At 40.3% G+C, this 72,089-nt stretch overlaps 2 protein-coding genes and 2 pseudogenes across 4 annotated transcripts in view; 1 reads left to right on the forward strand and 3 right to left on the reverse strand.

Moving 5' to 3' along the window:
- CENPH (centromere protein H) overlaps positions 1 to 964 on the reverse strand; it is a gene marked incomplete at its 5' end in the record, with an annotated part of 10,385 nt that extends 9,421 nt beyond the window's left edge. Inside the window, one exon of the mRNA XM_080925109.1 lies at positions 852 to 964. Within this exon, the coding sequence (XP_080781235.1) occupies positions 852 to 964 (113 nt within the window). The remainder of the gene's footprint in view (positions 1 to 851) is intronic.
- Positions 965 to 3,849: 2,885 nt separating this feature from the next.
- Positions 3,850 to 10,237, reverse strand: CCNB1 (cyclin B1; the record flags this gene model as incomplete). Its single annotated transcript, XM_080925164.1, has 9 exons — positions 10,142 to 10,237; positions 9,541 to 9,711; positions 9,286 to 9,447; positions 7,161 to 7,343; positions 5,577 to 5,735; positions 5,118 to 5,354; positions 4,761 to 4,901; positions 4,219 to 4,329; positions 3,850 to 3,957 (listed from the first exon to the last, which is right to left on the reverse strand). Exons 1-9 carry the CDS (start codon positions 10,160 to 10,162, stop codon positions 3,850 to 3,852), a joined length of 1,293 nt encoding a protein of 430 aa, XP_080781290.1. The 5' UTR covers positions 10,163 to 10,237.
- Positions 10,238 to 18,439: 8,202 nt separating this feature from the next.
- Positions 18,440 to 18,940, forward strand: LOC308426938 (large ribosomal subunit protein uL11-like; annotated as a pseudogene). Its single transcript has one exon. The product of its transcript is annotated as a large ribosomal subunit protein uL11-like (transcript).
- A 35,878-nt stretch (positions 18,941 to 54,818) lies between these two features.
- On the reverse strand, positions 54,819 to 55,391 carry LOC308427052 (sodium/potassium-transporting ATPase subunit beta-3-like; annotated as a pseudogene). Its single transcript has one exon. The product of its transcript is annotated as a sodium/potassium-transporting ATPase subunit beta-3-like (transcript).
- Positions 55,392 to 72,089: the final 16,698 nt, after the last annotated feature.

Below are 72,089 nucleotides of genomic sequence, written 5' to 3' on the forward strand. Positions count from 1 at the left end.
AAGCCAGAGGACTGCTACAAGTTCAAGGTTAACCTGGCATAGATAATTATCACCTGACAGTGTTACACAAGATCCTGTCTCAAAAACTCAAAATATGTCTCTGTTAAGAATTTTAAAGATCTTCAAACACACACACACACACACACAACCTGTTTTGTTTTTTGTGCAAAGAACTAGAGAGCAAATAATTTAGGATTTGGGAGTCTTATAGTCTAACGATTTAACTCTGCCCCTGTAGCAGAAAACTGAGTCCAATAAACTTTATGAACACTAACATTTAGATTCCATGTATTATGAAATACCTTTTGGCGCCTATCCCTATTTAAATACAGAAAAACTACGCTGTAGCTGAGGCATGTGACACTTGCTACGCATACACCAGACGCTGTTTTTCTTAGCAGTAGGGCAGGTTTGCAGGCCTTAGTCTAAAGTTCCTTGACACCAATTTTCCCCTAATAATTGCTGACTTTTGAGAGCATCGTCGTAGAACGATAAACAAACGAAGCTTCTGGACAGTAAAGGATCTTAGTCCTAAAGGTGGGTTGTGCTCCCCTTCCCTCCTGTAACTTGGCTTGGCTGTAATGCCCAGCCAGCCGGGACCAGCTGCAAGACAGGATGGAGGGTCGCAAGCCTGGCTAGGTGGCACTGCGCTACTCACTTTCTCAAAATGTCCCACCTAGACCCACTAGCTTCTCTGCGCGGAGGGCATCCTTTACGACTCTCGTCTCCACTGACGGACCTAAAGCGGTTAAACTGATGGCACCACAAGGCTTGGAGCCCTAAGAGTCAGCCAGGGAGACTGATTTGAACCCTGGGCCTCCCGAGTGAGGGCGGATGCCCGCCGGGAGCACCTGAGCAGCAGGCTGATGCGGTCCTCGACGCGCTCTTCCAAGGCCTGCGACAGTCGCCGCTCCTTTCCGCAGGCTTCAGCCCCGGCCGAGGGCCTCTCCAGCGGCGACTCCATCGCACAGGTTTGGTCTCGCAGAAAATATACCCTAGCAGTTCTTCCCGCCACGAAATTGACCCCCCGGAAGTACCTCCCTCCGTTAGTCCCGCCCCTTCCTCCCCGAGTCCAAACTTCTTTCCCCTGCAGCGGGTTGCCGTGGTTACTGTGCCGCGTTCCTTTCCGAGGCTTCCTCTAGTTAAGACTCTTAACCAGCACACGTGATGGAATGGAAGCCTTTGGGTAGAGATACATGGAGATGTGGCTCAGGGGTAGAACGACTACCTAGTATGCCTAGTGTCTTGGTATCGACCCAGCACCGAGCCAGGGGCGGTAATCAGAGAAAAATTGGGACAAAGTTACATCTTTAGAGTGGCCCGCAGGGGGCGGAGGGTCTGGCCGAAACAGTTGTCAATAGTCGTCCTGCCTGGGTGCTGTTAATTCCTCTCATTACACTCCAGATCAGCGTTTGGAGAATAGGCTTGTCCTGCAGGGTGGGATATGTGAACCATGTTAATGCAATGGCTGCAGAGGCCAGAAGGCATCAGATTCCCTCCAGAACTGGAGTTACCGGCCGTTGTAAGCCACTTGATGTGGGGGCAGGGAGTCGATCCTGAGTCCTCAGCCAATCATCTCTCTAGCTTCTGCTCTAATTTTTTGAGACTGGGTCTTATGCAGCCCAAGCTGATCTTGAACTAGCAATCCTCCACCTAAGTGCTAAGAATCACAGGACTCTTGTAGTGTTGTATTGACTTTCTTGATGTACAGGGAACAAGTCTCTTAATGATCTACACCCTTAATCCCTATTACAGCTCCTTTAGTGAAGAAATGCCTCAACCCGGAGGCATTGCTGGCACATGCTCTTCCGTCTTCACCAGCCATAAAAAACCCTTTCAGTTCCTCCCATTGGTGCTCCATCTGGCTGTCAGTGAGAATTCTATCGGAAACAGGGAAGGATGTCTGCAATCCTAGATCAGGAGGTTGAGGCAAGAATGTAATGAGTTTGAGACCAGCCTAGCATACACAGTAAGTACAGGACAGAACATGTCAAGATCCTGTTGGATTGGGGCAAGTGGTTGGGATTGGAAATCACATTGAGAACTAGGTGCTCCAAAGTGTCTGCTCTGACTTGACAGGTTACAACTGAGCCTTGATGTGAAGGTCGGGTGGAGTGGGGGTGAAGGTAATGCTGTATACACAAATATTTGATTCACGGCCACTTGAGGCTTATGTCCTTGCAGAACAAAACAGCAACTCTCTGAGAGGAAGGGCTGTGTTCCTTCACAGGTTTCCCCCCATGCTTAAGAACAGTACTGTCATTTAAACTCAGAACCCAAGGTACAGGGTTAGGTTGGAAGGGAAGGGGATGGATCTGGGAAGAGTTTGGGGGGGGGTGAGGAGTGGGTGGCATATAGAATCAAAACTTATGCCAAACTCTTAAATAAAAACGATTTTAAACCTCTACATGAGCTGCTAAGTATTTGTTACAAAAGCACGTGAGGCCTGAATTAGAATCTAAGCTATTGTAAAATCTTGCACTGGCAACTAAACATTAAATTCATGTGGCCAATACTTGATGCCAAGTACCTGAAAATAGTCAAGCCATGTGTGGCCACAAAAACTCTTAGAACTGTTTAAAAAGTTCCTTGTTACAGAGGAATACAATTTATCAGATATGTACACTTAAAGTTTTTTTTAATCTTAGTGATAAATGGCTGTTCATCTGAAGAATCATCCATCAAACCACTTACACTTTACTGAAGGAATGAATGTACACCTAAAAGTAAAAGCATTTTGGGAAAAAAAAAAAAAAAAAAAAAAACCTTTCCTGAGACAGGGTCCACCCGTCTCTGCCTCTCTTGTGCTGGGACTACATGGTGCACACTTTTAGTTGAGTTGGCTGATTTTAAGATTGAAAATCTGGAACTATAGGAAGCTGTTTATTAGCAACAAAGTTTCTGTGTAGCAAAGACAACAGTCAAAAGGGCAAGTGAGATTGGGAAGGCTTTCCATCAATAACATTTATTCACCTTGATAACAGATGCATAAATTAAAACAGCAATTGAGACAGCATTTTTTCCAGTTGGAGTTACAAGACAAGAGGAAGAAGTGGCCCCCTGGCATGGTGCCAGCCGCACTCTGGCTGTCAGAACTGAAAGCACATCCCCTGCCTGCGAGAGCTACTATGCACGAAGCCAAGCAAGACATTAAACTGCATTTAAGAAGCATTGTGTGGAGGGGCAATGAGAGAATGCACTTGAATATCACTAAGGGAATGATTGAATATCTTACAGTTTATTCATACTAGGAAATGCAATACAGGCATTGAAAGAAATGCTGAAAGGAATATTGTTGATAAATGAACCCATATAAAAACATATGCATGATTACATCTGTACAGGATATACAAGAATTCACCTTTAACTGTTGGTATTGAGACTTGGGGGCAAATTTTAAAAGACACCATTAATTTGAACATCCTATTTTCCAATTAAGAACAAATAAATAATTACATAACAAAGACACTTGGTTTCAGATCTGAAAGCTGACACTCATGAGACAGTGGTTAAAGGTGGCAATCACCTATAGAAAATGGAACAGATGACTGTTAAACCAGAGTTAGGCAGAAGACTTTGCATGATGATAAGGACACACAAAGCCTATAAACATATACACTCCAAATATATACATTAGCTGGATCCACTTAAAACAAGAAGCAGTTTTTAATACACTTCTAAATTCTTAGACAACTTCTGTTGTCCTAAAGTCAGAAGCAACCACATTCAAATGAGTTAAGCTACACAAAGTAAAAAGTTACAACCTTTATTGAAGAGCAAGTAAACACGTTATCCTACGTACAGGTGGCACATGGTGCCAACTGCATTTGCAGATATAGTCCATTCGAGTTATGCCTTCGTCACGGCCTTAGACAAGTTCTGAACTAGTGTACAATTCAGCTGAGCCAGAGTGCTGATCTTAGCATGCTTAGACGCTGCGTACTTGTTCTTGATGGTCTGTAAGAGAAAAGCACTACAATCAAGGAAGAGAACAGACCATGCCAGTGGGCGTGTGCCTGGAGGTGTGGAGGGAGGAGAGGGAAGAGGCAGAGATGATGGTTTACTTTAAAATCAATAAAGGAGGTTATATTTTAACTTAAAAAATAAAAACAATCTTTCTATAAAGTCCTGGTTGGCTTTGACCTCAGAGCCTGCATCTCCCTGCCTTCAGTGGTGGGACTAAAGGTCCCACCAACCTTGAAATTTCAATGGACTCACCATGTGCTTTGTAAGGCCACGGTTCACCATGACTACGTTCTTAGCCAGGTGCTGCATAACAGGAAGCAGAGATTCTTCAGTGTAGGACAGATAGTGCTGTAGAGTTGGTGTCTAAGTGAAGAAACACACGTTTAAAACACTGACGGCTTTTATAAACTTTCTAGATGCTATTTATAACAGCATATGGTAATCACACCTGAAACTTAAAATACCCCTTTGCCCATTTATATTAGAATATGAGCTCTAATCTAAGCACAATATTCTAATCTTCTCTATCCCATGGCTAGGATAGCAGCTGGTACATGAGAAATGCACCTCCCAAACTTATGTGGATAAGTTTCTTAGATCACTTGGGCGAGGCTTCCTTTCTCAAAAGGTTGTTATTAAAGATTAAAGTTAGCAACAGAAGCAGAGCATTCTAAGATGGCAGCACATTTGGGTTACCATTTATGTTTATATTCCTTCCATATTAGAAACCAGTAGAGTGAGCTTAACACTAAGTGGTTCATTCTAATGCTTGGTAGTTTGGCGAGACAGCTTACCCATTCACCGTTGTCAAGAATTTTCAGTGCTAAGCAAAAAGCCCCAGCTGCAATTTGAGAAGGAGCAAAATGCACCATGTCGTAATCCAGCATAGAGAGCTCCATGAGGTATTTGGCCAAAGTATGCTGCTCAACATCAACCTGGAACAAACCCATACACCACTCTAAGCCTTTAGAAATAACTTACAAAGCCCTGACCGTGACTACAAACTCTCAAAGACAATTGTTCCCAGAAGGTCTTAAAAGTAACCATATAATATGTCAGTAGCCTTATTTTTAAAATATCTAATGTATGTAATGTTTAAGTTAGCAGCTGTATTTTTCATGTGGCAAAACAAAAATTTAAGAAATATGTACCTCTCCAATTTTAGATGCTCTACGGAGGAAGTGCAGAGGCAGAGGGCGACCCAGACTGAAGTTCAGAACTCTCAGAATCTTCATCTCCATCTGTCTGATCTGGTGCTTAGTGTAAGTGTTGTTAGTCACAAAAGCAAAGTCACCTATTTCTGGAGGGTACATCTCCTCATATTTGCTTGCGATAAACATGGCTGTTACCCCAACCAACTGCAGCATCTTCTTGGGCACACAACTGTTCTGCAATGGCAAGTTCAAGGAACAGTTTGTAGTCAGAAGTTCTCAACTGATGACACCTTACTTCCCAAGAAAGGGTCCAGTTTCATGCTCAGCAGTAGGTAGGTACCTACCTACCACGTATGGGCCCCTAGGTCCAACCTTCAGTGCCAACCCCCCCCACCCCCTGCCAAGATTTTTATAGATCTACAACTGAAGAACTCTCAGTTACTGAATCATACATACCTGCATAAACCGATCAATAATGGAGACAGTCATGTACATGGTCTCCTGCAGCAGCCTAAATTTCATCTGCACCTGTATTAGCCAGTCAATTAAGATGGCTCTCATGTTTCCAGTGACTTCACGACCCATTAGGTATTTTGGTCTAACTGACTGCTCTTCCTGCGAAAGAAAACATCAGTTACTCCAGAAGCATCAAGCCACATACTATTTGTGTCATAAAGACCAGTTAACTGATGTGAAACAGCTCTGGGGCAGAAGTAAGAAAGCAAGGTTTAGAAAGTCCTAGCACGCTCTTCTTCTTAATAGTGACATTTGGTTAACCAAAACTACTCCAGCGCACACCCTGTGCCCATCTTCATTTCAGATCTTTCCACTCAAACTTTTGTGATGCAGAAAGAAGTTTTTAGATCTGTTGGAAAGCTGCTCCAGTTATAAATGCAAAACCAGCACATTTTTACAAGCATTAACAAGAATAATAATTAAAAAAAAGACAGCTAGTTTGAAACCAGGTATCTTATTGAACACTACTCTAGAATATACAGAAACTAGCTACAAAGAATGGGTATCAGCAAGACAGCTTTGTGAAAAGGTCTGTTGACTTAAATTCAACCTCAGGACCCACAAAAAGGCATGAGAACCAACTCTCTTGTTTTTTGTTTTTCAAAAAACAAGTTTCTCTGTGTAGCCCTGGCTGTCCTGGAACTCACTCTGTAGACCAAGCTGGCTTCTAACTCAAGAGATCTGTGTCCCTTTGCCTCCTCAGTGTTGGGATTAAAGGCATGTGCTGCTTCCATTCTGCAAAGCATGTGTCCACACACACAACACTTGAAAACACTATTGAGAGAAAGAGAGAGAGAGGGAGGGAGGGAGAGAGGGAGAGAGGGAGGGAGGGAGAGAATCAACTAAAACAATGACACCTGACAAGACAATGCTAGGATATAGTTCAGTGGCAAAGTGCACAAAGTACTGTATTCTGCCCCTAGGACTGGGGGGACAGGGAAGGTTTAAACCTGATAAAACTCATTAATTATAGAATGTCTTATTTAAAAAGATATAAGAGCAAGTTCCATTAAAAGAAAGTTTTCCATGTAGGCTAAGGTGATGAAACCAATAACTCCAATCTTTCACATGCACATTGACACAAAGTGCCTTGTGTGAGGCACTGCCATCTACCTCCTCCTCAAACCACACAAGTTTAGGACTTTCCTATCTGACATTTATCTATTTCAGGAAGGTATCTCCCAACAGATATTTCATATTCAAAGTGGCAAGTCCACTTCCTGGGGTTAGTGATTCTTAGAGTTTCAAAACCAACAAGTGTTTCAAGGGTTATTTGTTGTCAAGTACTGTCAAGTGAGCTGTTAATGAAAGTATCTTTGATAGTGGAGTTCGTGTCACAGAACTTTAATCCCAGCACCCAAGAGGCAGAACAATCTGAGTTCCAGGCTAACCTGGTGTGTCTGTGTGTGTAACATAAAAGTAAACCAGGGATATTGATGCAGGAGGATCGTAAACAACAAGAATAAGGGTTTTTTAAAAAGCTAGTTGCAGTGAGTAAAGGCAGGCTCTTATGACAATACTGACCTCCAGTTGTCTGAGATAAGCATAGATATCTTTCACATATTCACTGCAGAGGTTTGGATCAGCTCCATCATCTGCATCTACATCACACACTGCAAGAATTACATCAGAGAAAGCCTGACACAGATATTCTTCTGCAGGTGCACATCCAGATGTTTCCATTGGGCTTGGAGAGGGAGTATCGACCTTGAAACAGAGAGACTCCATGAAACATGCTACATTATGGGAAGGAAAGTCAGTATTGGTATCCCCAGTTCAGTAACCATTCTAAATAAATGTAACTCATTTTACTACAGGAGAGGCATTTCCAATTCTTTCTCCCAAATTCCTTTTGTGCTGGAGTGATGGTTTTAGCTATAAAGAACATTTGTTGCTTTTGCCAACAGCTGATATCTAGCTTCTATTCAGGAACCATGTGATTCAACCTCAGCTCCAGGGTATCGGACACCCTCCATCTTCAGGCCTCCTTGGGCCCTGCACTCATGAACAAACCCACATCCCACTCATGAAAAACAAATCTTAAAACAACCAGCCACGAATGGTTAATGCAGGCCTTTAATCCCAGCAACTGAGAGGCAGCCAGCCTGGTCTCCAAAGTGAACTGCAAGCCAGCAGATCTGGTCTCAAAAGAATAAACCAGGGCTGGAGAGATGGATGGCTCAGTGGTTAAGAGCACTGACTGTTCTTCCAGAAGTTCTGAGTTCAATTCCCAGCAATCACATGGCGGCTCACAACTTTCTGTAATGTGATCTGATGCCCTCTTCTGGTGTGTCTGAAGACAGCAATAGTGTACTCATATACATTAAATAAACAAATAAAAAAATAAAAATAAACCCCAATTTAGATTAAGGCAGTTTAAAGTAGGAAGAACTGGGCTGTCGAGCCTACCAACTGAGTTCAACCCCCAAGACCAACATGGTGGAAGAACTGACTTAAAAGTTGTCTTCTGACCTCTTTAACTGTATATTCACTCACAAAATACAAAAGAGGATAAGAGGTGAAGAGATGGCTCAGCAGTTAAAGAGCTTTTGATACTCCATGACAACCAGAATTCAGATCCTAGCATCCACACTAGGTGGCTCACAAATGCCTGTTACTCACTCAAGCTCCAAAGGACTGTCTTCAGGCCTACATGCACACGACTGGCCACACACCCACCCACACACAAAAGGACTCCAAATACTAGCATGTAAAGCAAGTCAAAGGAAAGAAATAAGTGATACAACCATTTATTTATCAGCACCATGTGAAGTTGATTCAAAAGAATGCCAAGACTTTAACCGTTATTCAGGTGAATACAAGTTCCTGATTACAAACGTAGAGCCTGAGCTAGCCTTGAACATGCACTCCTCCTGCCTTAGCAGAAAGGTGAAAATTACAAACATGCACCAACTATCACACCTGGTAGTAAAATCTGGTGCATTTTGTGTGTGTGTGTGCCTTTTTTTTTCCATTCTATTTTAGTACTCAAGGATTGAACCCAAGGCCTCCTATATGCTGAACACAATCCAACAGGTTACATACGCAAGACAGTCCTCATTTTTAGGCTTAAATGTTAAATCATCATCATTTAAAAAAAATCTTTCACAATATGTAGCTCTGGCTGGACTGGATCTTGTTATTTAGACACAGCGGCCTTGAACTCTTTGAGCCCCACCTAACTCTGGGTCAGAATGCCGGGATTAGAGGCTGTACTACCAAGCACACTAATTAATCTTATTTCTGTCTGATTTTTTTTTTAACCCTTTTAAAAGAGCAATACAAAGATCTGGCCTGAATATACCATCTCAGCATTGGAGAGGTGGTAATCTCAAGTTCAAGGAACAAGTAAGCTACGTAGTGACACAAAAAACAGATGACTATGCCCACCTCTGGATCCCAGATCTCACTGGGCAGGCAAACCTGTGCTCCAGGACAGCCAGGAGCACATAATGAGACTGTCTACACAAAACAAAAGTGCCACCCTATTTATCTGCCACCATCTGAAGTAGAGTGCTAATAATACCCCAGAGTTGTTAACACAAAATGCCTTTTTGTGCCAGCCACTTAATAATATTTTTAAATGCTGTCGTGTGCACCAAAGTGAAATGAAGTCAGAGAGAAGTACTTTTAAAAATGCTGAGTTTACCAAGATAGGTTCAGGAGAAAGCTTCTCTTCTCTAACAGGTTCAAGTTCAGGCTCAGGCACGGGCTCAGCAAGTTCCACCTCTGGTTCACACACAGGCACTTTTTCCACAGGTTTTGGTAGGGCTTTAGCAGTAACTTTTCCAGTACCTAACGTTTTTGCTTCCTGTGGACGAAAGGGAGGGAACAGAGTGCTTTTCCAAGGGTGACAGCTAGAAGATGGGCTTTTCCAGGTTAATTAGGCCAGGAAGATAGTTACCTTTTTCAGAGGCATTCTTGCCTGTACCTGTTCGCTGACTTTATTGCCAATGTCTCCAAGAGCAGTTCTTGGTCTCAGGCCGGGTTTGGAGGCAGCAGCAATTGCCACAGGCACACGCTTGGCGCCTGCCATACTGACCTTAGCCTTATTTTCTGTGTTAATTTTCGAGTTCTGAAAAAAAGAACTACTTGAGAGAGGATCCATGGCGGCTGCAGGAAGTCACGGGTTAATCAAGGAAACCAAGGGACGCAACTAAGGAAAGCAAGGGCTCTAGGATTTAGCCTCCGGCCCTGAAAAGCAGGTTTCTACCCAAATCTTTCACCTATTATCCAACTTCCTCTTAAGTCTCAAGTTAAACGGCGAGTTTAAATCGGAAAGGACACCACGAAAGCCTCCGTTGTAGACAGCTCTCTGGGAAGGCGAAGGATTCACTCTGGGCCTTCATCATTATAAGCACACTCCCCACAAGTCCTTCGGCCCAGAAAAGTTCGGAGGGTCCTCAGCTCCCCGTTCTGGCCGGAGTCCTCCCAGGATCCCCCTCCGCTCCTGGCCGCCGCGGCCTTCTCCCACAGAGACAACGGCAGCGCCTGGCCCGACTCACCCTAGTGACCCTGAGCGCCATGGCTCCTCCTCAAGCAGGGGTACGCCGATCAGAAAAGACACCCCAAACTCGGGCTGCTCAAAGCTAAACACTAACAGCCGTTCCTCCGCAGCACGCCGGGAGGAGTCTGCCGGGCCTGGGTTTAAACCCCGGGCCGCTCCCTTCTCATTGGTCAGTTCGTGGCACTCGCTCTCTTCCCATTGGCGCTGCGGGTTCCCGTAGAATGCGTTTCCTGGGCGATCCCGCGATCCCACGTTCGGCGGGGGTGGGGGCAGAGCGAGGCTGCCGCTGGCGGCACCGCCCACCCCTGGTGAGGTCAGGCTCTGCGCCTGCGCACTCGCCGCTTTTCTGCCACCTGCCTTAGGTAGGCTTGGTGCACATTGCCCACTTGTGGGCTGTCTAAGCTATAGCCCTGGCGACTCCTTAAGAGCTTAGGGAAATGACTGTGGGGCCGCCACGATTCAGGAGCACGCATAACAGTTTTGCTGTCCTCCTGTTTATTTTTCCTCATCCTTATCTACAGAAGTGCCAATACTATCCTGAGTTCACGAAAACTTTGAAGCAGAAGCAGTCTTTAATGTGATTGTTCCAACAGCTATCTGGGATGGACTTTGAGGTTTATAGCATGAAGTTATAGCACACATACACATAGTAAATGGTTATTATAAGCAAATACATTAACATACCAATCGCCCCAATAGCAACTGCCCCAGTGATAAAAGACAATGTGCCTAATGCTTAATTTTGCTCTAAGCTTAATTAAGATTACCCCAAGAATATAGATTTGTAAAATCTACTTAACAAGAATCCCTAATGCAATTATCCATCCTTCTACCTCAGACTCCTTATTAAGGCTTTCTTACTCCAGTGAAATACGTTTCCACATTATTTTTTTAATTTATCTTTCCCCCAATTTTTTTTATTGGAAATTCTCTGCATTTACATCTCACATGTCATCATCCCTTTCCCACAATCCCTTCCCCCCTCCCTCTCCTATTGCCTCCATGAAGATGCTCCCTCTCCCAACCACCCTCTCCCACCTAAGCACCTTGGTGTTCCCTTACACTGGGAAAAGAAGCCTTCACTGGACCAAAACTTTTCCACATTAAATTTTAGTAACATTAATGAGGATTGGTTTATTTATTGGCCAGTACGGTAGCACAGGTTGTTCCCATTTCTTCTATGCTCTGCCTGGCTTGCTATATAAAGAACTGTGTGGTCTCCGCCCCCGTCTTTCTGACTCTGTCCTCTTTCCTCTCTCTGGCTCTTTTCTTTCCTCCCCCTTTCCACGTGTTCCTGGCCAGCCTCTTCTCTTCTCTCCTCTTCCTTATCCCCTCTCTGTCTCTATTCCCTTCTCAACTCTCCTTCCCATACCCCCAAATAAACTATACTAGACCTGTCATATGGCTGGTACCTGGTGAGTGTGGGATGCCTCAGCATTGGCCCACTGAGGTACCTCCTCCCACCACACCATACCATGCTCTGTAAAACATATCCTTGACTTTATAAAATACATCACAGGTTGAACTTCATGTGTAGCTGAGAATGACTTTAAATCTCCTGTTCTCCCTCCTCCATCTCCTCAGTGTTGAGAGCACAGGTATACGTACGCCTTTACACTGGATTTATGTCACACTCCGGATTGAACCCAGAATTTCAAGCAAGGTGGACAGACACTCCCAATGGAGGTGTATCTCTAGCCCACCAGAGAGGAGCCCCCAAATAAACTTAAGTCTATTTTTACCCTTAATTCGGCATGAATTGCTTATTTCATTGGCAGAGAAAACCTATTACTAGGAGGGACTCCAGCCAGTTTAAGTAACCTTTCAAGAAGGAATGGGGGGGGGGGTTTGCTGTTGGGGCTAGAGCAACCACATGGTGGCTCACAACCATCTGTAATGAGATCTGACTCTTCTGGTGTGTCTGAATACAGATACAGTGTACTTATATATAATAAGTAAATAAATCTTTAAAAACAGATACTGTAAAAGGGTTTTGTTTGTTTGTTCTTTGTCAGTTTCCTAGATGAATAAAGCTCTCTGATTATTATAACCTCTCATCCTCTTTGCTCTTCCTCCCACCTTGGTCACTCCCCTCTCCCACTCAGTCCTTACATCCTTGACATTTTTTTATTGTGGTTGTCAGGTTTTTTTGCTTTGTCTTTAAAGACCCACTGAGTTTAAGCCAGGTGTGGTGGTGCACACCTTTAATCCCAGTACTCAGGAGGCAGGGAAGGCATCTCTCTTAAGAGTTTGAGGCCAGACTGGTCTACACAGTGAATTTCAGAGCAGCCAGGTCTATGTCGTCAGACCCCATCTTAAAAAAAACAAAAAACAAAGAAAGAAAAGAAAGAAAGAAAAAGAAAAAGAGAAGAAATACTTACAGAGTTTAATTGGGCACTAACTGTGTGACCACAGGTTTGAATGATCTCTTGGAGCCTAGTGGGCTCCTATGTGGTACACAATGGGAGAAATGACTGCCTTCTCAAGTCCATCGGTAGCTACTGGTCCATCAAGAAGGGTAGGGTCCTATAAGGCCCTCCCTGATCAATGATTGGCAGCTTGGTAGACTCCTTGCAAACCACTGGGAATGTTTGAAGTCACAATTGCATTCTCTCTGACATTTCCAGAAGTCAGCACTTCACAGCCCTTCTCCCTGTCCTTAAGCAACTCACATTTTCCTGTGCAACTCTCTAATGCCGCATGGTATTAAGCATTTTTAAATATGTTCATTCACCATCTGTATGTCTTTGAAAAATGGCTTATATCTGTTTGATAGTTTGCCCTAGTTTTTGGAGACAGGGCCTCACTGTGTAGCTGTGGCTAGTCTATAACTTGCTTTGTATACCAGGCTGGCCTGAATTCAACAAAGATCTATCTGCTTCTGCTTTGAAAGTCCTTGGATGGAGGGGGAGCAGCACCCACCCCCAGTATCCCCACCCCAGGCCCCCCACAGGATATGTTAATCCCACCCCCAGTACCCCCTCACCCTCCCTCAGAATATGTTAATCCTATCGCTCTCTCATTACCCTTTATGGTCCCTGTCACTCCCGGATGTCCTTACTTTCTTGACCTTTTCTTTTCCACAGCCCCAAAGATTACTTAGTTGTGTAAGAGATAATAAAAATGTGGTCATCTTAGCATTTCCAGGGCTTAGTGATGAGAATATGCCCCCGTTTCACATCTCGGTGCCCGTGTTCAGGTTAGAGGACGATTTGCTGGAGTTGGTCCCCTCTTTCCGCCATGAAAGGTTCCTGTGAACTCAGGTTGTCAGGCTTAGCAGCAAGTACTTTTACCTGCTAAGTTGTCTCAGTGGCACAGGATTTATTCATTTAGACAAGGCATTAGGTAGCCCAGGGTGGCTTGGAACTCCCGCTTCAGCCTCACGAGTGCTGGATGAGTGATTTCAAATAGTTCAAGGTGGAGCTTAGAATGCATCATGTGTCTGTGTGCACAACACAGATGCTGGACTCAGTCCCCACAGCAACAACAGACAGGACAAAAGGAAAACCCAGAATTGTATTTATCCAGGCATGGTGGTAATCTCAGCACTTGGGAGGCTGAGGCTGGAGGTTTAGACAAAGGCCAATCTGGGCTACAAAGTAAGAGCCTGTCTCAAAACAATAGGGGCTGGAGAGATGACTTAGTGGGTAAGAGTAGTTGAAGTTCTTCCAGAGGTCCTGAGTTCAGTTTGTTACAGGACTTCAGACCTTAGCACAACTGACTTCATGATAGAAGTATCATTCGGACCATAAAATGTCAGCACGTAGACAGCACCACCTGCCAAAACAAAACCCAATCCACCAAAGTCCATAATTCTGGGAGAGTACCTAAATGTAGTAACCTTGCTTTTTAGCTTCTGTAGCTACACTTCTAGCTAACTGTTCTTATTAACTAAAGCATGTTAACCTGGGATATAGTTTTTTGTGCTTAAAAGCTCAGCCTGAGAAAGGCTCGGGGCTACACTGGATCTAGTAGTAAAAGCTGGAGTCTGGAGAGATGGCTCTGTGGTTGAGAGCATATGCTACTTTTCCAGAGAATCTGACTTTGGGTTTCACCATCCATCTGCAGCCCTTCACAGCCACCCGTAACTCCAGCTCCAGGGGACCTAATGCCCTACTTGTGACCTCTATGTTTCATCCATCCACATACTCCACACACATTCACACATTTAAAAAGGAAATGCATTAACAATAATTTCTCAACCCCCTACCTCCCTCCTCTCTCTCTCCCTCCTCTCTCCCCTCTCTCTCTTTTTTAATTCCTACTTCTTCCTTCTTATTCTTCCTCCTCTTTCTTCTAAATGCAACTTTTATTCACTTCATGTAATAATTGTCATCTCCAAGCTCACTGTCTTCATCTGTTGACCTAGGCCTAGTCCTAGAAGCCTCCAGTACAATCTAAACTAGGCCTAGAATGTTTTCAGCTTCTGAGACGTACTACTGAATACACTCACCCTTTCTTGTTATTCCTGAACTTGGGCTGGTTCAAGTCAACTGTTCTGGCTCAAACTCCTCTCCCAGCTTACTGGGAAGCAATCATGAGACATGGTTTTCTTCTTTGGTAATGATATCATAACTATAGCATGGGCCATGTGTATTCACCACAGCTTTAGTAATATATCCACATGGTACAAGATAAAATAGTGGCCAATGTTATTCTTGATGGTCCCACTGAGTCAATAGTACCCCTATTACACAAAGAAGAAATATAAGGCCTACATGGTATTCATTTTATATCTTAATGTCTTGTTTTTTGTCTTATTGTGATAGCTTGCACTTTACATATTTAATGGCTTCTCAAAAGGACCTAAAAGTTTTTCTAGCCATATGCCTCCAAAACTAGAGTACTAACAGAGGAAATGAAGATTTTGATATTTCACAGAACCCAATAGAGAATCAAAGGATAAGTTGCCAAGAGCCAGACAGACTGTTGTCAGCAAAGAATATTTATGCTACTCTATGCTGGGTCTCACTGTCAGTTATTTCTGTAGCTAATTTTCATCTGAGATAAAATGTCCTTCAGTACTCTTTTGCTCTAGATATATCTGATATGTTTTCTGACTGTATTAAAAATATGTTTACTAAAGATCTCTATGTGAAACTTTCACTTGTCAGTGAAAATTACTAAAAAAGAGTCCTAGATAAGCAATAAACACAAATTCATTACTTATTTAAAATCTACCCTTTTATTATGTATAGATTATACATAGGAGATAATGGTTTATTATTCATAGCATGTACATAATAGCCAATTAGTTACAAGTAAAGTTTACTGGTTAACTTGGCCTAAATTTATTTTACTCATAATAAATTAAACTTAAATATTAATATGAAAAGACAAAATATATTTAATCAATATATACAAAGAGGTAATATGAATATAAAATGATAATATGGGTCTGGATCTTTTTTTGGAATAGGTAGCATGAGAATATATATTTAAATATTAATGCCTATTTTTAAGGACATGATATATACAATCATATAATTCTGGTCACAGTAGTATCTCATTGAACCCTATCACAATTCTAGTACACAACATGGTCTATAACCCCTATGGTTCTAAATTACTTTTTAAAAAACAGCTTTCTGTTTACAACTCCTTCACTGCCTAAGCTTGGATGTCCTGGAACTTGTTCTGTAAGACCCAGATTGAGTCTTATCTGAGGCTCCCATGAATGAGATGAGAGATCAGGGATCAATGCAAAAGCAAGAAGTTTATTAACCCAGTGCACTGGGGTGGCCTATATTCAGAGGAGAGGCAACCCCAACCCCTCAGTATAGTTTTTATAAACTTAGTAATGGGTGGGCTATAGCAATGGTGATAGGTATGCAAGCATTGGTGGGTTTAGTTGAATTTTTAAGTTGATTGGCTGCTGCCAACGTGGGTTGTATCACAGGACCTATACCCTACATTCCAGGGGCCAACCAGATAAGACACTTCTCCCTGGGAAGAAGTGCTACTTGGCACCTGGGTCATATTTCTTCCCCTACACTTGGGGCTGCCCAGATAAGGTTGAAGCTCTCCTTCCTGGAGAGTGCTAGATCACAAATGCCCTCAGTGAAAGAGGGGAGCTATAAGACCCTTAGTAGGAGGGGGAAGCTGTTAGGAGGGTGTGGAATTGTAAAAGCCCTTAGGGTCCCTTAGCTCTGTAGACTGACTTTGAACTCAGATCTATCTGCATGCCTGTCTCCTAAGTACTGGGATTAAAAGTGTGATCCACCAAGCCTGGATTTAAAATTTTCTTCACCTAGTATGTGCTCTAGATTGGCCTTGAATTCAGAGATATGCTTGTCCTTGCCGGGTGTGTACCGCAAAGCCTGGATCTAAATTTAGCTGGGTAGGATATTGCCCTAAGGTCCCACTTCCTTAATTTGTTATCTCCTTGAAGACAGGATTCAGTTCTGTTTCACTCCATGGCATCACTTTAATCCTCAAACCATATATTTTAATTTTTTCTTTCTCAGTTCGCCATACTTGTTCAAAATGCTCTTCATGAGACTTAACCAGAGAACCAAGTCTATGATGTGTGTTTCTTAGACTTCTTTTGTCAATGCAATTAATCTGAGTCTCCTCACCTTAGCCTCAGGCAGATTCTTCAGGCAGAGGCAAAAAGTAGCCACATTCTTCATCAAAATGCCAGAAAAACAGTCTCTAGGCAACATATTGAAATTATCTAGTGAAAACCTAGGCCAGGTCTGCACAATTCAAATCACTCCCAACAACAAAGTCTTCCATATTCCTACTAGGATAGCCCATTAAGCCACACTTAAGACAGTCCATTGCTTTCCAAATCCAAAGTCCCTAAATCCACATTCTTCCAAACAAAAGCATGACCAGGCCTATTACAACAATACCCCAGTTCCTGGTACCAGCTCTTGTCTTAGATTTCACTGCCATGAACAGACAAAGGCAAGTCTTATTTATTTATTTTTTTTTACAATTTTTTTATTGGATATTCTCTGCATTTACATTTCAGATGTTATCCCCTTTCCCTGGTGTTTTAGGAACTAAAACTAAAACACCAACCAATGAGTTTGAATGGAGAGATCCATGGCCCCAGGTACATATGTAGCAGAGGATGGCATTCTCTGGCATCAGTGGGAGGAGAGGCCTTTGGTGCAGGGAAGGCTTGTTTTCCCAGTGTAGGGGAAGGCCAGTGTGCTGAGGTGGGAGAGGGTGGTTGGGAAAGGGAGTACCTTCATGAAGGCAGGGGGAGGGGGAGGGAGGATGAGATTGGGAAAAAGGGGATAATATCTTAAATGTAAATATAGAGAATATCCAAAAAAAAAAAAAAAAAAAAAAAAAAGGTTCTCTTGTCACTTGATCTTCACGTGACTTGGGGGTGCCAGGTCCTGGAATCTCTCTATCTAGTGTTCTCTTAAAATTATATTATTTGTGTTCTAATTGAGATATTTTACACTTTTCCTGTTGACTTTCTTTTCCAATAGCTATAGAAGCCCAGCATCAAGGCATTACCTGAACAAAAGGTTCAGGGAATGTGGCCATTTTGAATTTGTAACTGAGCTGAGATGGTTGTGAGGCCCAAACTGGTCTGAAATTATTCTGTATTTGTCTAGGATATTAGTCAGAGTTCTATAGAATAATGAACTAATAAAATGATTTTTCCATTTATATAAAGTATATTGTTTAGAATGACTTCAAGTCTGTAACAGTCCAGCTAATTTAACAATAACTAGCTATGAAGGCAAATCCCAAGGATCCAGTAGTTGCTCAGTCCACAAGGCTAGATATCTCACCTTATCTTTAGAATAAGCTGGAATTCCAAAGAATCTGGCTCTAATGCCAGTGAACTAATGGGCTTGCTATCAAGGTAAGAGCAAGCAGCTGAAGAGCCAAAGTCTCCTCCTTCCATGTCATTATACACTCTTAAAGGATGAGTCATGCCCTTGATCAGAGGTGAGGCTTTTCAGCTCAAACATCTGGAATAAAGCTGTGTCTTCCCCCGTCAAGATCCAGATTAAAGGCGTGTATTCTTATCTGAAAGATCTGGATTCCATATAGATCTTCCCACCTCAAATTAAGAAAATAACCCTTTCAGGTGCGTCCCTCCATTTTTATATTTTAGTTAATTCCAGCTGTAACAGAGTTAATCAAGATAGCACCCTCAATTCCACCTCTCGTCAACTTCACATGCAATCATATCTTCTTATGTCACGGTGCATTTCCAAATTAAAAAAAAAATCCCTTTTTGGCTTTCAGCTCGGAGGAGGTAACGGTGCAACTTTCTTCGGTCATCCCGAATCCGGTTCATCTGACACCAACCGCCTCCACCATGCCGCCCAAGTTCAACCCCAACGAGATCAAAGTCATGTACTTGATTGAGATGCACTGATGGTAAGGTCGGCGCCACATCCGCCTTGGCCCCTAAGGTTGGTCCTCTGGGTCTGTCTCCAAAGAAAGGCGGTGTTGACATTGCCAAGGCTACCGGGGACTGGAAAGGCCTCAGGATTACAGTGAAACTGACCATCCAGAACAGACAGGCCCAGATTGAGGTGGTGCCCTCTGCCTCTGCCCTGACCATCAAAGCCCTTAAGGAGCCACCAAGAGACAGGAAGAAGCGGAAAAATATCAAACACAGTAGAAACATCACTTTTGATAAGATTGTCAACATTGCCCGGCAGATGCGACACCGGTTCTTGGCCAGAGAGCTTTCTGGAACTATCAAGGAGATCCTGGGGACTGCACAGTCTGTGGGCTGCACGTGGATGGCCGCCACCCTCATGACGTCATAGATGACATCAACAGTGGTGCAGTGGAGTGCCCGGCTAGTTAAGAAGTAACGAGAAAATATTTCAATAAAAGACTTATCTGATAAAAAACATGTTATGGTAAGACCTAAGTGTTATTATTCCAACAAAAAGGAAAAGCAAAATTATATATTGGACCAAGTGATAATCATACCTAAAATGATTGATCTAACCCATGTACAAGTACAGACACATAAAAATGTTATATTGCATCTTGGGAACATTATTTTTTCAGTGTCTCAACTTCAAGTGTGATAACCATCAATATTATCTTAATTTCCTGAAGTCAAGAAAAGAAATCACAACTATTTCTAGAAATACAACCTTAACAAAATATGACAGTGTCTTAGTCAGGGTTTCTATTTCTGCACAAAACATTATGACCAAGAAGCAAGTTGGGGAGGAAAGGGTTTATTCAGCTTACAATTCCACACTGCTGTTCATCACCAAAGGAAGTCAGGACTGCAACCCAAGCAGGTCAGGAAGCAGGAGCTGATGCAGAGGCCATGGAGGAATGTTACTTACTGGCTTGCTTCCCCTGGCTTGCTCAGCCTGCTTCCTTATAGAACCCAGGTCTACCAGCCCAGGGATGGCACTGCCCACAATGGGCTGGGCCCTCCCCACTTGATCACTAGTTGAGAAAATGCCTTACAGCTGGATCTCATGGAGGCATGTCCCCAACTGAGGCTCCTTTCTCTGTGATAACTCCAGCTGTCAAGTTGACACAGAACCAGCCAGCACAGACAGTAACACGTACACGACTTATAATCCTCATTTCTATAATTAGTCATGTGGCCTTTGTTTAAGTTCATAACTATCTTCCCCTACTAACCATTCTGTACGTTCCCCAGTCTTGGTAATAACCTCAGCAGATCTGGAACTTTTCCTAGAGGAGTCATTCATACCTTCATTTTTAATGAGTCTGTGCCCTTTGTCATCCTGTCTGGATAAGGTTGTTGTATGTTCTCATTGCTTTTAATCAGAAGACATAGTATTATCAAGAGATACCACAAACCACTGCGTCTCAATCTGTGGGTCACAACCCCTGTGGGATCTAAGAACTCTTTCATAAGTGTTGCCTAAGATCATCTGCATATCAAATATTTATATTAAAATCATCACGGTTGCTAGATTACAATTATAAAGTAGCGACAAAATCAATTGTATGCTTTGGGGGGTCACCATAACATAAGGAACTGTATTCAAGGTTCCCAGCATTAGGAATGTTGAGAACCACCACCAGAGCATCTGCAGTCTAGACATAAGCCTTTGTAACTCCATTTGGAGAAGCAATTATTTATTTATTTATTTAATTAGATACTCTGTATTTACATTTGAGATGTTATCCCTTAACCCCTTCCCGCTCCCATCATCCCTTCTTCTCCAGTTGCCTTCACAAAGGTGCACTCCCTCCTGATCACCTCCTTCACCCCATTGCCCTGTCATTCCCCTACACTGGGAAAACATGCCCTCCCTGGAACAAAAGCCTCTTCTCACATTGATGCCAGACACTGCTATTTTCAGCTACATATGCAACTGGATCAAAAGGTCTCTCAAAGTATGCACAAAGGTTGGTGTTTTTGTCCATGGTAGTTTTGAAAGGTTTGGTTGGTTGATAATGTTGTTCTTCCCATGAGGTTGCAAACCCTTTCAGTTAGCAACCACATTTCGGTCCCTGAGTTTAGACCAATGGTTAGCTGCAAACATGCTCAGCTGTATCTATATGAGTCTAGCATAGTTCCTGAGGAGGCATCTCTGTCTGGTTCCTGCCAGTGAGTACTTCTTGGGACCAGCTATAGTCCTTTCATTTGGTGACTGCATATGTGGTAGATCCCAAGGTGAGGCAGCTTCTGAGTGATCTTTTCTTCAATCCCTGTTCCTCTATTTGACCTTGCATTTCTTCCCATGAGAGTTTTGTTCTCTTTTCTAAGAAGGACTGAGGCATCGCCATTTTGGCCTTCCTTCTTTATGAGCTTCATAATGTCTGTGAATTGTTTCTTGGGTATTGTATATTCAGAGCTTTCTGGAACTAGTATCTGCTTATCAGTGAGTGCATATTGTGTGTTCTTTGGGACTGGGTTACCTCACTCAGGATGATAGTCTCTAGTTCCATCCATTTGTCTAGAAATTTCATAAAGACATTGTTTCAAATAGCTGAGTAGTACTCCATTGTGTAAATATACCACAATTTTTCTATCTGTTCCTCTATTGAAGGACATCTGGGTTCTTTCCAGCTTCTGGCTATTATAAATAAGGCTGCTATAAACATGGTGGAGCATGTGTTCTTGTTATATGTTGGAGCATCTTTGAGGTATATGCCTAAGAGTTGAATAGCTGGGTTTTCAGGTAGTACTATGTCCAATTTTCTGAGGAACTGCCAGACTGATTTCCAGTGTGGTTGTACCAGTTTACAACCCCACCAACAGTGGAGGAATGTTCCTCTTTTTCCGCATCCTCGCCAGCATCTGCTGTAGTTTTTTATCTTAACCATTCTGACTGGTGTGAAGTGGAATCTCAGGGTTATTTTGATTTGCATTTCCCTGATGACTAAGAATGTTAAGCATTTATTTAGGTGCTTCTCAGCCATTCCATATTCCTCAGCTGAGAATTATTTGTTTAGCTCTGTACCCATTTTTTAATAGTATTATTTGATTCCCTATAGTCTAGCTTCCTGAGTTCTTTGTATATATTGGATACTAGCCCTCTAGCAGATGTAGGATTGGTAAAGATCTTTCCCCAATCTATTGGCTGCTGTTTTGTCTTAACAGTGTCCTTAGCCTTACAAAAGCTTTTCAGTTTCATGAGGTCCGATTTGTCAATTCTTGATCTTAGAGCATAAGCAATTGGTGTTCTGTTCAGGAAAATTTCCCCTGTGCCTATGTGTTCTAAGCTCTTCCCCACTTTCTCTTCTAATAGTTTCAGTGTGCTTGGTTTTATGTGGAGGTCTTTGATCCAATTTACTTATGCTTTGTAAGAAAAGATAGGAAAGGATCCATTTGCATTTTTCTGCAAGCTGACTGCCAGTTGAAACAGCACCATTTGTTGAAGAGGCTGTCCTTTTTCCATTGAATGTTTTTTTAGCTCCTTTGTCAAAGATAAAGTGACCATAGTGTGAGGGTTCATTTCTGGGTTCTCAATTCTGTTCCATTAATCTACCTGCCTATCTCTGTACCAATATCATGCAGTGTTTTTTTTTTTTTTTTTTTTTTTTTTTTTTTGTTAAATTACAATTGCTTTGTAACATAGCTTGAGATCAGGGATGGTGATTCCCCCAGAAGTGTTTTTATTCTTGAGAATAGATTTCACTAATCTAGGTTTTTTGTTATTCCAGATGAATTTGCAAATTGCTCTTTCCAACTCTATGAAGAATTGAGTTGGAATTTTGATGGAGGTTGCATTGAATCTATAGATTGCTTTTGACAAGATGGCCATTTTTACAATGTTGATCCTTCCAATCCATGAGCATGGGAGATCTTTCTATCTTCTGAGATCTTCTTCAATTTCCTTCTTCAGAGTCTTGAAGTTCTTGTTGTACAGATCCTTCACTTGCTTGGTTAGGGTCACCCCAAGGTAGGTATTTTATAGTCTTTGTGACTATTGTGAAGGGTGTTGATTCCCTAATTTCTTTCTCAGTCTGTTTATCCATGAATAGAAGAAGGCAGTTGATTTGTTTGAGTTAATTTTTTTTAAAGATTTATTTATTTGATGTGAGTACAGTGTCACTGTCTCCAGACACACCAGAAGAGAGCATTGGATTACATTACAGATGGTTGTGAGCCACCATGTGGTTCCTGGGACTTGAACTCAGGATCTCTGGAAGAGCAGTCAGTGCTCTTAACCCTGAGCCATCTCTCCAGCCTTTGAGTTAATTTTTTAACTAGCCATTTTGATGAAGTTGTTTATTAGTTGTAAAAGTTCTATGGTGGAATTTTTGGGGTCACTTAAGTATATCATACTTAAGTATATCATTTGCAAATAATGATATTTTGACATCTTCCTTTCCAATGTGAATCCCTTTGATTTCTTTTTGTTGTTTAATTGCTCTGCTCAGGCCTTGAATAGGTAGGGGGACAGTGGGCAGCCATGTCTAGTCCCTGATTTTGATGGGATTGCTTCAAGTTTCTCTCCATTTAGTTTGATGTTGGCTACTGGTTTGCTGTATATTGCTTTTACTATGTTAAGGTATAGGTTTTGGATTTCTGATCTTTCCAAGACTTTTATCATGAAAAGGTATTGAATTTTGTTGAATGCTTTCTCAGCATCTAGTGAGAGGATCATGTTTTTTTTTTTTTTTTTTTTTTTTTTTTTTTTTTTTTTTCCATTGAGTTTGTTTATATGGTGGATTACGTTGGTAGATTTCCATATGTTGAACCATCCCTGCATCTCTGGGATAAAGCCCACTTGGTCATGGTAGATAATTGTTCTTGGACTTGGTTTGCAAGAATTTTATTGAGTATTTTTGCATCGATGTTCATAAGAGAAATTTGTGTGAAGTTCTTTGTAGTGTCTTTGTATGGCTTGGGTATAAGTGTAATTGTGGCTTTGAAGAATGAGTTGGGTAGTGTTTCTTTTGTTTTTATTTTGTGGAATAGTTTGGAGAGTATAGGTATTAGGTCTTAAATAAAAGTCTGATAGAATTCTCCACTAAACCCACCTGGTCCTGAACTTTTTTGGTTGGGAGGCTTTGATGACTACTATTTCTTTAGGTGTTATGGGACTGTTTACACGGTTTATCTGATCCTCATTTAACTTTGGTATCTGTCTAGAAATTTATTGATTTCCTCCAGATTTTCCAGTTTTGTTTAGTATAGGCTTTTGTAGTAGAATATACTGATTTCTTGAATTTCCTTAGTTTCTGTTGTTATGTCTCCTCTTTCATTTCTGATTTTGTTAATTTGGATTCTCTCTCTTTGCCCTCTAGTTAGTCTGGTTAAAGGTTTATCGATCTTGTTGATTTTTTCAAAAACAAAACAAAACAAAACAAAAAATAAGCTCTTGGTCTTATTGATTCTTTGTATAGTTCTTTTTTGTCTCTATTTGGTTGATTTCTGCTCTGATTATTTCCTGCTATCTACTCCTCTTGCGTGTATCTGCTTCTTTTTGTTATAGAGCTTTCAGCTGTGCTGTCAAGCTGCTAGCATATGCTCTCTCCAGTTTCTTTTTGGAGGCACTCAGAGTTATGAGTTTTCCTCTTAGTACTGCTTTCATTGCATCCCATAGGTTTGAGTATGCTGTGCTTTCATTTTCATTAAATTCTAAAAAATCCTTAATTTTTTCATTATTTCTTCCTTGACTGCGTTATCATTGAGTAGAACATTGTTCAGTTTCCACGTGTATGTGAGCTTTTTGTTGTCTTTGTTGTTATTAAAGACCAGCCTTAGTCCATGGTGATCTGATAGGATGCATGGGAGTATTTCAATCTTCTTGTATCTGTTGAGGCCTGTTTTGTAAGACTGACTATATGGTCAGTTTTGGAGAAGGTATGATGTGCTGAGAAGAAAGTATATTCTTGGGCTGGAGTGATGGCTCAGCGGTTAGGAGCACTCACTGTTCTTCCAGAGGTCCTGAGTTCAAATCCCAGCAACCACATGATGGCTCACCACCATCTGTAATGAGATCTGATGCCCTCTTCTGGTGTGTCTGAAGACAGCTATAGTGTACTTATATATAATAAATAAATAAATCTTAAAAAAAGAAAGTATATTATTTTGTTTTAGAATGAAATGTCCTGTATATGTATGTTAATTCCAGTTGGTTCATAACCTCTGCTAGTTTCACTGTGTCTCTGTTCAGTTTTTGCCTCCATGATCTGTCCATTGATGAGAGTGCGGTATTGAGGTCTCCTAGTATTATTGTGCATGGTATAATATATGCTTTGAGCTTTAATAGGATTTCCTTTATAAATGTGGGTGCCCTTGTATTTGGAGCATATATGTTCAAAATTGAAAGTTCATCTTGATAGATTTTTTTTCCTGTGATGAGTAAAAAGTGTCCTTCCTTATCTTTTTTGATAACTTTTGGTTGAAGATCTATTTTATGTGATATTAGAATAGCTACTTCAGGGTTGGAGAGATGGCTCAGTGGTTAAGAGCACTGATTGCTCTTCCAGAGGTCCTGAGTTCAAATCCCAGCAACCACATGGTGGCTCACAACCATCTCTGAAGACAGCTACAGTGTGCTCATATAAATAAAATAAATAAAAAAAATTAAAAAAAAAAAAAGAATAGCTACTTCAGCTTTTTTCCTGGGACCATTTGCTTTGAAGGTTCCCCCCCCCCAATCTTTTACTCTGAGGTAGTGTTTGTCTTTGTCTCTGAGATGAGTTTCCTGTACACAGCAAAATGCTGGATCCTGTTTACGTATCCAGTCTGATAGTCTATGTATTTTTATTGGGGAATTGAGTTCATTGATGTTAAGAGAAATTATGGAATAGTGATTGTTGTTTCCTGTTATTTTTGTTGTTAGAGGTAGACTTATGTTTGTGTGCTTTTCTTCTTTTGGTTTCCTTGCATGATTATTATTTTGCTTTTCCTTGGTTGTAGTTTTCTTCCTTGTGTTGGATTTTTCCATCTATCAGCCTTTGTAGAGCTGGATTTGTGGATAGATATTGTGTAACTTTGGTTTTGTCCTGGAATATCTTGGTTTCTCCATCAATAGTGATTGGGAGTTTTTCTGGATATAGTAACCTGGGCTGGTATTTGTGTTCTCTTAGGGTCTGTATGACGTCTGCCCAGGATCTTCTAGCTTTCATAGTCTCTGTTGAGAAGTCTGGTGTAATTCTGATTGGTCTGCCTTTATATGTTACTTGGCTTTTTTCCCTTATAGCTTTCAGGATTCTTTCTTTGTTTCAAATATTTGTTCGGTGTTTTGACTATTATGTGTCAGGAGGAGTTTCTTTTCTGATCCAATCTATTTGGAGTTCTGTAGGCTTCCTGTATGTTCATGGTCATCTCGTTCTTCAGGGCAGGGAAGTTTTCTTCTATGATTTTGTTGAAGATATTTACTGTGCCTTTTAGTTGATATTCTTCGCCCTTTTTTACACCTATTGTTCTTAGGTTTGGTCTCATTGTGTCCTGGATCTCCTGGACATTTTGGGTTAGGAGCATTTTGGTTTTTGCATCTTCTCTGACTGTTTTGTCTATTTTTTTCTATGTTGTCTTCAGCCCCTGAGATCCTCTCTTCCATTTCTTGTAGTCTGTTGGTGGTGCTTGCATCTCTGACTCCTGATTTCTTTTTTAGGTTTTCTGTCTCCAGAGTTGTCTCTTTTTGTGTTTTCTTTATTGTTCCTATTTCCATTTTCAATTCCTTCATCTGTTTGGTTGTGTTTTCCCTTTAGTTCTTTGAGTGATTTTTCCTGGTTCTCCTATAATTGTTTAAGGAAGTCATTCACATGCTTCTAAAAGATCTCCATTATCATCATAAAGTATGATTTCAAGTCTTAGTCTTGTTTTTCTGGTGTGTTTGGCAATCCATTACTTGCTGTGGTGGGTGAGCTGGGTTTTGATATTGCCATGTTGTCTTGGTTTCTATTGCTTAGGTCCTTTTGCTTTTCTCTTTTCATCCTGTTGTCTGTGATCATAGGTGATCTTGTTGTCTCTGACTGGAGCCTGTCTCTCCTGTGGATCTGAGGGCCCATAGGGTCAGGAATGGAATTGCTTCTCGGTGTTTGTCTTTTGAGGGTAGGTGGTGAGTTCTGATTGCAGTGGCTCCGTTCTCTTTCTGTGGGCTCAGGTGGGAGAGCCCTTGCAAGGCTTCTCTGAGGGCTCAGCCCTCTGCAGGCAGGTCCTGAGTCTTGATGGCGGTCACCCTGCCCACTTGCTGGGCCAGAAAGCCTGTTATTTGTTTCTTATTCTGTTGGTTTAAGGGCCTTAGATACTCAAATTGTCCATTGGGAAGACTTAAGGTTTGCTGTAGTTCCTGGAAGGAGAGCTCATCTTTAGTTATTTAGTCAATAACTAAAATTGCAGGCCAACAGAATTTAAGACCATAGGAAAAGGAATCATTTATTTTCTAGTGTGCAATTGAGGGTAATAGCCATGTTGGAAGTCTTCTTTCTCTTTGGGTGGTTGTTAGTTACCAAACAGTGAGGACAAAGGAGCAGCCACGGCAATCTAACTTGAGAAGGCTGTGAGTATTACAGAACAATATACTGAGACTTACACAGTGAGACAATTCTACTTTGTTTTTTATTGTTTCAGAAATAAGGTATATGAGGGCTTTTAGGGATACAGGTGGAAAGACTAGTTGGTCATAATAGTATACATAATTATCATGTGGGCAGGGAATCCAGAATGAGAACTGTGTGCTGATTTTAAGCAGCTCTGCACAAGGACATTCTTTACATAAGGACAGTTACCTGTGTTCAGAGGCATTGTCCAGACAAAATCAGGCAGAAAAATGGAGGCCATGTTGATAAGGGGAGTCCTCCATTTTGAGCTGCATTCTACTCAGACTTGGTGGGGATGAGGGTGGGGGAGGCTCTGGTCTTCAAACAGGTTTTCCAAAACCTTGATTTCTGAAACATTGGATTTTGGAAAAAAACATACCAAATACTGATGCCGATTGAAAATAAATACAGACTAGGACCCTGCCCAGTTCTCCAGGTGGCTGTCCCAAAATTGTCCATGTAAAAGTGTCCTTTAACAGTCATTCTATTTTTATTTATCTTTTTTATGTATTTACATTTATCCCCTCTTCCTAGTTCCCCCTATCATATCACCCTCCTGCTTCTATGAGAATGCCCTCTCCCACGTCAACACCATGGCATTCCTCTACACTGAGGAAAGGAGCCTTCATAGGACAAAGGGTTCTCCTCCTATTGATACCAGATAATGCCATCCTCTGCTCCACATGCGGCTAGAGCCATGGGTCCCGCCCCCCCCCCATGCACACTCTTTGGTTAGTGGTTTGGTTCCTGGGAGCTCTTGGGGGTCTGTTTAGTTGATATTGTTGTTTTTTTCTATAACGTTGCAAACCTCTTCAGCTCTTTTCAGTCCTTTCTCTAACTCTTCTTTTGGAGTCCCCATGCTCAGTCTGATAGCTATAAGCATCTTGTATCAGCAAGGCTTTGGCAGAGTCTCCCTGGAGACATCTATATCAGGCATCTTTCAGCAAGCACTTATTGGTATCAGCAATAGTTACTGAGTTTGGTGGCTGCATATGGGATGGATCCACAAGTGGGACAGTCTCTGGATGGCTTTTTTTCCCCAGTCTCTGCTCTACTGTTTGTCTCTGTATTTCCTCCCATGAGGGACTGTAAAATAAAAATTCTCTCAACAAGAGACCCATCGCATGGGCCAAGAACCAAGATTTGACATTATTGAGGTCTGTTATGCCCACACAAGGGTCTTCTATAATTATCCATTTGAGGCTCCACCCTACACCTGACTGAAACAGATGCAGACAACCAGAGTGAAATTATGATGAACTTTTCTGACACTTATTGAAGAGTTGGGGAACGATTGAAGGACATGAGGGGATGGAAACTCCACAAAAAGACCAACAGAGTCAACTCAGCTTAACCATTGGGGATTCTCAGAGACTGAGCCACCAACCAAGGAGCACACAGAGGATGGACTGAGGACCCTGGCATATATGTAGCAGATAAGCAGCTTGGTGTTCATGTGGGTCCTCCAAGACCTGGACTAGGGGTTGTTCCTTAACCTCTTGCCTATCTTTGGAGTCTGATCACTTAATTGGCCTGCCATGTTGTGCCTTTGTGGGTGTGATTTTACTTAATCAAGCATAAACTTATAGGACTGTGGTGTGTGACTACCTCAGGGTCACACAACCTCTCAAAGGAAAAAGAGGAGATTGGGGAAAGGGATACTATGAGGGAGAGGAGCTAGAGTGGGGACAGTCATCAGAATGGTAATGAATATAGAAACTACTGGAAAAAAAGAAAGAAAACAGAAAAATTTTGTGTCTACACACACATTTTCTGATTCCAATAAGGAATCAGGAAACGCTCTTCCTTGAACATCTACCATAAGTTACCCAAGGTAAGCCACACAGGACAAACAAATGTTCAAAGACATGATCCTCTCTAGAAGCTATTTATTTCAATAAGCTGTATTTTAACCTAGGTTACTATAGGCTCATATTCATGGATGATTTTTTGTTTTATCTTTGGTGTAGGTAAACTCCATATATTGGAGAAATGGTAGGAGTAATTCTTGGAGGGTAGACTGGGAGGAGTAAAAATTGAACTGTATAAAAATAAAAATAACTATTAAAAATGAGACTGAAAGATCTCCCATGTTCCAGAATATACAGAATTGACATAATAAAATGACAATATCCTTAAAGCAATCATCAGATTTAATAAAATCCCCTAAGAATTCCAACTCCAATTGTTTTCACACCTTAAAAGGAAAATATTCAATTTCATAGGGAAAAAAATTTCCAAGGTACCTGAAACAATCCTGGACAATAAAAGTATTCCTGGAAACTGGACCATCTTTTATTTTAGGCTTTCTTGCATATATCAATGGTTCTTCAACAAACACTGCTGTTCAGATTGGATGACTACATGTCAGAAGGATGCAAACAGATCCATGTGTATGATATTGAACTAATCTCAAGTCTATGTGGTTCCAGAAACACAACACAAAACCAGATACACCAACAAGACAGAAAAAAGAAATTGGCAAACAACCCTGAACTCAAAGGCACAGGGGACTATTTTCTGAATAGTACACCAAGAGTGCAGGCACTAAGAAGACCAATAACCTAGTTCTCCTATTCTGGTCTTAAGGTAGAAGCCATGCAAATCCTTCTCCTATGAGAAGAATGGAAATTTGGTTATGTGACTCAATGGGTAAATGAGCAATACAGCCATATAATTTTAGAAAATAGTTGAATTAAGATGACAGCAAGGTCATTGACCTAGAGAGCAAACTTCTGGGATCAAGTTATATTGGCCAGCCAAACATAGGAGAGTTCTTCTCAGATTCCTTTTTCTAAAAGCCTGCATGTTGAGTTCTTCTGGAATGAATTTCCCTTCCAATGTTAAATCACTCCACAAACATAAGAGTTTAATTAAAACAATCACTTTAAGGATAACATGCATTCAGCTCTGGTTAACAGTAAAAAAAATACTCAGCCTAGAAGAGAAGTCACTTTCTACATATGCAATTAACCTTAAGTCTCTGGTAGGTACAGGCCTTAGGGTATACTTCACATAATTTAAACTAGCACAAGAGACAAGCAGCCTACACACTAAGTCAGACAGATATTACAAAGGAAATCTATGAAGATTTCTCACTTCTGGGAAGGCTTTACCAAATTGAATTCATATGTAAGGTTTGTCTCCAGTATGTGTTCTTTTATGTGTTTTGAGGTAACTGGGTCTTGCAAAGGTGTTACCATGCTGATTACATTCATAAGGTTTCCCTCCAGTGTGTGTTCTTTTATATGTTTGGAGGATACTGGGTCTTGCAAAGGCTTTACCACACTAATTACATTCATAAGGTTTCTCTCCAGTATGTGTTATTTTATGTGTTTGGAGGTAACTGGATCTTCAAAGGCTTTACACAATGATTACATTCATAAGGTTTCTCTCTGCTATGGGTTGTTTTATGTCTCTGGAGACTTACCCCCACTGAAAGACTTTACCAATCTGATTACATACATAACATTTCTCTCCAGTATGTGTTCTTTTATGTATTTGGAGGTAAGTTGGTCTTGCAAAGGCTTAACCACACTGATTACAATCATAAGGTTTCTTTCCAGTATGTGTTCTTTTATGTCTTTGGAGACTTCCCCCCTCTGAAAAGGCTTTAACACACAGATTACATACATATGGCTTCTCTCCAGTATGTGTTCTTTTATGTGCTTGGAGGATACTAGTTCTTTCAGAGGCTTTAACACACTGATTACATACATAAGGCTTTTCATCGGTATGAGTTCAATAGAATAACGACCTAATACAATGTTTTCCTGTATATGTCAAGGGTATTGTTTACAATGACTCAGAGGCTTTGGTGGTCCAGCAAATTCAACAATAACTAGATATGAAGGCAAAATCCAAGCATACAGTAGTTGTTCAGTCCACAGGGCTGGATGTCTGAGCTCATCTTTACAATATGCTGGAATTTCAGAAAAGGTGGTTCTAATGCCAGTGAAGGAATGGACTTTCTACCAAGTGAGAGCAAGCAGCTAAAGAGCAAAAGCCTCCTCTTTCCCTGGCATTACATATTCTCAAAGTGCAAGTCATGGCCCAGATCATTGGTGAAGCTTTTCAGCTGAAACATCTGGATTCCCGCTGTGTCTTCCCCATCAACATCAACTAAAGGGATGTATTTCTATTTCAAAGATCTGGATTCCATATAGATCTTCCCACTTCAAATTAAGAAAAAACCCTTTCAGGTATGTCCCTCCATTTTGGGGTTTTAATTACTTCCAGATGTAATGAAGTTAACAATCAAGATAGCAATATCAACTTCACCCCATGTCAACTTCACACATTCATATCTTCTTATATCATCCTTAATTTTTCAATGAGAAAGGGCATGTCATTATAATGCCTAAATGTTCCTTTTTCAGCAGAAAGAAAAATCATTATATGTTGTACTAACTGATGATTGTGCCTGAAATGATTACACTACCCCTTGTACAAATACAGACACATAAAAATGTTATAATGCTTCCTGGGAACACTTTTTAGTTCTCAAATCCAAGTATTATAACGATTGATATTCTCTTTATTGATTGACCAATAGTATTGCAGTAGTATTATCAAGAGATACCACAAACCACAAGTTCTTAACTTTTGGGTCACAATCCCTGTGGGATCTAAGAATACTTTCACAAGTGTTGCCTAAGATCATCTCCATATCAATTATTTTTTTTTACAATTCATCACAGTTGCAATATTACAATTAGGAAGTAGCGACAAATTAATTTTATGCTTAAGGGGGTTTCCAAAGTGACTCAAGGATCCCAGCATTAGGAAGATTAAGAACCACAACAAAAGCATCTGCAGTCTAGGCTGAAAAATTTGTAACTCCAATGTAGAAGCAATTCATTTTTTTTTTTTTATTGCATGCAATCAGCCTTTCAAACACTGTTTTTCCTTTCTTATCCTGTTGTATTAAGGGCCTTAGATGCTCCATTTATCCACAGAGAACACTATAGGTTTGTTTAACTTACTGGAGGAGAGCTCACCACTACAGAACTAAAACTTTCTGGTCAACAGAACTTAAGATCGCTGGAAAAACAAGGATTTATTTTTTACTAGTAGGCCACTAAGCTTAGCTTTGGTGTGGGTCACTTTCTCCTTAGGTGGTTGTTAGCCTGCAGACAGTGAGGACAGAGGGAGCAGCCATGGCAATCTGGCTTGAGGTGGCTGTATTACAGATTAATCTCCTGAAAACAACATAGTGTCTGAATTTGTTCGGGGACTTGTCCAGACAAAGTCAGGCAGAGAATAGGAAATCCTGTTGATAAATGGAGTCCTCCATTTTGAGTTTTATTCCATTCAGACTTAGGGGACTCTAACCTTCATATACATTTTCCAAAACCTTGATTTTTGGAAATATGGATCTTGACTATGAGAGAAACCATACCAAATAATGGATGCTAATTCAAAATATAGACACACTAGGCCCCTGCCCAGCTTCCAAATGGCTGTCCCGTAACTGGCTGTGTAAAAGTGTCTTCTAAAATTCATTATATTTTTCTATTATTTCAGTCCCTTTAGGTAACAAGGAACATGGTAATTAATAACAATGGAATCTCTAGTAATTGTCCCACTTTCTCACTTGTCAGCTGTGAAATGATTTCCTTGCTCAGAAGGAAGGAATGGTATGGAATGCTACTGTGGTGAATGAGGAACTCAGAATGTCTTTGGAGAGTGGTTTTTTTTTTTTTTGTTTTAAGATTTATTTATTTATTATATACAAGTGCACTGTGGCTGTCATCAGGCATGCCAGAAGAGGGCATCAGATCCCATTACAGATGGTTGTGAGCCACCATGTGGTTGCTGGGATTTGAACACAGGACCTCTGGAAGAGCAGTCAATGCTCTCAACCACTGAGCCATCTTGGAGAGTGGTTTTGGCAGAATAAATATGCACATGAAGTCAATATCATAAGCAGAATACATATCTCATCAGGAATTAGAAACTCTGTCCTCTGTCATCAGAAAAAAGAAACTTTGTACAGAAGAAATGATCCAATGCAGTCAACATACCACAAGTCACTGGCTGATCAAACCAGGATGTACTTCCATATCTAGGGCTCAGTGTTGGTCTCTTATATGTAAAGATCTGGCTGGCACTCAGCATCAGATGTGGCCATGTGAAGCTTGGTGAGTGGAGGTCTCTACTGCTGTATCCATGCTAAATCCTGTTGCTCCAACATAGACACTATGTTCATGGGCCCATTGCAAACTGACAATGTACATGGGGACAAGGCTGACTTCCCATTGAATGGATCATTGTAACAACTTGATTAGTGAATTTAACTCATCTGAACTTACCTTTGATGAGCATTTATATTGGTATTAAATATCTTTACATCCTTGGACCATTGTGAGAGATCTTCCTAGTATGTCTTTCTCAACAATTGTTATTCTGTTTCAAAGTCTTTGAAAGTCAATCCATTCCATTTTATGGCCAATGATTCAGTGAATAATCACACATTGCCAAACAAATGTATGATCCTTACTACAGCATGAAGCTCTGAACTGTGGTGATTTCCCTTTACTGGTGTCTTTCATGGTTGTGTCAGAAACATGTTTTCATGATGCAGTTTTCACTTCAGGGTGATGCCTGCATAACAAGCAGTAACCTGTTTTGTATTGCTTGCAGGCAACCTCCATATATTTCGGGAATAGGAGGAGGAATTCCTCCATATAAAAAATCTTATTCGTAGAGTTTTAACTGTGGATAGCAACTGCATATCTTACTTGAAGCCTTTTCTTTCTGCTGGAGGTGACTGCCACATGTTCCCTCTTCTCACTGTAGGACACTAATGTATGCACCCTGTTGAGTACTGATGGTTTCTTACCTCCCAGGTCTCTTGTACATTATGGAGGGTCCTCCCAACATTCTACCTCCCAAGGACACCTGTTTCCATTCTTTCTGCTGGCACTCAGGGCTTGCATGCTCTTTCCCCAACCAATACCAGATCATGTTCCCTTCCTTCTCATTTCCTTTATCTCCCAGGTCCCTCCGTCCCTTTACCCTTGTGGTTTCATTCTTCTTCATCCCAACTGGAACCGAGGCATCTTCACCTGGGTCCTTTACCTTGTTGACCTATGTGAGTTCTGTGGATTGTATCTTGGTTATTCTGTACTTTTTTTTGGGATAATATTCACACATTAGTGAGTACATACCATGCAATCCTTTTTGGTCTGAGGTACCTCACTCAGGATGATAGTTTATAATTCCATCCATTTCCCTGAAAAATGCAGGATCGCCTCACTTTTAATGGTTGGGTAGTATTCTATTATATACATGACAGTCGATACAACACAGATGTCCCATGACAGAAGAAAAGCTACAAAAAAACATGGTTCAAGGCAACACTTATGCACGCAAACATTTAATGGGGATGACTCACAGTTTCAGAGGTTCAGTCCATTTTGATCAGAGTAGGAAATATAGCAGGCTTGCATAAAATGCTGGAGAAAAACATGAGAGTTCTGCACCTTTATCTAAAAGCATCCAGGAAGAAGCTATCTCTTAAACAGCAAAGGTTAGAACACACAGCTAAGTTCCCTTTGGCTTCTGTCTTATATGTAATCTTTTATGTATGTGTACATGACTGTGACTTGCACATGCTTTAAAAACTGATTACATTCATGAAGTTTTTCTCTTATATTTGTTTTTTATTTGAGTGGAGACAATGATGGTTTAAAATGTCTTACCACATTGATTACATTCAATATCGTGTTAGTTAGGGTTTTATTACTCTAAACAGACACCATGACCAAAGCAAGTCTTATAAATAAATAGTTATTTGAGGCTGGCTTACAGGTTCAGAGGTTCAGTCCAGTATCAAGGCAGAAGCATGAAAACATGCAGGTAGGCATGGTGCAGAAGGAGCTGAGAGTTATACATCTTCATCCAAAGAAAGCCAAGAACAAAATAAGCATCCTCAGGCAGCTAGGAGGAGTGTCTCCAAGCCCATCCCCAAAGTGACACACTTCCTCCCATAAGGCAACACCTTCTACTAGTGCCACTCCTTGGGCCAACTATATGCAAACCATCACAATGATGTTCCTGTCTAGTATGGAATCTATTAAGTTTGGAGACTAGTGGGACATGCAAAGGCTTTAGCTAATGGGTTACATTCATAAGGTTTTCCCCCAAAATGAGTTCATTTATGATTTTGGAGATAAAAGATTTGTGAAAAATCCTGTACCAAATTGCCTTATTTCAGATGATTTCACTTCAGTATGTGTTCTTTTATGTATCTGAAGTAGACTGGGGCTTGAAAAGGCTTTACCACATTGAATATATTCATAAGGTTTATAACCAGTATGAGTTCGTTCATGACATTTGAGATGACTAGATTTTGTAAAGGCTTTATCACACTGATTACATATATAAGGTTTCTCTCCAGTATGTGTTCTTTTATGTATTTTGAGGTGACTGGGTGTTGCAAAGGCTTTACCACACTGATTACATATATAAGGTTTCTCTCCAGTATGTGTTCTTTTATGTTTTTGGAGGAAACTGGGTATTGCAAAGGCTTTACTACACTGATTACATACAAAAGGTTTATCTCCAGTATGGGTTGTTTTATGATATTGAAGATTACGATGACGTGTAAAGGCTTTCCCACATTGATTACACTCATAAGGTTTCTCTCCAGTATGTGTTCTTTTATGTTTTTGGAGATAACTGGGTATTGCAAAGGCTTTACCACACTGATTACATTCATAAGGTTTCTCTCTGGTATGGGTTGTTTTATGATATTTGAGATGTTGCTGACATGAAAAGGCTTTACCACATTGATTACATTCATAAGGTTTCTCTCCAGTATGTGTTCTTTTATGTATTTCAAGGTAACTGGATCTTGCAAAGGCTTTATCACACTGATTACATTCATAAGGTTTCTCTCCAGTATGTGTTCTTTTATGTATTTCAACATAACTGGGTCTTGCAAAGGCTTTACCACACTGATTACATCCATAAGGTTTCTCTCCAGTATGTGTTCTTTTATGTGTTTGGAGACTTCCCCTCTCTGAATAGGCTTTACCACACTGATTACATACATAAGGTTTCTCTCCAGTATGCATTTTTTTATGTGTTTTGAGGATACTGGGTCTTGTAAAGGCTTTACCACACTGATTACATTCATAAGGTTTCTCTCCAGTATGTGTTCTTTTATGTCTTTGGAGCATACTGGGTCTTGTAAAGGCTTTACCACACTGATTACATTCATAGGGTTTCTTTCCAGTATGTGTTCTTTTATGTTTTCGTACATTGCAGAGTCTTTCAAAGGCTTTATGACATTGATTCCATTCATAAAGTTTCTCTCCAATATGTGTTGGTTTATAATGTTGGAGTTGAAGGCTTGTTGCCAAAGTTTTATAATACTGATTACATTCATTCTGTTTCTCTCCACTGTGACTCATTATATACCTGCAAAGATAATTGACACATGTGAAAGCTTTACTACAATCATTTATTTCATAAAACTCTTATCAATAGAAATTTATTTTACATGTTTCTCTAATGGTAAACAACCAGATTTTAACGTTTTAACACTTTTTATGTTCATGGTGATCTCCCTCAATATGGGTTATTTTGCCTCTTTGAATATAAGTGTGATGCAAAGGGTGTTAATTACCTGGTTCACATACTTAACATTTCTTTTTTAGGTGTGGTTTCCATATAATGTATTGTACATAAAGAAAAATAAAGAACTTTGGCCTTTAAAGAACTTATTGCACTAATAATTTTTACTGTACTTTAGGTCATACCATATTAACACTGTGAAGGACAAACAGAGGAGTTTCCAAATTTCTAGTTTCCATAGAAATTTTCTGCAGTGTGACCTCAGGGATATTCCCAGTAAAGTCGGAAAATCAAATAATTGCTAATTTCTATAATATTGAGAAAATCTACCCAAAACAGAATACTATATATCATCTAATTTTTCTGGAACAGAAAGAGGCACTTTGCTTCTTTGAATATCTCTATGCACACATGACTTTCATATATTGTGACACTTGATATACTCTCAAAAAAATGACAAATTAAAGGGTTTCAATTGAAGACACCACATTTGTATGTTCTTCCTCCTAGTTCTGAGGGACATGGATTTGGGCTGCTCCACAACAACATCCTTTTTGTCATTTCAAGATTGTATTTATTTTATGAGAAAAATGTAGCTATCTTCATGCGTGTAATAGGATATCAAATCATATTACAACTTGTTTAGAGACAACAAGTGGTTGCTAAGAATGGAACCTAGAACCTCTGGAAGAGCAGGTAGTGCCTTTTTTTATTAGATATTCCCTGCATTTACATTTCAGCTGCTGTCCCCTTCCAGTAATCCCATCTCCTTAACCTCCCATTGCCTCCTTAAAGATGCTCCCTCCCCCAACAACCTCTCCCACCTGAGCTAGCACATGAGCATTCACCTATACTGGGAAAAAGAGCCTTTACTGCATCAAAGGCCTCTCCTTCCACTGATGCCAGAGAATGATATCCTCTACTGCATATGTACTTGGGAACATGGGTTTTTCTCTGTGAACTTATTGGTTGGTGTTTTAGTCCCTGGGAGCCGATGAAGTTTTGGTTAGTTGGTAATTTTATCCTTCCCATGGGGATAAACTCTCAACTCCTTCAGTCCCTTTTCTGGATCCAGCAGTCAGTGCTCTTAACAGCTAAGGCATCTCTCCACCCTCCCACAACATTCTTGACTCTCAATGAACTTACCAACATTACTTAAAGAATATGACTCCCACCATATTGACAATGAACTATTTGCTTATTAGATGGTTTTGAAATTATGTCTATCACGCTTCAAGGTGCAATATCTAAGCATTAAGAGATTGTACATATTTTAAGTTTCACAGGGCAGATCTCATGGAGCTACAAATCAAATAAAGATATCTCTTAAGGCACTGTTTCCTTGTCTTTTTTCTTAGGGGAATACCTTGCAAACATAAATCACTGACATCGAAATACATGGTTTTGTGAGAATATTATAATCATAGGTACACTTAAAGGACTGATAATTATACTTTTGCTTTTCTTTAGAGATTCCAAGATATTAAAATATTCTCATAGACATGCTTGTATCAGCTTATACATGCAGATTACCTTCCATGTTCTGTAGAATTTTGACAATGTTCTTCATTGTGATAGTCTTCCCAATTGTAGCCTGAAACACGAAAAAATGAATGATATCGTATTATAATTTAGGCAAAATCCATGCTACTGTGTGTTTTCAAACACTATAAATATTGCTGTACAATTTCACAGAACCTGTTTTATTCAGAACAATCTAACTCACTCTCCATTGTAATAACATATGATCATCAATAACCCAAATACATTTAACCTATCACCTTGAAAAAGAAAATAGAAATCACAGTCTTACCTATAACACTGAGGTTCTGGTATGTCTCTAACATCACATCTTTGTAGAGACACTTCTGAGAAGGATCTAGCAAAATCCACTCTTCCCGAGTGAAGTTCACATGCACATCATCAGGAGTCACTGCATCCTAAAATATCCCATACATGATTATACCACAAAGCATGTTACTGACATCACTGTAAATATATGTCTCCCAGACAATATATTCGTATAATCCAGATACACCATCCACTTATTTCCTGACACAAAGTCATAATCTGATCACCACATTATCATAGAAGAAAATTTAATTATAAGGTTCACCTGTGTCACTACTGACTCCTTTGATTGGATATAGCCTTGCAATAGAAGTGTCAATTGAGTGGGAGATACAGGGGAAACAGATCAACAATACTGAGCACATGTAGATTTATGTTAAGGTTCTACATGATTTCACATGAGAGAGATGGTCAGAGAGAGGTCTAGGAAGGCAGAAGAGGAGGAGACAAGGAGATTGCTGGAGGGATGGAGATGTAGGCAGATATGTATGTTTCCCTTGGTGCATCTCTAACTTGATGACGCTATTATTATTTCTAAGGGTTCCTATGAGTCTTTTTATGTCTTATAGAAGGACAGTTTGGATCTTTGTCCATTGGATGTAAGTTTTTTGTGTAGAGGGTTTGTGGATTGAAAATTTGATAAATCAACCTGCTTCTTAAGATACTATGATTTGGAGACATGTTCATATCCATATGGGACAGAAAACCCAGGGCAGGCAGAGTGAACCACCTGAGAAAAAAAGCTTGTAAAGAGGGAAGTTTAGGACTGTGTGACATAGTCATTGTTCTCAGCTCCACACTAGTGTGGTATGGGATGAGTGTGACCTCGGGGGCCGAGTAAAGGATGACCCATCTGTTTAATATTTACTACAACAAGCACACATCTAAGATATTGTATGAACAATTACTAACAAAAATTGATAGGCAAACTGGTGTATTTGTTCATGTGTTTAATATCTGAGACACAGGCAGGTATATAACATAGAGCTGGATGACAGCTTGGTCTATGTAACTAATTCTTGGACAGCAACAATTACATATTATGACTCCCACTCCCCTGCAAAAATCAACAAAGAAAACAAAAATGAAGAGAAAACTCAGGTCTTTATTGAAGTTGCTACAAAGAAGAAAACATTCACGCCAGTTTAGTATTCATATAGTAGAAACCTGAAATGGACCAGTTCAATCTGCCACATTTATACAATTTTACTAACAGGGAATGCATGTATAAAGAATTACAAATGGACAGATAAAAATAGTTGCAACATAAATAAGCTACATAGGTCACAGATCACATGAAACTCAAAAGAAAGGAGTCTAAAGTGCAGTTGTTTTAAACTTTCTTAGAAAAAGGAACAAAAATAATCACAGGAGTAAAGAGGAAGACAAAGTTTGAAGCAAAGACTAAAGCAAAGGTTATCCAGAGACAGTTCTACATAGAGATCCAGCCCATATATGGCCATTAAACCCAGACAATATTGCTGAGGCCAAGAAGCACAAATCGAAAGATATGATACAGGTGTCTCCTGAGAGGCTCTGCTAGATCATGATAAATACAGCGGCAGATGGCAGATGCTCATAGCCAACCACTGAACTGAGAACAGGGTCTCCAACTGAGGAGTTATAAAAGGAGTGAAGGAGCTGAAGGGTTTTGAAGAACAAAACCTCCCTATGAAAAACAAAACAAACTGCCTGAAGCTCCCAGGAATAAAACCATTGTCCAAAGAGTACAAACAGAAGTACCCATACCTCCAGCAGCATATATAGTAGTGTATCCTGACTGAGCATCAATTCGAAGAGAAGTCCTTGGTCATCCCAAAGTTTGATGCCCCAGTGTAGGGGAATGGCAGGGCAGGGAGATGGGAGACTGTGGGGCACACCCTAATAGAAGCAAAGGAGGGGTAGGTGGAATAAGGGGTTTATGGATGGGAAACTTGAAAAGGGGATAGCATTTGAAATGTAAATAAAATCCACACAATAAAGCAAAAGAAAGAAAAAACTGGAAAATAAATGAGCTATATAGGGCAGGTGAGATATCTTAGCAGAAGCAGCTCTTCCTGGTCTTCTACTTAATGGTGGTCAATTTCTAGCACTTACATGGGGACCAACACTTAAGCATTATGTCTAGATCAGTAATTCTATGGCTTCTAATCATAGTAAAGATGAGAGATACATGATATTCATACTCATGCACCCAGGCAAATTACTATTATTTATTCCAACATTTCAGGACAAACACAAGAGTTAGGCCAAACATCACAGACCTACTATCCAATGACCTGAACTTTAATACAGATTTGATGTCCTACAAATGACATCCTGAGAAGTAGAATATAACCTTTATTTGGCGATTTTCAAAATTAATGGTGGGGACATAGAATGTCATAAAAGCTTATTGGACATAAATCATTTTAGGTGGCCTATGTCCTTTCTGTACTTATTATAAGTACAGGAAGGACTTCACAAAGACATTTCTTCATTAAAAACAAAACAAACAAACAAACAAACAAAAACCAAAAAGAGTAAAATTGAAAATAGAATGCAGCCAGGTTCCCAATCAGCTTAGCATTGAATAGCAAATGTTTCTACTATGTCTTATGTGATTTGGGTACAGAGTCCAAATGTTTAATGTATGAGAGAATGAGAAGAAAGATGAAGGATCAGTTTCCACAATGACACATTAGACAAAAAGAACAAAACTTGTTCTGTCTAAAAGAAATGCAGGGTCAAACCTGGAGCAGAGGCTGGTGGAATGGACAATGAAAACTCCCCCAACTAGAGAAACATCCCATGGGCAAGCACCAACCCTTGACATGAAAGAATAATGTACTGTGCCCAAAAAGAAGCACTTGGTAAATGTCCAGTGTGAAGCACCACCAAGAAGCTGACTGAAACAGATGCAGAGAACTTAGGTGAAAGTGGGATGGACCTTGGGAAGCCCATTAAAGAGCTGGAAAGAGATTGAAGTCTGTGAAGGAGATAAAAACTCTGCAGAATGACTAACAGAGTCAACTCAGCTGGAAACATGGGGACTCTCAGAGACTGAGCCACCAACCAAAGAGCATTCACAGGCTGGACTGAGGACCTTGGCATATATGTTTCAGATGTGCACCTTGGTCTTCATGTAGGTCCTCCAAGAACTGGATCGTTGTTTTTCCCAGAACCTCTTGCCTATCTTTGGATCATGCTTCTTTAAATAGCCAACGACATATTGCCTCAGTGGGACTGGATCCACTTAATCCAACATAGACCTGATAGACCATGGTGTGTGGATACCCAAGGGTCCCACAAATTCTCAAAAGAGAAGCAGAGAAGATTGAAAAGGTACTCTATAGAGAGAGGAGCTAGTGGGGAACATTCACCAGAGTGAAGATGAATATATAAACTACTAGAGAAAATAAGAGAGAAAATAAAACGTTTGAGTCCGTAACGGCATATCTTCTCCCTAATAAAAAAAACTAGGAAAGGCTCCTTCTTGAACAGCTACAAAGAGTTACCTCAAGAGAGCCACACAGGTCAGACAAGTGTTCATATATTTTATATTGTGTAGAAACTTTTTGTTTCAATAAACTCCATTCTAACTGAGGTCACTACAGGCTCATGTTCTTTCTGTAATGAAAATGGAGTCAGTCTAACTGGAGAGATCCTAACAGTCTGTAGGAACTCCTACACTGTCAAATGTCAAAGGACTCTTGTGACACTAAAGACAGTATCTTAAGAGCTACATCTTGTTAAATCAGAAAGCAAGTTATATTTTTCCAACATACAATGAACCTGAGTACACCTTCCTATTCCAATAGATAGGATTGTGAATACAGGGAGAGAAGACTGGACCAAGGCAAGAAACACAGCAGGACAAACACCAAATCCTGCAGCTTTGTCTCAGACACATTGGACTTCACATTTAAGGGCTACATGGCTCTACTCCTGTAAGATCTCATACAACTCAGTGGCTTTATAATTCTCACTGTACACACATGTTCTCACTGTATGCACATGTTCTCACCGTATGCACAAGTTCTCACTGTATGCACATGTTCTCACTGTATGCACATGTTCTCTCTGTATGCATGTTCTCACTGTATGCACATGTTCTCACTGTATTCACGTGTTCTCACTGTATGCACATGTTCTCACTCTATGCACATTTTCTCACTGTATGCACATGTTCTTACTGTATGCACATATTCTAACTGTATGTACATGTCCTCACTGTATACACATGTTCTCACTATATGCACATGTTCTTACCGTATGCATATCTTCATGGCATATCTCTCAGTGTCTTAGTTATTTGACCAAATTGTGTTTAAATAATGTACCTCAAGCTTCATCCTCACAACCTCAATGCAAAGAACTCTCACAGAATCTTCACTGATCCCTTCACACGATGGCTGGAATAGTGCTAAACTGAAACCAGAAAGGAACAATCCATGATTTGTCATCTTTCAGTTTTCAGAACTAGCACAAAATAAAAGATTCTGTCCAGTTTGTCTTGTAAGTGGCTAGAACCCTGCCAAGGCGAAGGGATATTCAAAAAGACTCCACTCTCCCTGTGAAAATAGAAATAAGTCAGGGATGGGAGACAGTGAAAATGGAATGTGGATGGGGTATCAAATGGAATATAAATTCAATAAGTAATTAAATGAGAGAAATGAACAAAAACATATAAATAGAATAAAAACAGAGAAATCAGCCAACTGCTTATAAATTTTGCTTTACTCAGTACCTCACGGCAAAGGCTGAGTAAAAATGTTTTTGATTTATTGTTTTTTATTTTTTATTTTTGTCAACATATCCCACAAATGACCTCTAGATAAAGTTGTCACAGAGTCTATTTCCCACGGAAATAGGATGACATCCACTTGCTCTAGATGCATTACTGTCAACACTTCAATGTTTCAGGGCCTAAGAGAAAAAAACTATCAAGGGACATGTTCAGCTTTCTATGAATTCTGCCATCTCAAGTTCTGGTATTTTTCACATTCCTTCCAAAGTGAACATAGATTCTGCACAGCAGGAAAATCACCTTTTGATAGCATTAGTGTGTTGTTGTTCTAACTTGCAGGCCTGCTGATGTGAGTGGACCCTCTGAGCAAAAGCAGCTCTTGGAAGAAATGGTTGTTGTGCATAGTTTTCTCAGATCACAGCCTACCCTGCTGGCAGCTCACAATAGAAACTGAAAGCAACAACATTGACAAACACTGTCTCCTGGCTTGTCCTCTTGATGATCAAGTCTCCTGTTCACCTGGCTCTCTGATCCAGCTCAGGCCCACTTGCTTAGGAATAGTGCCACCCTCAGTGGAAGAGTCTTCACAAGTCAATCATCAATGCTGTCTCAGGGAGACACTGAGAGCAGACATTCTGATGAGGGCCCACCTTCCACTGAGACTCCTTCAGATGACTGTAGCTCTGAAATGTAGGGCACTGAGGACAATTAGGACACAGAGACTATAATAAATGAGGAAGTTGTAAAAACCCAAAACCAATGATTTAAGCAAATCAATCACAGGAGCCCTGCCATTGAATTTGGAGCTGTGACAGAACCAGGACACAATGGGAAGTGCCCCTGACACAGCAGGGAAGGATGCACTCTATGGGGAGTTCAAAGGCTGAGGTGCCCTCGGGTCAGGTGTGTTTATCCCTGGGTTCCCAGTCCATTGCAAACAAAGAGGTGAATAAAACTGCTGGAAGGTGAACAGAGAACCAGATGTCACCAAAGATATGATAACTTTGTTGGAATGGATAAAAACAAACAAACAAACAAACAAATAAAAACCCATTTCTCTTCTGACAGCTCCAACCTCAAAACTACAGACTTACATATGGCCTGAGAACAGGGTTGACAAGGAGGGGAAAAAAAGGTCTTCATCCTTTCTCCCTGTAAAACAGGGTAGGGAGAGTCTTATTTTAGTCTGGATATTGTCTCAAAAAGCTTCCTGTCCTGGGAAACTTAGTGGCTCTAGTGCCACAAACATAATAGAAAACCAAAAGGGTAAAGGGGACCCAGCAGATTCCTCCACTTGTACAGAGGAGAAAATGAAGACAGGATGGCAGCTGTGAGCCATGTCTCAGGACTCCAAATCTGCTCTAAGCTTCCCAGCCATTAAGTGCAGGGGGTCACTGTTCCCTAGACCAGGCTCTGTAACATCTTCTAAGTCCCTATGGATACCCCTCTCCAGAGCATCCACTATAGCACAGTTCCAATTTCCTTTACTCACCTTCCTCCACAAATACCAACGAAAAATGAAAAACCTAGGCAAACAGACCCATATCTGACACATAAGGCACTGACACAAGGAACAGCAATCACACATTTCCTTAACAGCTGGCCTTTCAACCCTAGAGGTGGGAAGCCTGGGCATTTGGGGACTCTAGTAAAGGTACCAAGTGGTTATGCCGGAGCAACAGGGACCCCAAAGACTACCAAGGAGCTTACTGCAATGCAAGTGCACGAACTGTCACAATTTGATTTTGCTGAGTCCCCTCATCTCTGTGTGACAGGCTCAACTGGGAAAAAACTACCACGATAATCACATGCTTCACCTGCCTGCAGACAGGGCAGGCATTCCATAGACCGACCAAACTATTCCTTATCCCAGTAGAAATATTCAGTTGTCTCTAGCACTGAACTAACACCAGAGGCAGCTCCACCTCACTCCTGTCTATGACTCTTTGTAGATGGCTAAGATCATCCCTTCCTGCTGGCCTCTTCTCCCAGCTTCTAACATTTCCAGCATTCCCCATGGTCATACCCACCAAATAGGTCAGCAAAAGAGGCAACACACAGCCAAAGCTCTCTGCAAACACATAAATCACAAAATAACCCAAGATCAAAACTCCCACCCAAACAAGACAAATCCAGAAACCAGTACCAAGACCAAATATCATCTCAAAGTTAGAGGCCTAGATACCAGCATAGGAATATAAAAGCTAAAAGCCAGGAGAATATGTCACAAGAAAAGAAAACTATCACATCACAGAAGGTCTGTGAAAGAAAAACATACAAAAGATATGGTGCAAAAGAGATTGTTTGGGAGAAGAGGGAGGTGTGAGCACCTGAAGAAGAAATAGATTCAGAGAAGAGGAACTGTAGTCTGGAAGACAGAGCGAGAGCAGAGAGAGAGAGCGCCATAAGGATAGAGAAAGAAAATAGAGAAGGGGCATGTGCAGAGAAAGGAAAACAAAAACAGCTGCTGTAGCGAGAGGCCCATGAATACACAGCACACCTGACAACAGCAGAAGGTGTTGGAGCCAGGGAAGGACCTAAGTAGTTGTTAAGTATAAGACAGATCATTGAAACGCTGACCACTGACACCTACAGAGCCAAGGTTCAGCCAGAGAACAGGAATGGAAACAATCTCAGAAGTTTATGATAATTAGAAAAAAGAGATACATCGGTTAAAAAAAAAAAAAAAAGTGGCCTTAATCAACCAGGAATTCTGCAACATTTGAAAAGGCAAAAATCTAAAATGATTGCATTGAACATCAGCTAAGAAGTCTAGTAAATAATGTCAATGAAGTTAGAGATGAAAAAGTTCCTAAACTGAAGAAGATGATGTCTATTAAGCAGCAAAAACCTTCTAAAATACCAAGTACACTAGAAAAAAAACTTTCATTGCCACATAAAAATCAAAACTTTTGACATATAAAGAAATATAAAAACCAGCAACAGAAACTGTTTTAAAATCTAAACAAAAGGAACATATGAAAGCAGACCTGTTAGATTTATATCTGTTTTTTTTTTTTTTAATCTTTCAGATCCACTTTATTTTCCCTATCCTTCACATACAGGACTTCTCACACATTGCTTGCAGCTAACGTCACTAGATGCTGGCAAGGTACCATTTTATCCCTAAAACATGGTTGGCATCAAAATATGACAGTTACCAGTGTTAAATCCATAAAACATTCACAGCACAGCTCAGCACAGCACATTGAGCTTTAGCCTTCGGCAGTCACACACAGAAGACAGACTCCCACTCTGCATGTTTGGGGTCCGGAGCTCACTGGTCCGTCTGGCAGAGGCAGCAGCCAGTTATATTTGCTCTACTTTCATCCTTTGACACACACATTATTTCTGGAGCACTGTCCGGAATTAACTCCATTTTTTCTGTTCATTTTCACAAGAATACAAGGTTGTCCTTTGGAACAGCCAAAATCAGCATCAGCAACACCACTACATTCATGAAGCCAGGCAACAGGAAACTGACATGCACTATAATCTGGACCCTTCTGATGAAAAAGTGTTCCATCAGGACAGTTTGTGAGATTCTTCTGTTCTTCCACAGAATATGGCTTTAGGAAATTCTTCAGGTCTTCAACGAACTTCTCCTAAGTGTGTGGCTGAGACATGCTATATGAGGCAGTCGGTGGTTTGGGGAAAACCCTAAGTCCTGGACTAGGAATCTGGTCTCGATATTTCGGAACCTCTTCATTCAGAGTCTGGAGCATGGCCCACATTGTGAATGTGAGGAGTGCAGCCAAGAACCCTCTAAAATTAGGTAGAAGAGCAAGATCAGACCCCAGTTCTTGGAGGTGAGCCCAGAAACACTCCGCTGGTCAAGCTGTAGATGAACAGCTTCCACTCTGCCAGGCTCTAGTGGAAGGATTTTTTTTATCTTCATCATGATGGGCCTGTGTTTGTGGAGGTGAACTGAGGCCACCGCGCTGGAGGCGATGAGGGGCTTGGCTGCCCTGCCTAGCAATAGCGGCAGCCCAGCCCAGCGACAGCAGCTGAAGATGGCGCAGCTGGGAACAAGTCTCCTTTAAGAGACCACTAGAGGCAACTTCACTGCACAGCACAGCTCCTGCTGCTGGGGCCCCTTGATCCTAAGGTCTCTGCAGGCCCAGCCAATCCCCGAGCCTCTGGTGCGCACCAGGCTGCAGCCTCCGAACGGGCTGATCGCGCACCAAGGCCAGAGCCTCCAGGATGACCCCCCATACCTGTCTTCTTAATGTATTCTATAGAAGACAAAAGGGTTTGGACAAAAGCTGCGGACCTAAAGAAAACACCCATGACGATTCTGTAAATAAGGCAATGGTCCGAAGTTTTGGGACGATTAAGAATCAGCCATGAAAGTGAAGTTATTCAGAGGTCACAGCCTCATCTAGCAAATGAGGAGCACAACAAAGGACCGCACAACTTGCCGATCCTTCCCATCCAGCCCTGGAGAGGAACCACCACCCCAGCTCCCACTGCTCACCCCCTTGCCCATTCACATGCTCACCATGTCTCAATTTCACAGTTCCTGAAGTCCCCACACAGCACCCAACAGAGGGATCAGAGCAGAACAGAGATCAGGACAAAAATCCTACTAGCATTGGCAAAGGAACCAGGAAGTCCCCGCCTCCTCCTCTGACTGGCAGGTCAGTCTAAGGATTTAATTGGCCAGGGAGATTCCTAAAGATTAAAGGGTGCTTTTGGTACATGACCTCACCTTTTCCGGATCTAAGAGTTGTTTTGCACCCCATTAGCATTTGTGCTTGTCCTCCTAATGTACTGTTACCCCACCCAGCCCTGGGAAGAACCACAATTCCAACCATTTGATGCCTGATGCTCCCCTCTGTGAGCCATGATCCTGCACTCAGCAGGTCCTGACTTCAGACTTTCCCTGAAATTTCCTCACTGCAGAGGACTTCATCTTTCTGTAATCATGGTGAATAGCTTGCACTTAAGAAGATGTGGAGTATGTGATGCAGAATTTCTGTTATCAAATTTACAGATTTGTATAATTATTCAGGTATTCAATCTCAAGTCCTTGGAATTCAAGTGTTTTTATTTTTATTTTTTTTATTTTTATTTTTATTTTTTTGCAGTCTGTACTGCACTTGACTTTTGTCCTTCCAACCGTGTGCTGAAGCAATGAAACAGAAAATTGTGGTAACCTGCAGTGTCAGGTACGTGAGTTAGGCATGCTAATTGTCTTAGGATGCTAGACATCGGTGCAAGGCTCTTGTGATTTCGGGAACCAAACACAGAATCATTGTTTGTCAGTTTGAAAGACATTTGTCACCTCTCATCTAGGATAGCAGTGTAGATTAGGCTTGTTATGTGGCAGCAGATGACATATTTAACTGAGAAGCCCCACGTGGTTGCAGATGTTGGTAAGAGAATGGTATTGGTCCAGGGAAACATTGTTGGGAGGAACCTTACTACTAGCTGGAGTAGATAGTCTTCCTCAGTGTTCACATGCATCTGCTGGAGAGAGTGTCTGTGCACAGCTAAGAATGGAGAGGGTCAGTTAATGCTGCTCTTTTATTGCAGGAGGTATCAGAGCATACTGCAGAAGTGTTTCTTCCAGTGCTTTGTTCTTGTGAAGATCCTTAGAAAGACTCTGACTTCTGAGACTGACGGTGAATCAGAGAGCCAAAGAGTGTGTCTAGAAACCTTGTGAATCTCCATATTGGTGCTGTTAAATCAAGGATCAAAAGAATCTACTGTCACCTGATTTTCATGTCAGTTTAGTGTCAGGTCCTGACCTACAGAAGCTGAGACATATTGTTTTCCATTCCTCCCTCACTCTGGAATGTACTTACATTACTCTGGAATGTAAGTCTATTACGTTGTGATACAACTGAGATATTTTGCACTTTTGCTACTCTACTTTCTTTTCCAGTCACTATAGAAGCCCAGACCAAACATCACCCGAGCAAAGGTTAAGGGATTTTTTTGGAACATTTGTAACTGTGCTGAAATTGTTGTAGGTCCAAACTGCTGTAAAAGTGTTCTGCACCTGTCTAGTATATTAGAGTTCAATACAATAATGACCTAATAGAATGGTTTCCTGTATATGTCGAGGGTATTGTTAACAATGACTCAGAGGCTTTGGTGGTCCAGCAAATTCAACAATAACTAGATATGAAGGCAAAATCCAAACATACAGTAGTTGTTCAGTCCACAGGACTGGATATCTGAGCTTCTCCTTACAATATGCTGGAATTCCAGAGAAGCTGGTTCTAATGCCAGAGAAGGAATGGACTTTCTACCAAGTGAGAGCAAGCAGCATAAGAGCAAAAGCCTCCTCGTAATTACATATTCTCAAAGTGCAAGTTATGGCCCAGATCACTGGTGAAGTTGTTCAGCTGAAACATCTGGATTACAGCTGTGGCTTCCCCCATCAACATCCAGATCAAAGGCCTATATTTCTGGCTCAAAGATCTGGATTCCATGTAGATCTTCCCACTTTAAATTAAGAATATAAAGCTTTCAGTTGTGTACCTCCATTTTGTGGTTTTGATTACTTCCGGATGTAGTTAACAATCAAGATAGCAATATCAACTTCACCCTATGCCAACTTCACACATTCATTTCTTCTTATATCATCCTTAATTTTCCAATGTAAAAGGACATGTCATAATAATGCCTAAATGTTCCATTTTCAGCAGAAAGAAAAAGCATTATGTGTTGTAACAATGGATGATTATCCCTGAAATGATTACACTACCCTTGTACAAATACAGACACATAAAAATGTTATAATGCTTCCTGGGAACATTTTTTTAGTGTCTCAAATTCAAGTATTATAACCATTGATAGTCTCTTCATTGATTTACCAATAGTATTCCAGTACTATTATCAGGAAATACCACAAACCCCTAGTTCTTAACTTTTGGGTCACAACCCCTGTAGGATCTAAGAACATGTTCACAGTGTTGATCATCTCCATATCAAATATTTTTATTACAATCCATCACAGTTGCAATATTATAATTAGGAAGTATTAACAAATTGATTTTATGCTTAAAGGGGGTTTCTATAATATAAGTTACATGACTCAAGGATGTCAGCATTAGGAGGATGGAGAACAACCAAAATTTCCTCTACAGTCTAGGCTTAAAAATTTGTAACTCCAATGTAGAAGTAATTCATTTTACTCATTCCATTTATGGCCAATGATTCAGGGAACAATCACACATTGACAAACAAATGTATGATCATCACTACTGCATGAAGCTCTGAACTGTGGTGATTTCCCTTTACTGGTGTCTTTCATGGTTGTGTCAGAAACATGTTTTCATGCTGCAGTTGTTCACTTCAGGGTGGTGTCTGCTTAACAGGCATAACCTTAGTAAACTGGGAACTTCTCATTTCTTCCTCAGTCATTGAAGATTGGGTGTATACCAGAAATGTCTAGGTACGAGTATGATAGCTTAGAGATTGCCCCGGAGTAGAAATTATAGACATCTAGGCAGCTTTTTATGGAACTGTCTTATATCTTCACTTCATGGTCAGGGTGCTGGGTTGCTGCTGGTATCTTTTGGGCCACATGGCACCCAGATCATGATTGTCTGCTACATTTTGTGATAACTTGACAGCCCATTGACTTGCCTTCTTCATTGTGTACATTCACAGCAATAAAACACTAAGAAAGACAGAAGTTGGTAAAAGGGACAGAAGTGCTGTGATAGAGTGACCACACTTTTGTTTGGAAGACTGTGGATAGTGGTTTTGGATTTTTAGACCAGTGGAAGGGTTAAAATGGTTATAATGAGCTATCCTAATGGGCATATGGAAGGTTTATTACTGAGACTTTTAAATTTCATCTACTTGGCCCAAGTGGTTGCAGTGGAAATTCTCAGTCTGTGGACTATAGAGGGTTTTTGTAATATTTTGGTGAATAACGTGGCTGCCTTTTGCCCTTGTTCAAAGAGTCAGACTGAGGCTAAGATGAAGAAACTTAGAATCATTGATTAAAAGCATTCTCATAACAGTCTGGTGTAAATTCTGTGTGTATTGAACTTCATGTTTAGAAAGAGTATTTTAATGAAAAGTATCATGTGGAGGAAGAAAAAAAGCATAACATATGGTTCAAATATTAAGGGGACACCAGGAGATGAATCTTGTGTTCAAGATTAATTTGAATTAAAGTAGTAATGACCTTGGGGTAAGATCCTACATAGGTAAGTTGGCTCCAGTAAACTTAGTGCAAACCATTAATCTCAAGAAGGAAAGATAAACAAATTCCTGAATTCGAGCAGAGAACAGAGCACGTTCTAGGTAAAGAAAAGTTTAAATCCAGGTGTGGGGATACACACCTTTAATCCCAGGAGGTAGGTATAAAGATCTCTAAATTCAAGATCCATGTACAGAGCAAGTTCCAGGACAGCCAACCTCAGATAGTAAAGGAGTTGAAAAGAGGAAGCTAATAATAATGTAATAGAACTAGGAGGTCATGTTGCACCTCCTACAAGCACCAGAACTTAGCAGCATCAGCTATCTGTCCCTGGCTTTATATTCAAGACAAGAAGGAAACTCCTGGGAAAATTGATGCTGGTTATCTGGAGCTAATTAGTGGTGATTAAGAGGGGATGAGCAAAACTGAAATATGATCTTCTGGAATAGCTTTCTGAGAGCAGAACAATGTTGAGTTCAAGAGATAGCCAAGGGAGGACTACATGCTGCTGCTGTACTTGGTATTGTGGAAGATTCACCCAGGTGGTAGTAGTTTTGAAGGCATGAAGGCTTCATAAAGAACAGCTGAGGCTTGGGATTATGAGAGGACATGGAGGGTATTGGTGAAAGTGCAAAAGAATGAAAATAGACCCTTTCTTATCTCCTTGTACAAAGCTCAAGTGTAAGTGGATCAAAGATCTCCACATTAAACCAGATACACTGAAACTATTAGATGAGAAAGTAGGGAAAACTTTAGAGCATATAGGCACAGAAGAAAATTTTCTCAACAAAACACCAATGGTTCAAGCTCTAAGGTCAAAGATTAACAAATGAGACTTAATGAGATTGCAAAGTTTCTGTAAGGCTGAGGACATTGTCAAGAAAACAAAACGGCAACCAACAGAATGGGTAAAGATTTTTACCAACTCCACACCAGATAGAGGCCTAATATCTAAGGTATACAAAGAACTCAAAAAGCTAGACACCAGAGAATCAAATAACCCTATTAAAAATGGGGTACAGAACTAAACAAAACGTTCTCAGTTGAGGAATATCGAATGGCTGAGAAATATCTGAGGAAGTGCTCGACATCCTTAGCCATCAGGGAAATGCAAATCTAAACAACCCTGAGATTCCACCTCACACCAGTCAGATTGGCCAAGATCCAAAACTCAGATGACAACAGATGCTGGCGAGGTTGCAGAGAAAGAGGAACACTTCTCCACAGTTGGTGGGGTTGCAAACTAATACAACCACTCTGGAAATCAGTCTGGCGATACCTCAGAAAATTGGACATAATACTACCTGAAGACCCAGCTATTCCACTTCTGAGCATATACCCCAGAGACACCTTAGTACACAACAAAGATATATGCACCACAATGTTCATAGCAGCTCTATTTATAATAGCCAGAAGCTGGAAAGAACCCAGATGTCCTTCAGAAGATGGATACAAAAATTGTGGTACATTTACACAATGGAATACTACTCAGCCACCAGAAACAATGATTTGACCAAATTCTTAAGAAAATGGCTGCATCTAGAGAATATCATTCTGAGTGAGATAACCCAGTCACAGAAGAACAGACATAATATGCAGTCACTGTTAGTGGGATGCTAACCCCAGAGGCTCCCACTGGCCCAGAAACAACTCACAGACTGTATGAAGTCCAAGAAATAAAGAAAACAAAACAAAAACAAAAAAATCTTTACACAACAAGAAAACTTTGACAATTTTCATGTTACATTTTGTTTTGCATGTACTTTGTGCTCATTGTAACTATTGGGTTTTCGATGCATACTGTCAAACCTTTAAAAAGATCAAGTACTGACTATTCATATAGATTTATGTAAAAAATATTTTAAATCTGAAAAAAAGTACTGACAAAAATGTATTGTATAATTTTATGCAAAAAAATGCTTGAAATCTGTATAGTTATCTTTGTATTGTAAAATAAAGATGTTAAAAAAAAAAATCACTATTTGCCGATGACATGATAGTGTACTTGAGTGACCCCAACAATTCCACCAGAGAACTCCTACAGCTGATAAACAAGTTCAGCAAAGTGGCTGGATACAAAATTAACTCAAACAAATCAGTAGCCTTCTTATACTCAAAGGACAAATATGTGGAGAAAGAAATTAGGGAAAAGGTACCCTTCACAATCGTCACAAAAACTATGAAATACCTCGGTGTGACTCTAACTAAGCAAGTGAAGGACCTGTAAAGAAAGAAATTGAGGAGGATCTCAGAAAATGTAAAGATCTCCCATGCTCATGGATTAGAAAGATCAACATTTAAAAAATGGCCATCCTACCAAAAGCAATCTACAGATTCAATGCAATCCCCATCAAAATTCCAACCCAGTTCTTCATGGAATTGGAAAGATCAATGTGCTGTACAATAAAGGTTGTTCGCAGAAGAATCCTGTTGTTGCACGCCTTTTCCAACCGGCGGGAAGTGGGGCACGAGACACTAGAGCAGAGAGAGGGCGCCATAAGGGTAGAGAAAGAAAATAGAGAAGGGGCATGTGAGGAGAACAGAAAACAAAAACAGAGATCTGCTGTAACCATGGGTACATGAATATACTTCACACCTGACAACAGCACAAGGTGATGGAGCCAGGGAAGGACCTAAGTAGTTGTTAGGTGTAAGACAGATCATTGAAACTCTGAACACTGACACCTACAGAGCCAAGGTTGAGCCAGAGAACAGGAATGGAAACAAAATCAGGAGCTTAAGATGATTAGAAAAAGTGGATACATGGGTCAAAAAATGTGACCATAATCAAATGGGAATTCTGCAACATATGAAAAGGCAAAAAACTACAATCGATTGGAATAGAACAAGGTCAGGTAAGAAGTCTAGAAAATATTGTCAGTGAAGTCATAGAAGAATAAGTTCCTAACTAAAGAAGATGATGCCTGTTGTGCCTCAATAACCTTCTAAAATACCACATACATAAGAAAACAAACTTCTTGGCCACTTTAAAATCAAAATCTTTAACAAAATAAATATAAAAAACAGCAACAGAAAATGTTTTAAGGACTAAACAAAAAAAAAACATATAAAAGCAGACCTGTAAGATTTATATCTGTCTTTCTTTTAAATTATAAAACCACTTTATTTTCCCTATCCTTCACATACAGGACTTCTCACACATTGCTTGCAGCTAAAGGCACAAGATGCTGGCAAGGTACCATTTTATCCCTAAAACATGGTTGGCATCAAAATATGACAGTTACCAGTGTTAAATCCATAAAACATTCACAGCTCAGCTCAGCACATTGAGCTTTAACCTTCGGCAGTCACACACAGAAGACAGACTCCCACTCTGCATGTTTGGGGTCCGGAGCTCACTGGTCCGTCTGGCAGAGGCAGCAGCCAGTTATATTTGCTCTGCTTTCATCCTTTGACACACACATTATTTCTGGAGCACTGTCCGGAATTAACTCCATTTTTTCTGTTCATTTTCACAAGAATACAAGGTTGTCCTTTGGAACAGCCAAAATCAGCATCAGCAACACCACTACATTCATGAAGCCAGGCAACAGGAAACTGACAAGCACTATAATCTGGACCCTTCTGATGAAAAAGTGTTCCATCAGGACACTGTGAGATTCTTCTGTTCTTCCACAGAATATGGCTTTAGGAAATTCTTCAGGTCTTCAATGAACTTCTCCTAAGTGTGTGGCTGAGACATGCTATATGAGGCAGTCGGTGGTTTGGGGAAAACCCTAAGTCCTGGACTAGGAATCTGGTCTGGATATTTCGGGACCTCTTCATTCAGAGTCTGGTGCATGGCCCACATTGTGAATGTGAGGAGTGCAGCCAAGAACCCGCAAAAACTAGGTAGAAGAGCAAGATCAGACCCGGGCACTAGGAGGTGAGCCCCAGAAACTCTTAGCTAGTCGGGTTGTACATGAACAGCTTCCACTCAGACAGGCTCTAGTGGAAGGAATTTTTTGTCTTCATCATGATGGGCCTGTGGAAGTGGACGTAAACTGAGGCCACCGTGCTGGAGGCTATGAGGGGCTTAGCTGCCCTTCCTAGCAATAGCAGCATCGCAGCTCAGTGACAGCAGCTGAAGTTGGCGAGCTGGGAACAAGTCTCCTTTAAGAGACCACTAGAGGAAACTTCACTGCACAGCACAGCTCCTGCTGCTTGGGCCCCTTGAGCCTAATGTCTCTGCCGGCCCAGCCAATCCCTGCTGGTGCGCACCAAGGCTGCAGCCTCGGGACGGGCTGATCTTTTAGTTAGTTTAGTTCACTTTTAGTAAGAGTATTTTAATGAAAAGGAGCAAGTCAAGAAAGAAAACAATCCATAATATATGGTTTAAGAATTAAGGGGACACCAGGAGATGAATCCTGTGTTCAAGAATATTAATTTGAATAAAAGGAGCAATGACCTTGGGACAAGATCCCACCTAGCTAAGTTAGCTCCAGAAAACTTAATTTGAACCTTTAATCTCAAGAAGGAAAGACTAACAGGACTCTGAGTTATTGACCAGCCGAGAACAGAGCAAGTTCTAGGTAAACAAAAAGCTTATATCCATATGTGGGGTTATACACCTTCAATCCCAGGAGGTAGGCATAAACATCTCTAAATTCAAGGTCAATCTACAGAGCAAGCTTCAGGACAGCCAAGCTCAGGTAGTAAAGGAGTTGGAAAGAAGAAGCTAGAAATAATGTAATAGAACAAGGTGGTCATGTTCCAGATCCTACAAGCAGCTCAATTTAGCAGCATCAGCCAATTGTCTTAGCTTTATATTCAAGAGAAGAAGGACACTCCTAGGAAAATTGATGCTGGTTATCTGGAGCTAATTAATAGTTATTAAGAGGAGACCAGCAAAACTGAAATATGACCTTCTGGAAAATGCTTTCTGAGAGCAGAACAATGTTGAGTTCCAGAGATAGCCAAGTGAGGACCACATGCTGCAGCTGTACTTGGTACTGTGGAAGAATCACCCTGCTAGTACTAGGTCATAAGGTTGTCTTATACTTCATAAATTGTAGAATGATAATATTTGTAATCATTTTACAGTTGATAGGGAAAAAAAGCCTTATTCCTGGAGAAAAAGGGAGAAATGGTGTGATTAGTCCTGTATTTGAGGCTCCACCCTACACCTGACTGAAACAGATGCAGACAACCGGAGTCAAATTGGGATGGACTTTCGGGAGTCCTATTGAAAGGTTGGCGAAGGATTGAAGGACATGAGAGGATGGAAACTCCACAAAAAGACCAACAGAGTAAACTCAGTTTAACCATTGGGGATTCACAGAGACTGAGCAACCAGCCAAGGAGCACACAGAAGATGGACTGAGGAGCTTGGCATATATGCAGCAGATAAGCAGCTTGGTGTTCATGTGGTTCGTCCAAGACCTGGACTAGGAGTTGTTCCTTAACCTCTTGCCTATCTTTAAGTCTCATCACTTAATTTGCATGCCAGGCTGTGCACTGTGGGTGTGGATGTACTTAATCCAGCATAGACTTATAGTACTGTAGAGTGTGAATACCCTGTGGTTCCCCAATCTCTTAAAAGGGAAACAGAGGAACTAGGAAAAGGGATACTGTGAGGGGGAGGAGCCAGGATGGGGAAAGTCATCAGTATGATAATAAACATATAAATAGTTGAAGGAAAATAAATAAAATAAAAAAAATTTGAGTCTACACATATTTTCTGATTCCAATAAAAAATCAGGAAAGGCTCATCATTGAACATCTACCATAAGTTACCCAAGGAAAGCCACACAAGACAAACAAGTGTTCTATGACATGATCCTATCTAGAAGCTTTTTATTTCATAAGGTCCATTTTAAGTGAGGTCAGGAGAGGCTAATATTCATGGACAATTTATTGTTTTTTATATTTGGTGGAGGCAAACTCCATATAAGGGAAAAATAGGAGGAGGAATTCCTCTGTATAAGAAACTTACTCTCAGAGGTTTGACTGTGGACAGCAACTCCATCCCTTATTTAAACCTTTTCTTTCTGCTGGAGGTGAGTGCTACATGTTTCCTCTTCTCACTGTAGGACATTAATGTATGCACCCCTGCTGAGTACTGATGCTTTTTTACCTCTGAGACCAATAGTACATAATGGAGGCTCCTGCCAAAATTCTGCCTTCCAAGGTCACCTCTTTCCATTTTTTCTGGTGGCACGCAGGCCTTGCATCCTTTTTCCCCAACAAAAGCAGATCATGATTCCTTCCCTCTCATTTCCTTTATCTCCCAGTTCCCTCCCTCCCTCCTTGTGGTATCATTCTTCTTCATCCCAACTGGAACTGAGGCATCTTCATTTAGGCCCTTCACCTTGTTGACCTATGTGAGTTCTGTGGCTTATATCTTAATTCTTCTGTACTTTTTTGGATAACATCACATATTAGTGAGTACATGCTATGGAATCCTATTGGGTCTGAGGTACCTCACACAGGATGATAGTTTATAATTCCATCCATTTCCCTAAAAATTGCAGGATGACCTCATTTTTAATGGTTTAGTAGTATTCTATTGTGTACATGAAGCAGTTGAAATAACCCAGATTTACCAAGACAGAGAAAGGCTACAAATATGGTTCAAAATAACAGTTATTCATGCAAACATTTAATAAGGATGACTTAGAGTTTCAGAGGTTCAGTCCATTTTGATCAGAGTAGGTAATATAGCAGGCTTGCATATAATGCTGAACAAGGACATGAGAGTCTGCACCTCCATCCAAAAGCATCCAGGAAGAAGCTATCTTTTAAACAGCAAAGGCTAGAAAACATGGTTAAGTTTCCTGTGGCTTCTCTCTTATATATAATTTTTTTATGTGCAGATGACTGTGCTTGCAAATGCTTTAAAAACTGTCATCATTTATGAAGTTTCCCTTTTGTATTTTTTTATTTGAATGAGACAATGATGATTTAAAACGTCTTAATATATTGATTACATTCATGATTGTCTTAGTTAGGGTTTTATTGCTGTGAACAGACACCATGACCAAAGCAAGTCTTATAAATAAAAATAGTTATTTGAGGCTGGCTTATATATTCAGAGGTTCAGTCCAGTTTAAAAACAAAAGATGCATGGCAGCCTGCAGATAGGCATGGTGCAGGAGGACCTGAGAGTTCTACATCTTCATCCAAAGAAAGCCAGGAACAAACTGAGCATTCTCAGGCAGCTAAGAGGAGTGTCTCCAAGCCAATGCCCAGAGTCACACTTACTCCCACAAGGGCACAAGTTAAACTAGTGCCACTCCCTGGGCCAAACATATGCAAACCATCACAATGATGTTCCTGTCTAGTATGGCATCTATTAAGTTTGAGACTAGTGGGACACAAAACAGTTTTAGCTAAAGGGTTACATTCATAAGGTTTCATCCCAAAATGAGTACATCTATGATTTTAGAGATAAAAAATTTGTGAAAACTCCCCTACCAAATTGGCTTATTCCATTGAATTTCACTTCATTATGTGTTCTTTTCTGTCTCTGAGGTAGACTGAGATGTAAGCGGCTTTACCACAATGAATACATTCATAAGGTTTTTCTCCCATATGAGTTTTTTCATGATATTTGAGATGACTAGGTTTTGTAAAGTCTTTACCACATTGATTACATTACATGGTTTCTCTCCAGTATGTGCTCTTTAATGTTTTGGGAGGTACCAGGACCCTGCAGAGGCTTTACAACACTAATTACATACAAAAAGATTCTCTCCAGTATGGGTTGTTTTATGATATTGGATATTATATTGACATGTAATGGCTTTACCACATTGATTACATTCATAAGGTTTCTCTCCAGTGTGTTCTTTTATGTGTTCCCAGACTTCTCCTCTCAGAATAGGCTTTACCACACTGATTACATTTATAAGGTTTTTCTCCTGTATGTGTTCTTTTATGTCTCTGGAGTTGACTGGCTGTTGCAAAGGCTTTACCACATTCATTACATTCATATCTTTTCTCTCCAGTATGTGTTCTTTTATGTATTTCGAGGTAACTGATTCTCGAAAAGGCTTTACCACACTGATTACATTCATAAGGTTTCTCTCCAGTATGTGTTCTTTTATGTCTTTGGAGTTGACTGGGTGTTGCAAAGGCTTTACCACATTCATTACATTCATATCTTTTCTCTCCAGTATGTGTTCTTTTATGTATTTCGAGGTAACTGATTCTCGAAAAGGCTTTACCACACTGATTACATTCATAAGGTTTCTCTCCAGTATGTGTTCTTTTATGTCTCTGGAGTTGACTGGCTGTTGCAAAGGTTTTACCACATTCATTACATTCATATCTTTTCTCTCCAGTATGTGTTCTTTTATGTATTTCAAGGTAACTGATTCTCGAAAAGGCTTTACCACACTGATTACATTCATAAGGTTTTTCTCCTGTATGTGTTCTTTTATGTCTCTGGAGTTGACTGGCTGTTGCAAAGGCTTTACCACATTCATTACATTCATATCTTTTCTCTCCAGTATGTGTTCTTTTATGTATTTCGAGGTAACTGATTCTCGAAAAGGCTTTACCACACTGATTACATTCATAAGGTTTCTCTCCAGTATGTGTTCTTTTATGTCTTTGGAGTTGACTGGCTGTTACAAAGGCTTTACCACATTCATTACATTCATATCTTTTCTCTCCAGTATGTGTTCTTTTATGTATTTCGAGGTAACAGGTTCTCGCAAAGGCTTTACCACACTGATTACATTCATAAGGTTTCTCTCCAGTATGTGTTATTTTATGGTCTTTGAGGTAACTGGGAAGTGCAAAGGCTGACCCACACTGATTACATACATAAGGCTTCTCTCCAGTATGTGTTCTTTTATGTCTTTGGAGTTGACTGGGTGTTGCAAAGGCTTTAACACAGTGATTACATGCATATCTTTTCTCTCCAGTATGTGTACTTTTATGTAGTTCGAGAGAAATGGTTCTTGAAAAGGATTTACCACACTGATTACATTCATATGGTTTCTCTCCAGTATGTGTTTTTTTATGGTTTTTAAGGTAACTGGGAAGTGCAAAGGCTTTACCACACTGATTACATTCATAAGGTTTCTCTCTAGTATGTGTTCTTTTATGTCTATGGAGTTCACTGTGTATTGAAAAGGCTTTACCACACAGATTACATACATAAGGTTTCTCTCCAATATGTGTTCTTTTATATATTTTGAGGTTACTGGGTCCTGAAAAGGCCTTACCACACTGATTACATTCATAAGGTTCCTTTCCAGTATGTCTTCTTTTATGATTTAGTACATTACACAGTCTTTCAAAGGCTTTATCACATCGATTCCATTCATAAGTTTTCTCTCCAGTATGTGTTGGTTTATGATGTAGGAGATGAACGCATGTTGCCAACGTTTTAGAACATTGATTACATTCATTGTGTTTCACTCCACTGGGACTTACTACATACCTGCAAAGAAAACTGAAACATGTGAAAGCTTTACTAAAATCGTTTTTTTTCATAAATCTCTTATTAATAGAAATTAATTTTACACATTTCTCTATGGGTAAACAACCAGATTTAAAGGTTTTAACACTTTTTATGTTCATATAATCTCACACAATATGGCTTATATTGCCTCTTTGAATATACTTGTGATGCAAAGGGTGTTAATTGCCTTGCTCACATACATAACATTTCTTTTCCAAATAATGTATTGTACATACAGAAAAATGAAGAACTTTGGCTTTTAAAGAACTTGTTGCACTAATAATTTTTACTATACTTTAGGTCATACCATATTAACACTATGAAGGACAAACAGAGGAGTTTCCAAATTTCTAATATCCATAGAAATTTTCTGCAGTGTGACTTCAGGGATGTTCCCAGTAAAGTCGGAAAATCAAATAATTGCAAATTTCTCCTAATATTCAGAAAATCTACCAAAAACAGAATACTATATATCATCTAATTGTTCTGGAACAGAAAGAGGCACTTTGCTTCTTTGAATATCTCTATGCAAAGATGACTTTCACATATTGTGACATTTGATATACTCTCCAAAAAGTGACAAATTAAAGGGTTCCAATTGAAGACACCACATTTGTATTTTCTTCCTCCTAATTCTGGGGTAAATGAATTTGGGCTACTCCACAACAACATTCTTTTTATCATTTCAAGATTATTTATTTATTTTATGAGAAAAATGTAGCTATCTTCATGCATGTAATAGGATATCAAATCATATTACAACTTTGTTAAAGACAACAGGTGGTTGCTAAGAATGAAACCTAGAAGCTCTGGAAGAGCAGGTAGTGTCTTTTTTTATTAGATATTCCCTGCATTTACATTTCAGCTGTTGTCCCCTTCCAGTAATCCCATCTCCTTCAACCTCCCATTGCCTCCTTAAAGATGCTCCTTCCCCCAACAACCTCTCCCACCTGAGCTAGCACATGAGCATTCACCTATACTGGGAAAATGAGCCTTTACTGCAACAAAGGCCTTTCCTCCCACTGATGCCACAGAATGATATCCTCTACTGCATAAGCACGTGGGGCCATGGGTCTTTCTGTGTGAACTTTTGGTTGGTGTTTTAGTCCCTGCGAGCCGATGAAGTTTTGGTTAGGTGACAATTTACTCCTTCCCATGGGGTTGCAGACACTCTCAACTCCTTCAGTCCCATTTCGAGCTCCAGCAGTCAGTGCTCTTAACTGCTATGGCATCTCTCCAACCTGCCACAACATTCTTGACTCTCAATGAACTCAGCAACATTACTTATAGAATATGACTCCCACCATATTGACAATGAACTATTTGCTTATTAGATGGTTTTGAAATTATGTCTATCACGCTTCAAGGTGCAATATCTAAGCATTAAGAGACTGTTCATATTTTAAGTTTCTTAGGGCAGATCTCATGGAGCTACAAATAAAATAAAGATATCTCTTAAGTCACTGTTTTCTTGTCTTTTTTTTTTTTAGGGGAATGCCTTGCAAACATAAATCACTGACATCGAAATACATGGATTTATGTGAATATTATAATCATAGGTACACTTAAAGGACTGATAATTATCTTTTGCTTTTCTTTAGAAATTCCAAGATATTAAAATATTCTCAGAGACATGCTTGTATCAGCTTATACATGCAAATTACCTTCCATATTCTGTAGAATTTTGACAATGTTCTTCAATGTGATAGTCTTCCCAATTGTAGCCTGAAACATGAGAAAATGAATGATATCGTATTATAATTTAGGCAAAATCCATGTTACTGTGCTTTTTCAAAGCACAATAAATATTGCTGTAAAAACAGAACCTGTTTGATTCAGTACAATCTAACTCACTCTCCATTGAAATAACTTGTGATCATCAGTAACCAAATTATATTTGACCTCTTATCTTGAAAAAGAAAATAGAAATTACAGTCTTACCTATAAAACTGAGGTTCTGGTAAGTCTCTAACATCACATCTTTGTAGAGACATTTCTGGGAAGGATCTAGCAAAATCCACTCTTCCAAAGTGAAGTTCACATGCACATCTTCAGGAGTCAGTGCATCCTGGAATATCCCATACATGTTTATACCACAAAACATGTTACTGACATCAATGTAAATATATGCCTCCCGGACAATATATGCCTATAATCCAGATACACGATCCACATATTTCCTGACACAAACTCTTAACCTGATCATCGCATTATCTTAGAAGAAAATTTAATTATAAGGCTCACCTGTGTCACTACTGACTCCTTTGATTGGATATAGCCTTGCAAGAGAAGTGTCAATTGTGCGGGAGATACAGGGGAAACAGATCAACAATACTGAGCACATGTAGATTTATGTTAAGGTTCTACATGATTTCACAGGAGAGAGATGGTCAGAGAGAGGTCTAGGAAGGCAGAAGAGGAGGAGACCAGGATCTTGCTGGAGGGATGGAGATGTAGGCAGATATGAATGTTTCCCTTGGTGCATCTCTAACTTCATGAGGCTATTATTATTTCTAAGGGTTCCTATGGCTCTTTTTCTTATAGAAGGTCAGTTCGGATCTTTGTTTATTGGATGTAACTTTTTGGTGTAGAGGTTTTGAGGATTGAAAATTTGATATATCAACCTGCCTGATAAGATACTACACTTTGCAGACATGTTCATATGCATTTGGGACAGAAAAACCAAGGCAGGCAGAGTGAACCACGTAGGAAAAGAACCTGGTAAAGAAGGCAGCTTAGGACTGTGTGACAGAGTAATTGTGCTAGGCTCCACACTAGTATGGTGTGAGAGGAGTGTGTCCTCGGGATGACTCATCTTTTTAATATTTACTGCAACAAGCACAAATCTCAGAAATTTTATGAACAATTACTAACAAAAAATGACAGGCAAGCTAGTGTATTTGCACATGCCTTTAATTTCTGAGAGACAGGCAGGTATAAATCATAGAGCTGGATGACAACTTGGTCTATGTAACTAATTCTAAGAAAGTAAAAGTTACATATTATGACTCCACTCCCCTGCAAAAGTCAACAAAGAAAACAAAAATGAAGACAAAACTCAGGTCTTTATTGAAGTTGCTACAAAGAAGAAACCTTCACTCCAGTTCAGTATTGATATAGTAGAAATCTGAAGTGGACCAGTTCAAACTGCCACATTTATACAATTTTACTAAGAGGGCATGCATGTGTAAAGAATTACAAATGGACAGATAAAAATAGTTGCAATATAAATATTGATCATAAATAAGCTATGTAAGAAACAGATCACATGAGACTCAAAAAAAGGAGACCAAAGTGCAGATGCTTCAAATCGTTTTAGAAAAGGGAACAAAAATAATAAGAGGAGTAAATAGGAAGGCAAAGTTTGAAGCAAAGGCCATCCAGAGATTGTTCTGCATAAAGATCCAGCACATATATGGCCACCAAACCCAGACAATATTGCTGATGCCAAGAAGCACATGCTGAAAGACCTGAAACAGCTGTCTCCTGAGAGGCTCTGCTAGATCATGATTAATACAGAGGCAGATGCTCATAGCCAACCATTGAACTGAGAACTGGGTCTCCAACTGAGAAGTTAAAAACGGAGTGGAGGAGCTTAAGGGTTTTGGCCCTCCCTAAGACCAACAAAACAAACTGCCTGCAACTCCCAGGAATAAAACTACTGTTCAAAGACTACAAAGAGAAGCACCCATACCTCCAGCAGCATATATAGCAGAATATGACCTCATTGGGCATCAATGGGACAAGAAGCCCTTGGTCATCCCGAAGTCAGACTCACCAGTGTAGGGCAATGGCAGGGCATGAAAATGGGAGATGGTGGGTCACACCCTAATAGACAAAAATGAGGGGTAGGTGGAATAAGGGATTTATGGATGGGAAACCTGGAAAGGGGATACCATGTGAAATGTAAATAAAATCCACACAATAAAGCAAAAGAAAGAAAAACTGGATTATAAATGAGCTACATAGGGCAGGTGAGATATTTTAGCAGAAGCAGCTCTTCCTGGTCTTCTACTAAATGGTGGTCAATTTCTACCACTTACTTGGGGACCAACGCCTAAGCGTTATGTATAAATCAGTAATTCTAAGGCGTCTAATCATGGTAAAGATGAGAGACACATGATATTCACATTCATGCACCCAGGAAAATTACTATTATTTATTACAACAATTCAGGACAAACACAAGAGTTAGGTCAAACAGCACAGACCTGCTATCCAATAACCTGAACTGTAAGATAGATTTGATGTCCAATACAAGACATCCTGAGAAATAGAATATAACCTTTATTTAGCGAATTTTCAAAATTAATGGTGGTGAAATAGATCACCATAAAAGCTTATTGGACACAAAACATGTTAGGTGGTCTATGTCCTTTCTATACCTATTATACATACATGACAGATTTCACAAAGATATTTCATCATTAAAAAAATATATATAAGTGAAAATACAATACAACCATGTTCCTAAAGAGCTTACCATTGAATAGCAAATGTGTCTACTACTTTTTATGTGATTTGGGGACAGAGTCCAGATGTTTAATGTATGAGATAATGAGAAGAAAGATGGAGGATCAACTTCCACAATTACACATTAGATAAAAAGAACAAAATTTGTCCTTTCTAAAAGAAATGAAGGGTCACCTGGAGCAGTGGCTGGTGGAATGGACAATGAAAACTTCCCCAACTAGAGAGACATCCCATGTATAAGCACCAGCCCTTGACATGAAAGAATAATGTACTGTGCCCAAAAGCAGCACTTGGTAAATGTCCAGTGTGAAGTACCACCCAGCAGCCGACTGAAACACATGCAGAGAACTAAGGTGAAAGTGGGATGGACCTTGGGAAGCACATCAAACTGCTGGAAAGACAAAATGTCCGTGAAGGAGATGAAAACTCTGCAGAACTACCAACAGAGTCAACTCAGCTGGACACCAACCAAAGTCACACACTGGCTGGACTGAGGACCTTGGCATATATGTTTCAGATGTGCACCTTGGTCCTCCTGTGGGTCCTCCCAGAACTGTATCGTTGTTTTTCTCTGAACTTCTTGACTATCTTTGGATCATGCTTCTTTAAATAGCCAAACACGTACTGCCTCAGTGGGTCTGGATCCACTTAATCCAGCATAGACCTGATGGACCATGGTGTGCTGATACGCAAGGATTCCACAAACTCTCAAAGAGAAGGAGAGAATATTGAAAAGGTACTCTACAGAGAGAGGAGCTAGTGGGGAACATTCACCAGAGTGAAGATGAATATACAAACTATTAGAGAAATTAAGAGAGGAAAATACAATGTCTGAATCCATAATGACATATCTTCTCCCTAATAAAAAAACTAGGAAAGGCTCCTTCCTGAACAGCTACAATATGTTACCTTAAGAGAGCCACACAGGTCAAACAAGTGTTCAAATACTTTATATTGTATAGAAACATTTGTTTCAATGAACACCTTTCTATCTCAGGTGACTATGGGCTCAAGTTCATTCTGCAATTAAAATGGAGTCAGTCTAACTGGAGAGATCCTTACAGTCTGTAGGAACTCCCACATGGTCAAATGTCTAATGACACTTGTGACATTAAAGACAGTATCTTAAGAGCCACATCTTGTTAAATCAGAAAGCAAGTTATATCTTTGCAACATACAATGGACCTGAGTACACCTTCCACTTCAATAGATAGGATTGTGAATACAGGGAAAGAAGACTGGACCAAGGCAAGAAACACAGCAGGACAAACACCAAATCCTGCAGCTTTGTCTCAGACACATTGGACTTCACATTTAAGGGCTACATGGTCCTACTCCTGTAAGTTCTCATACAACTCAGTGGTTTTATAATTCTCACTGTACACACATGTTCTCACTGTATGTACATGTTCTCACTGTATGCACATGTTCTCACTGTACACACATGCTCTCATTGTATGCACATGTTCTCCCTGTATGTACATGTTCTCACTGTATGCATATATTCTCACTGTATGCACATGTTCTCACTGTATGCACATGTTCTCACTGTATGCTTGTGTTCTCACTGTATGCACATGTTCTCACTGTGTGCACATGTTCTCACTGTATGCACATGTTCTCACTGTATGCACATGTTCTCACTGTATGCACATGTTCTCACTGTATGCACATGTTCTCACTGTATGTACATGTTCTCACCGTATGCATATCTTCATGGAATATCTCTCAGTGCCTTAGTTATTTGACCAAATTGTGTCCAAATAATGTACCTCAAGCTTCATCCTCACAATTTCAATGCAAAGAACTCTCACAGAATCTTCACTGATGCCCTTCACACGATGGCTGGAATAGTTTTAACTGAAACCAGAAAGGAACATTCCATGATTTTTCATCTTTCAGTTTTCAGATCTAGCACAATATAAATTATTTTGTGCAGTTTGCCTTGTAAGTGGATAGAATGCTGCCAAGGTAGAGGGATAATCAAAGACACTTCAGTCTCCTTGTGGAAATAGAAGTACGTCAGAAATGGGAGACAGTGAAAATGGAATGGGGATGGAGTATCAAATGGAATGTAAATTCAATAAGTAATTAAATGGGAGAAATATACAAAAACACATAAATAGAATAAAAACAGAAATCAGCAAATTGCTTGTAAATTTTGCTTTACTAAGTATCTCATGGCAAAAACTGAGTAAAACAGTTTTTGGTTTTTTACTTTTTATTTTATTTTATTTTATTGCCAACATATCCTACAAATGACCTCTAGATAAAGTTGTCTCAGAGTCTATTTCCCACTGAAACAGGATGACCTCCAATTGTTCTAGATGCATTACTGTCAATACTTCAATGTTTCAGGGCCTACGACTAAAAACAGTCAAGGGACATGTTCAGCTTTCTATGATTTCTGCCACCTCAATTTCTGGTATTTTTCACATTCCTTTCAAAGTGAAGGTAGATTCCCACTTCAGGAAAATCACCTTTGATAGCATTTGTGTTGTTGTTCTAACTTGCAGGCCATCTGATGTGAGTGGACCCTCTGAGCAAAAGCCCCTCAGGAGAGAAAAGTTTGTTGTACATAGTTTTCTCAGATCACAGCCTAACCTGTTGGCACCTCACAATAGAAACTGAAAGCCACAGCATTGAAAACATTGTCTCCTGGCTTGTCCTCTTGATGACCAAGTCTCCTGTTCACCTGGCTCCCTGATCCAACTCAGGCCCACTTGCTTAGGAATGGTGCCACCCTCATTGGAAGAGTCTTCACAAGTCAATCATCAATGCTGTCTCAGGGAGACACTGAAAGCAGACATTCTGATGAGGGCCCACCTTCAACTGAGACTCCTTCAGAAAACTGTAGCTCTGAAATATAGGGCACTTAGGACATTTCGGACACAGAGACTATAATAAATGAGAAAGTTGTAAAAACCTAAAACCAATGATTTAAGCAAAGCAATCACAGGGAACACAAGGAACTCAAAAAGCTAGATACCAGAGAATCAAATAACCCTATTAAAAAATGGGGTACAGAGCTAAACAAAATGTTTTCAGTTGAGGAAAACCGAATGGCGGAGAAACACCTGAGGAAGTGCTCGACATCCTTAGCCATCTGAGAAATGCAAATCAAAACAACCCTGAGATACCACCTCACACCAGTCAGAATGGCCAAGATCCAAAACTCTGATGACAGCAGATGCTGGCGAGGCTGTGGAGAAAGAGGAACACTTCTCCACTGTTGGTGGTGTTGCAAGCTAATACAACCACTCTGGAAATCTGTCTGACGATACCTCAGAAAATTGGATATAGTACTACCTGAAGACCCAGCTATTCCACTTTTGGGCATATACCCCAGAGACACTTTAATACACAACAAAGATATATGCACCACAATGTTCATAGCAGCTCTATTTATAATAGCCAGAAGCTGGAAGTAACCCAGATGTCCTTCAGAAGATGAATGGATACAAAAATTGTGGTACATATACACAATGGAATACTACTCAGCCACCAGAAGCAATGACTTAACCAAATTCTTAAGAAAATGGCTGCATCTAGAGAATATCATCCTGAGTGAGATAACCCAGTCACAAAAGAACAGACATAATATGCAGTCACTGATAGTGGGATGCTAACCCCAGAGGCTTGCACTCCCCCAGAAACAACTCACAGACTGTATGAAGTCCAAGAAATAAAGAAAACAAAAAAATATACATATATTTACAAAACAAGAAGACTTTGACTATTTCCATGTTGCGTTTTGTGTTGCATGTACTTTACGCTTATTGTAACTAGTAGGTTTTCAATGCATACTGTCAAGCCCTTGAAAAAAATCAAGTACTTACTAAAAAAATATATTCACATGGTTTTATGTAAAAATTATTTCAATGTCTGAAAAAACAGTACTGACAAAAATGTATAATTAAAAAAAAAAAAGAAAGAAAGAAACCAATGATTAAGCAAAGCAATCACAGGAGCCCTGCCATTGAATTTGGAGCTGTGAGAGAACCAGGAAAAAATGGGAAGTGCCCCTGACACAGCAGGAAAGGATGCACACTATGAGGAGGTCAAAGGCAGTGCTGCCCTGGGGTCAGGTATGTTTATCCCTGGGTCCCAGTCCATTGCAATCAAAGAGGTGAATAAAATTGCTGGAAGGTGAACAGAGAATCAGATGTCACCAAAGATATGATAACTTTGTTGGAATGGGTTGGAACTAACAAACAAACAAAAACACCCAGCCATCTTATGACAGCTCCAAATTCAAAAGTATACACTTACAAATGGACTGAGAACAGGGTTGAATAGGAGGGAAAAAAACGGTTTTCATCCTTTCTCTCTGTAAAACAGGGTAGGGAGAGTCTTACTTTAACCTGGATATTGTCAAATAGGTTCCTGTCATGGGAAATTTAGTGGGTCTAGTGCCACAAACATAATAGAAAACCAAAAGGGTAAAAGGAACCCAGCAGATTCCTCCATTTTTACAGAGGAGAAAATGAAGACAGGACGGCAGCTGTGAGTCATGTCTCAGGACTCAAAATCTGCTCTAAGCTTCCCAGCCATTAAGTGCAGGGGTTTTCTGTTCCCTAGACCAGGATCTGTAATATCTTCAAAGCATCCTTGGATACCCCTCTTCAGGGCATCCACTGTAGCAGAGTTCCAATTTCCTTTATTCACATCCCTCAACAAATACTCAAGAAAAATGAAAAACCAAGGCAAACAGACCCATGACACATGAAGGCAGTGATAGAAGAACTACAATGACATATTTCCTTAACAGCTGGCCTTTCAACCCTAGAAGTGGGAGGTCTGGGTATTTGGGGACTCTAGTAAAGGTACCAAGAAGTTATGCCGGAGTAACAGGGACCCCAAAGACCACCTAGGAGCTTACTGCAATGCTAGTGCACGGACTGTAGTAATTGACTTTGCTGATTCCCCTCATCCCTGAGTGAAAGCCTCAATTTGGCAAAACTTCCAGGACAATCACATGCTTCACCTGCCTGAAGACAGGGTAGGCATTCCATAGACCGACCAAACTATTTGTTATCCCAGTAGAAATATTCACAGTTGTCTCTAGCACTGAACTAACTGCTCTACCTCACTTCTGACTATGTCGCTTTGTAGATGGCTAAGATCATCCCTTCCTGTTGGCCTCTATCCCAGCTTCCAACATTTCAATCATTTCCACTAATTATACCCACCAAATAGGTCAGCAAAAGAGGCAACACACAGCCATAGCCAACCAAAAAAGACAAATCCAGAAAACAGTATCAACCCCAATTATCACCTCAAACTTAGAGGCCTAAATACCAACACAGGAATATAAAAGGTAAAAGCCAGGAGACTATGTCACCAAGAAATGCAAAAAAATCACATCACAGCAGGTCAGTAAAAGAAAAACATGCAATAGATATGGTGCAAAAGAGATTGTTGTGGGGAAGAGGGAGGTATGAGCATCTGGAGATGGGAAAGAGAGAAGAGGAACTATAGCCAGGCAGACAGAGAGAGCAGAAAGAGAGCGCCATAAGGATATGGAAAGAAAATAGAGAAGGGACATGTGCAGAGAAAGGAAAACAAAAACAGAGCTGCTGTAGCCAGAGGCCCATGAATACACAGCACACCTGACAACAGCAGAAGGTGATGGAGCCAGGGAAGGACCTAAGTAGTTGTTAGCTGTAAGACAGATCATTGAAACTCTGTTGCTTGGGCCCCTTGAGACTAATGTCTCTGTCCTTGCGGTCAATCCCCGCGCAGATTGTGTGCAACTGGCTGCAGCCTCAGAACTGGCTGGTTGCAGACTGAAGGCCCAGAGACTCTCTGATGACCCCCCTATGCCTGTCTTCTTAATGTATTTTATAGAAGACAAAAGGGTCTGGACAAGAGCTGCGGACTCGGAGAAAACACCCATGACGATTCTGTAAAGAAGCCAACGGTCCAAAAGTTTTGGGCAGATTAAGAATCAGCCATGAAAGTGAACTTATTCAGAGGTCACCGCCTCATCTAGCAAGTGAGGAGCACAACAAAGGACCGCACACCTTGCTGATCCTTCCCATCCAGCCCCGGAGAGGACCCACCACCCCAGCTCCCACTGCTCACCCCCTTGCCCATTCACATGCTCACCATGTCTCAATTTCACAGTTTCCCTGAAGTCCCCACACAGCACCCAACAGAGGGATCAGAGCAGGTGAGAGAGAGCAGGACAAAAATCCTACCGGCACAGAGAAAGGAACACTGGGAATGGAAACAGGAAGTCCCACCCTTCTGCTCTAACTGGCAGGTCAGCCTGAGGATTTAATTGGCCAGTGAATATTCCTAAAGGTTAAAGGGTGCTTTTGGTCCAGGGCTACAGATTTTATGGATCTAAGAGTTGTTTTGCACCCCATTAGCATTTGTGTCTGTTATCCTAATGTACTGTTACCCCACCCAGCCCTGGAAGAACCACAATTCCAACCATTTGAAGCCTGATGCTCCCCTCTGTGAGCCATGATCCTGCACTCAGCAGGTCCTGACTTCAGACTTTCCCTGAAATTTCCTCACTGCAGAGGACTTCATCTTTCTGTAATCACGGTGAATAGCTTGCACTTAAGATGCCTTGGAGTATGTGATGCAGAATTTCTGTTATCCAACTTACAGATTTATATAATTATTCAGGTATCCACCCTCATGTCCATGGAATTGAAGTGTTTTTGTTTGTTTGTTTGTTTGTTTGTTTTGTTTTTTCGTTTTTGTTTTGTTTTTTGTTTTTGTTTTTTTGCAATCTGTACTGACTTCAGTCCATCCAACCAATTGTGCTGGAGC

Source organism: Micromys minutus (assembly GCF_963924665.1).
Source record: "Micromys minutus genome assembly, chromosome: 11".
Taxonomy (NCBI): domain Eukaryota; kingdom Metazoa; phylum Chordata; class Mammalia; order Rodentia; family Muridae; genus Micromys; species Micromys minutus.